This window comes from Cornus florida, unplaced genomic scaffold (assembly GCF_030987335.1).
Source record: "Cornus florida cultivar Cherokee Brave unplaced genomic scaffold, ASM3098733v1 CherokeeBrave_3.0.0_Hap2_Chr09, whole genome shotgun sequence".
Classification (NCBI taxonomy): domain Eukaryota; kingdom Viridiplantae; phylum Streptophyta; class Magnoliopsida; order Cornales; family Cornaceae; genus Cornus; species Cornus florida.
This window is the reverse complement of record NW_026775579.1, coordinates 94267082-94330886: the sequence shown is the minus strand read 5'-3', so window position 1 is coordinate 94330886 and position 63805 is coordinate 94267082. Positions and strand designations below refer to the sequence as shown.

General features: G+C 35.9%; 4 protein-coding genes across 7 annotated transcripts; all 4 read right to left on the bottom strand.

Annotated features, from left to right (window-relative positions):
- Nucleotides 1–3133: 3133 nt before the first annotated feature.
- Nucleotides 3134–6038, bottom strand: LOC132275339 (outer envelope pore protein 16-2, chloroplastic-like). Its single transcript, XM_059776804.1, has 7 exons — nt 5736–6038; nt 5558–5609; nt 5399–5473; nt 4884–4915; nt 4653–4686; nt 4075–4142; nt 3134–3425 (listed from the first exon to the last, which is right to left on the bottom strand). Exons 1-7 carry the CDS (start codon nt 5859–5861, stop codon nt 3282–3284), a joined length of 531 nt encoding a protein of 176 aa, XP_059632787.1. The 5' UTR covers nt 5862–6038; the 3' UTR covers nt 3134–3281.
- Nucleotides 6039–7003: 965 nt separating this feature from the next.
- Nucleotides 7004–29747, bottom strand: LOC132275338 (uncharacterized). The gene is made up of 24 exons (XM_059776803.1): nt 29444–29747; nt 23715–23795; nt 23320–23419; nt 23151–23235; nt 22996–23045; nt 22168–22247; nt 20814–20873; nt 18737–18836; nt 18551–18628; nt 17568–17632; nt 17305–17373; nt 17144–17221; nt 16918–17013; nt 15105–15175; nt 14797–14874; nt 14597–14690; nt 13806–13895; nt 11244–11452; nt 11031–11145; nt 8767–8898; nt 8574–8681; nt 8380–8489; nt 8205–8303; nt 7004–8125 (listed from the first exon to the last, which is right to left on the bottom strand). The coding sequence occupies exons 1-24, from the start codon at nt 29486–29488 to the stop codon at nt 7597–7599; spliced, it is 2622 nt and encodes an 873-aa protein (XP_059632786.1). The 5' UTR covers nt 29489–29747; the 3' UTR covers nt 7004–7596.
- Nucleotides 29748–33149: 3402 nt separating this feature from the next.
- Nucleotides 33150–33897, bottom strand: LOC132275337 (large ribosomal subunit protein eL29z-like). Its single transcript, XM_059776802.1, has 3 exons — nt 33774–33897; nt 33554–33657; nt 33150–33427 (listed from the first exon to the last, which is right to left on the bottom strand). The coding sequence occupies exons 2-3, from the start codon at nt 33653–33655 to the stop codon at nt 33344–33346; spliced, it is 186 nt and encodes a 61-aa protein (XP_059632785.1). The 5' UTR covers nt 33656–33657; nt 33774–33897; the 3' UTR covers nt 33150–33343.
- Nucleotides 33898–37688: 3791 nt separating this feature from the next.
- LOC132275336 (calmodulin-binding transcription activator 5-like) lies at nt 37689–55132 on the bottom strand. Of its 4 annotated transcripts, none has more exons than XR_009470596.1 (16): nt 54995–55131; nt 54766–54848; nt 52830–52955; nt 50773–50888; nt 48973–49061; nt 48775–48820; nt 46904–47042; nt 46527–46649; nt 46195–46253; nt 44172–44606; nt 40771–41468; nt 39878–40424; nt 39389–39697; nt 39173–39308; nt 38838–38893; nt 37689–38704 (listed from the first exon to the last, which is right to left on the bottom strand). XR_009470596.1 is itself a non-coding variant. In XM_059776800.1 (14 exons), the coding sequence occupies exons 2-14, from the start codon at nt 54827–54829 to the stop codon at nt 39270–39272; spliced, it is 2790 nt and encodes a 929-aa protein (XP_059632783.1). In that variant the 5' UTR covers nt 54830–54848; nt 54995–55131; the 3' UTR covers nt 38901–39269. The 4 variants fall into 4 exon arrangements, 1 of the variants encoding a protein (XP_059632783.1); XR_009470595.1 differs by lacking the exon at nt 38838–38893 and having other exon boundaries at nt 37689–38452; nt 38599–38704; XR_009470597.1 differs by lacking the exon at nt 38838–38893 and having other exon boundaries at nt 44172–44582; nt 54995–55132.
- Nucleotides 55133–63805: the final 8673 nt, after the last annotated feature.

Genomic DNA, 63805 nt, shown 5'->3' with positions numbered 1-63805 from the left:
TTTTTACCGTTTAGAAATTGTGGTGCCTAAAATACCCTTCCGCGAAGGTACTACTTTTTTGAACTGAAGGTACTATTTTTTGGTGTCCAGGTACCATGTTTTTTAAACACCCGCGAAGGTACTACTTTTTCTCCGAAGGTACTACTTTTTTAAACTGAAGGTACTACTTTTTTGTTAGGGAAGGGCATTTTAGGCACCACAATTTTCTAAACAGTAAAAAACCATGTGCCACCTCAGCAATCCATTTTAGAGAAATATGAAACTTTGACTCAGTCTATAAGTAAATATGGAATTTTAACTCCATTTATATGTAATTTTCCCAATAAATTTTATGGATAGGGTTGGAAGTGAATAAGAAGTGAGGGAAATTTGTTTATAAATATGCATGAATTGTATTGAGTTCAACTTAAAATAGAACATAAAATAAAAAGTTCATTTCTCTCTTTGTTTCTTTTCATCTCGTGTTATATATTTCTTGCTATATATATATATATATATATATATATATATATATATATAAAAGCACAATCTAATTTCAATTACCTAAGTCTTTAAGATAAAATGTATATGTAATATGTATCAAAATAGAGAATATTTTTATCTTTTGATTATCGCCCCATTATTTAAATTCAAGACTAATTTAATTATAGACTGTTTTACCGCTGTTAATTTGTTTGAAATGAGGATAGCATAAAGAAAATTGAAAGGAATATGAAAATGTAGTCTGAAATAAATGTAAGATTAAGACTCTAAGAGGAATTAATAAGGGAAAATTACATATAAATGGAGTCAAAGTTTCATATTTACTTAGAGGCTAAGTCAAAGTTTCATATTTCTCTAAAATGGATTGCTGAGGTGGCACATGGTTTTTTACTGTTTAGAAATTATGGTGTCTAAAATACCCTTCCGTGAAGGTACTACTTTTTCTCCAAAGGTACCACTTTTTTGAACTGAAGGTACTACTTTTTGGTGTCCAGGTACCATGTTTTTTAAACACTCGCGAAGGTACTACTTTTTTGAACTGAAGGTACTACTTTTTTTGTTAGGGAAGGGCATTTTAGGCACCACAATTTTTTAAACAGTAATAAACCATGTGCCACCTCAGCAATCCATTTTAGAGAAATATGGAACTTTGACTCAGTCTCTAAGTAAATATGAAACTTTAACTCCATTTATATGTAATTTTCCCAATTAATAATGTATTGCACAATTTCATGAAAAACATAAGTTGTTCTCATTAATATTGAGCAGAATCTTTGTGCATGGTTGGATGGCCAATCTTGGTAGAACTGAGAGGGATGACTTGAAATAAATAACCAAAAAATAAAAGGGCGGATCGCAAAAAATCCTCCTTGACTATTACTCATTTGCAAGAAACCCTCTTGTGAATATTTTTGGCAAGAAATCCCCCTCAACTATGAGGAGGGGGTGATTTAACTTACCTCCATTTAATAATCTTGTGAATTAATTTTTTTTCTGACTAAATTACCCTTACATCTGGGTATAGTTGGGTCTTCACCATGCAAAGAAAAAAAAAAAAGAAAAAAAAAAAATTGGGTCTTTTTCCTCACTTTCTAAGAACTGTGTAAGAAAAGAGAGAGAGCAATATATATATATAATGCAGCGAGAGATGGCTTCAAAAATCAATCAAATGGAGTGCAGTTCAATGACCTAGCTTAAAAAATCTTTAAAAATACACAGAGAGAGCTCAAAAAATCAACCAAATAGAGTGCAGTTCAATGACCTAGCTTAAAAATATTGAATGAAGAAATCCAACAATTCACTTGCTTGTATTAGGAAAATTACACCCACACTAAAAACAAAACAAAAAAAATTGTGAATTACAGATTAACTAAAACTTATATTAGGATTGCAATTGAATACAAATTTTGCTGACTAGCCCCCGGCGTTATAAAAGAATCATCTATTGAGACCCTTTGTTTCCATCATTTAATAGTCACATCTAAAAAAAAAAAAAAATGAAGAAAAAATACCTCTAACAAAGAACTCTGTTACTTGTACTGACTCAAGATTCACAGACTCTACACAAATATATATATATATATATTATGACCAAAAATCATCAACAAAATTCCAGCGTTGAGTCGAGCACAATCAACAAAAACAATTAAAAAAGCCTACCCACTTCCAGTAATTTCTTTGACAATTGAAAGCTACATGTGAAGGGAGATTTGTGGTGCAGAGGGAAGCTTTCATCCTACTAATTTCTTCCCCAATTAAAAGCACCTTCTCCTATGATTTTCATTTATTTATCTCTCCCCCTATCATTCCTTGCTTCTCACCTCAATCCAGAACAACAATTAAAAGCCTACCCACAAAAATATCAAGAATTTCATCTTCTTTAACTTCAATAGTTCCTTCTTCTTTTTTCATTTTTTCATTTTTTTATATACTTAATATTGTTTTGGGTCAATAAAAAACAATCAGTTTCAGCAGTTCTCATTATATTGATAGAGAACAGGAGAAAGATGGAATTTTGAAGAATCAATGAAATAAGTTACCACTAACAGATCAACCAGTGTATAGCCTCCTTCTGATAAGAAGAACCTTAATCGATGCCATCTGACCTCCGTTTGAACACTAGCTTCAACGGCGAGCTCCGTGCAATGACAACCAACCTCAACGGCAGCCGAACTGATAGTGAGCTCCAGGGTGTGCATGCAACTCCGGCTAACACACGGGGAGAAGACCCAATTTTTTTTTTTTTTTTTTTTTTTTTCAGGTGGTGTAGACCCAACTGAAGCTACTGACCCAGACTGAATAAATTGTCTCACAAAATTGTTAAACGGAGGTAAGTCAAATCACCCCCTCCTCGTAGTTGAGGGGAGTTTCTTGCTAAAAATATTTACAAGGAGAGTTTCTTGCAAATGGGTAATAGTCGAGGGGAGTTTTTTACAATTCGCCCAACATAAAACCACCCAAATTATTAACGAATCTAACCAAACCTGGTTTAGAAACCTATACCAGTTCATCTCTTTTGCTTGCATTCACACAATCAAACCCCTAAAGCAAATGAATTAACCACTGAAAATTACTTCTATAAAAAACCTGATCCTGTCCATATGATCTTACCATCAAAGATTAATTAACCAACAGCTGAAACACACCAAAATAGTAGGGAGCTAGAACTTCCATAATTTTGAAACAAAATATCAATCCCAAGACAAAAACTCAAGGCATTATGTTCTTTGAACATTAAAATAGACAAAAAGGCAACTACAATCGTAGGTAGGCTCGTGTTGTGTTGCCCCATCACCAGCTCAGAATATCCCGGCAAGGAGATTCGCAGCAGTGGAGATAGCAGCACCAGTAATGGCACATTGCACAACTTGCTCATGGGAAGAATTATCCGATGTGATTGCCAGTGCCATCCCTGTAATTGCTCCTGCAACAGCACTGTTTTTCTGCACCACACAAAATTAGAAGAAAAAAAAAAAAAATCAATTAATCTTATTCCGAGACTATCAACAAAAAAACTTGGAACATGATGCATCCAATTCCCAGTATAAACATCAGTCTCGAGTTTAGGAGTCGGAACAGAACTGATGGCATTTTGTCCACATGATACGCTTATAAGGCTTTACATGCTGATGAAGTCAATGAGATAGGAGTAAATTGATATTTGTTAGCACTACATATACGTAGTATATATATTGATATTGCTATTGCTCAGACTGTCTATTTATTTATTTGGACCAAACAGAGAGATTTAAAATAATATTAACATTATGCTTGTAACCAAGCCTCTTTCCAAATTACGCCTAAAGTCTGTAAGCAAAGAAGAGACTGCCATATTCGTCTTAAAAAGGAGCTAATAAAATTTCGACAGAGAATCTCAAAGTGGATTTATTGTTTGGGGTGCTCCTTCAAAGGAACTACACTCTGACAAATGCCCATCCATTTCACATCTCATAATAATGAAATCAAAACAAGAGGAAGAGGAAATTAATTACCATCATTTGACCGATTCCTATATTTGATGAAAATGTAAGGACACATAAAGCCACTAACACACCAAATAAGAGATATCATGGAAATGATAAGTAGCATTACCCAATCATGAGTTCCACGAGCCTCTTTCAGCCCATAGGTGAGACCAGAGTACATTCCTGCAGCCACTCCTGCAGTAAAAAAACAGAATGGCAGTCTTCCCTTTCATCATAAATACAACACATATACAAAGAGCTCGGGCATAATTACAAGCTTAGAACAATATTAGGGTCACGTCTTGAAATATATGCCATAGTTCAAATAGCAGCCGGTACAGCCCAACTATAAATTAATCTTCCCTACAGAAAATGAGAAATTGCCCATGAAATAACAGGGCATGGTAACAATAAACTCTGATATCTCATTAACTTTAATTAGAAATCGCCCATCGAATAACAGGGCAAGGTAACAATAAACTCTGATATCTCATTAACTTTGTGTTGGTGTCTATTTTCCAAACAGTTGGTCCTAAGCACAGAAAATAGTGGTGTGCACGTAACAGCTAGCTAATTGAGCAATTATTCAATCTTCTTAAAGCACGAATGCTAAAGATTGAGACAACGAGATAGTCCAGTCAGCCATTTCATGCCTATTCTAGAGTTTTAAAAAGAACAAGAAAAGACAACGGTGCACACACTTACCCCACTGTAGAGATTCTTTTCCAGTACTCTTCACCTGAATAACATTTTCCAAGATCAGACATGATTAACAAGCGCTGATTAGTTAGTAAACTAATTAACTAACTAATTTATTTCTCTACCCTTGAGGTTGGGCGACCGCAGAGGCAGTAAATCAACCATAGTGATCCCAAACAAGAAGAAAGGGGAAAAAAAACAGAAAAAGGAAAGAAACTGGGTAGGTTTCAAACTTACCAAGGCTTCAATAGACTTTCTGTTGTTTTCTCCTGAAAAGCAGATACAGAACAAAGGTTAAAACACACACACACTGACACAGAGAATGGGACTTCCCAAGTTAAATTGAATTGAGCAGCAAATAAAACATATGTAACTCTATGTAATGTGCCACGATATTCAAACAAATATACACAGGCCAGACGACGAATATAGAAAAATACATTGCAGGCTGAGTCTCCCCCGAAAAAATGTCCCAATACAAGATTTCATTCATATCCTAACTCCATATACAACAATGGAGGATTTTTAATCTGTTGCGTGACTGTACAAACTTTAAAATGAGAATCACACAGCCACAAATGGCCACTATGAGAAATTACTTTTCTCTAAACAAACTAGAGACCTCCTAATAAATAAATTTTAGGTAGTAATTAATAAAGTAAAAAAACAAAGCATATCATGAGTTGCAAACCACAGCGAAGACGAAATGTGAAGCAAGCGAATGAAATTAGGGAGGTGAAGTAGGTATGTACCTTTGAGATCTGGAAAACGATGCTTCTTGCTACCTGTTATCTCCGGTGGTAAACCGCCAGTATCCCCACCCGTACCTGAGAGACAAAACATAATATAATTGAACAAACACACACATATATAAATATATATATATATATATATATATATATGGATCTGACCATCAACAGTGGTGAAAAAAGCCTCGCGAGACACGGCCTGAACCGCTCCAATCTGTAATTGGAAGTGATGATCATCGGTTAAGAGACAGAGATCAAGACACATGCATATATTGTATAGAGAGAGAAAGTGAGAAATGTATGAATGTGTGTGTGTGTATATATATATATATAAACGTACACCAGCGGCTTTAAGGAAACTTTCGGTGACGCGGTTGAGGAGAGGGTGACCGAGATCAAAGAAACCGCCCTTGTCAAAGCTGCGAAACTCATCCAGCAGTGTTCGTGTCTCCATATTGCTACTCATCTTTAATTAATTACTACTATTTTCTTCTTCTTCTTCTTCTTCTTCTTCAATATCCTGTACTGGTCTGGTCGGTTTAGAGAGAGAGAGGGGGGGAATGAGTGAGAGAGAGTAGAAGTAATAAGAAGAGGTTAGAGTAGGACACGCGTAGCATTCCCCTTACGTGTCGATTTTCTTCAACGACACCCGCGTCCTTCGTTTTGAATGCCTCGCGGTTTGCTTCCTTTAAGGAACAAAGACCGGACTTAAATTTCAAAATTCAGTTTTTCTATATTAAGAATTGAAGAGAGACTGTTCTTTGTTCTTCAAAAAAAATCCACTCATACAAGGTTTAATCATAATGGATTTATTTAGGCCCGTTTAATTGCTTTGTATTTTTACTTTGATTGAAGTAGAAACAATGTTTTACTTTATGTTCAACATTATTTGAAAGTTTGTTTGGTAACGTAAACTTGTTATATTGTAAGTTTAAAATTTGGAATGGTTAGTTAATGTAATACAGTTGCTTTGCTACAGTAACAAAGCAAACAAAAGCATCGTACTTTTGTTTCGCTACAGTACACTAGTAAGGATTAACAATCAATTATAATATACTTTATCATATATTTTTCTTACTTTACCCTGTTTTACTCTCTTAAATTCTACTTTGTTCCTAATGTGAAATTTGATTTCTACATTATTATAATTTGAGAATATTGTATCTTAATGCACCTTCACATATTATAAAATTTCCAAATATTGTATGTTTCACAATCGAGAGATCAACTCTGATTGTTTGATGTGTGTTTGAGCCCCCACTCCACTACTGACATTTGACTCGAAACGATTTTCTTATTTCGACGGGACCCTTGATACCAAAAAAAAAGCCCACAAATTTTAAATTTAATCTAATCGATTAATTATTTCTGTAGTATGCTCAGAGAAATGGCCGTTCAGATGAGATACCAAAACAAGTAAAAGCGTCCAGTCTCCTAATAATATACACACCATAAACTTCAACAACACAAACCAAAAATCTCAGAGAGAATTCAGGAAAAAAATAAAATCTCACAAAGAGGACTGTAAAAGACTTGGAAGTTATACATTAAAAATCTGTAAGATTTCTGAATTTTGGACACATTCTAATTGGAAATACCATTACTCAATTTCCAGCCGAAAAATTTAGACTTTAAGATTTTAATGTACAATTGTCTATGTATAAGATTACACTGAATGCTAAATCAGAAAATTTGACCTCAAACCAATCCACTAAATTTTCCTCACTGTTACACCAACAGCACTCACTCAACAAAAAGCAGAAACTGCACAATGAAGGGAAACCACATAGGGTGACTTTTGTACCCCACCTATCACATCATTCATATTGCTAATAAAGAGAAAAAAAAAAAAAAACAGTGACCGCGACACAAGATGAAAAGAAAATTGGAAAAAAAGGAAGAATTAATGCTGATGAATGTTTTACAGAAGCAAAAAGTACTCAGCTCAAAACATCAAAACGACTGAATGAAGTCTGGAACCACATTATAAGAGTATGACGTCTCGCAGCCTTCTAACTGTACAGTATCCGCTCCCCGTGCTGGAACACTATAATAAACCAACCAATCATTCCCGTATTCTTGGCTCAGTTCTCTTTTGGGTTTCCTTTAGTAGCACAGAGCTGATTGCCAACTAGCACATATACGAGTTGTATCCAACAGATGAAGAAGTCACAATGTCCAATATAATTCCTCATAATAACTTAAGATCCATTTACAGCCATTTCTGGTGAGGACTTTTGAGGTACCAACGGACAATCCTCCCCACCCATCTTCCTACCGTCTGAAGTATTGTGCAAGCTATCTGAACAGATTCTAGGAGCAGCAGGCTCCTTGCCTAAATGATATTCCTCATCTGAACTGCTACCATTATCAGGACAGTTTGCAGAATGTCCCTTCTCTTGGCGGTTCTCTTCATTTGAGCTGCTCTTGTCTGAATCAGCGGAGCGAGGAACAATATCCACGGCGCTTGCTGTTTTCTTACTTGGTAATACTGCCTGACTCAGAGTTGAGCACAAGGCAGCAAATACACTCTCCTTTTTTACATTTTTACCCAATCGCTGCTTCTTTTTCGGCTCAGGATCCTCTTTTGAAGTCAATTTCCGTTTTAACCTGAAGGATTCAATTGTTCCCTCGTCTTCATCAGAAGGGTCTGACTGCTTCCTAGGTGGTGGCTTGTAGTCTTCATCATCCTCGTCGTCATCATAATCAACAAGTCCCCCAGACCTTGAACTACAAAAATAAAAAAGAGTAATTCAAAATACAGCATATGCGATGTAAATCAACATTGTGGCAGAGGCAAATACAATACCTTAACGATGAATAGCTTGCAGCAGATCCATTGGGAACAGGCTGAGCTCGCACTCTATTGGTATGTGACATGGATGCAGATGCTGAATCTTCTTCATCACTGATTAAGAATCCAGATTCAGAGGCTGTTGGCTGAAACTTTTAGGTACAACTTCTATTTATAGATAGTAACATACCTATCCTCGTTGAAGTAATCTTCCTCTTCTTTCTCCAGACCACGCCCATCTGTTCGTTTTCTGGGATCTAGCACATCAACCGTGCCTCTTGTTCCAGAGTTTTCCAGGGACTGTAAATGCACAGTCAATAACCAAGGATTTGTAATCTAGATAGATAGATAGAGAGCGAGAGAGAGAGAGAGAGAGAGAGAGACCTGCTCGTATTTAACTTTTAGAGATTGTATCGAAGATAAATTGTCAAAATTGACCAACTGATTCCAGAACGAATCAACTAAATATTTAAGTAATATCTTCAAGTTCTCCTGCATGACACAAGCTCATCAGGATGCAACTTCCAGGTGTATCCATCTAAATGCAATATAAAAGTCAAGTAGAATACACAAGAACCTTCCGCATATACTCAAAAAGTTCTAGAACTGCAGAGTTCAAAAGATTATAACGATTGCCATTGCCAACAAAAGCCTCCACAATTGGTTTCAAAAGGTTGTTCTTCACAATATGATTCATCAGGTACTCATCCTGCAAAACACCAAATAGATTTACCTCATTAAACAATATACTAACCCATAAGAATTACTGGTTCAGGCAGAACTAGCCTGGCTTGTTGCATGTGTTTTTTTTGTGTGCGCGAGCACATGTTTTCTAGTTTTATTTTTATTTAACAATACAGGCTCAAAAGACATGCAAAATTACGAATTGTAGCAGTTGACGGAAACAAAATAATTAGTATGTTGAAATACAACATAAAAGAGATTTACCACAGTTTTCCTATTCATTGTTATTCTCCCATTGAAGTTCAGTGGTCATTCCTGAAGGGAATTTATACAAATCAATACTAGTAGTTATTTCCTTGCTTCAGGAAACATGTTAGTCAACTTTGAGCACAGAAGGAAAATTAAAAATAAAAAAAAAATCATTGATAGATGAAGAGACTCATTCACATTCAAGTGTCAGCAAACCAGTTGTACATGTCAACATAATGGCCTCTTCTTGAATCCAAGAGGCCATAGGAAAACTTCTCCCATCCTCTACACATATTCTTTTAGAACCCTAGCCTATAAGACCATCACACTTCTTTCAGACCCATTTGTCCCTCACTACCACGCTTCCTCCACACGACCATCCTCCATAAACTATTCTTTCCTCACCTAACTTCCAGAAAACACTCCCCAAAGAAGCTGATTAAACAGCCTCAGATTTCTTATGCCCAAGCCTTCCTCACTAACTGTTGAACAAAATGTTCCCCAGTCACCCATATTACTCCATCCAAAAACCAGAACTAAAGTAGTTCCTTTGAAGTTTCTTTAATCTTTTCTCGCAGAAGCAGGGATGCGAAATAAACACATGAAATACCTGAGGACTTGGAACTGTCTCTCCGAGACTACGAGAGAGTTACTCTTCCCCCTTACAAAATATACTGAGTAGATATAGCTAATGCAACACAAGACCAAAATACATTCAGCAGTTATGCCCACCATTTTTCATCGTATCTACCTCTTTACCTTCAAAGCCTAATAATGTTTTTGAAATTCAACCAAAATTAAACAGTTAATTGAGCTGATTAACAGGTTCAACAACTCTAATCAACCATTTCAACTGCCCTGCCCATGCTGTTGAAATAACAATGGGTTAAAAGGTTAAGTATGAAAACTTAAAAGCCAATGTCAGTATTTCTATTTTGACTTGCTCCTCCACCCTGATTAAATGAGAAAGCATAAAAGGTTTGTGGGAGTGAGTGAAAGGTATGCCAGATAGGAAATCTGACACGCGAACATTCAGAAAGTGAACTAGGGAAAAAAAAAAAAAAAAAAAAAAATCAGAAAGTGAAGCAAAAATCCTTCTTGGCTAATACTGTTTTGACACTAGATATTTGGCAGCCCACAAGCAACATTGAGAATCTGAAATAAAATGAAATATATTGTAACATAATCCCAGACCTAAAATAACCGACATGCTTTTTCCCTTGGCAAAAACAATAATTCTAACTTCAACAAGTACATAATACTTCTAACAGTTTACTACCAAAGAGCATTCCATACTTTTACACAATGGCTCAAAATCCCAGCCCCGAAACTTCATCACCATCAAAACCCTTCTCTGCAAAACAATATGTAAAACATATAGTTTTACAACAATGATTTCTAGCCCTTATCATGGCTCCCTACCATGCCACCACTGCTATGGCAAATACAATCATGGCTAACTTTAAAACATCATTATGTCAAGAGAAAGAGAGATGCTGTAAAATTATATCAAGGGAAGACCAAGAGCGGTGGACCTCCCCTAATGAAACTTTCACGTTTCAATATAGATCACTTCACTACTCTAATCTGTCAATAAATGAAGCTTCTGAATTATGCTACCCAATCAGCTTTTTTTATTATTCAATAAAAGGACAAAAGAGAGCAAGAAGAAAGGAAAAGAAAAGAAAGCCTCTGGCAATGAACTCTTTAAAGACGCGATCCAGTGTGTAACAGGCAACATTGTTGACCAATTGGGAAAAAGAAAAAATTAATTACTCCAGTTATATCAAGAAATGAAAAATTATATTCATCCTAGAAGGCAAATTTATACAGAACATTACCTACAACATAAATTTCAACTACGCCAGCAAAAGAATTCCTTTTCGAGGATCAAATAAAATTACTTACGTTACGGGAAATAAGAATTCGAACAAATCGCACAGCAGCAACTACAAGGTATTTTTCCCTTCTTCGAGTCAGAAACAAAACTTTATCTACAGTACTATTGAGAAGAAAATTACACCTGCAAACAGGAAGAGAAACAGACACGTCCACATATTGTATGGTCAGCAACAGCAGATCACAACTAAATGACCATACAATGAGTGCCCAGAAGATTACTTTATTCTAAATGGATGGTGCAAAACGCAAAAGCATAACAGTTCACATATGTTTAGAAGTATTTCAGGCTTCGCACGGGATTGAACCGTAGAGCTTCCAGCAGATCCTGCGGATGTACAGACTGATTCACCAATGCCCCCTGGAGGGCATGATGATGTTATGACATCAATTAGCTGACCCAAGTGCTTCTCATAGAAGATCTCGACAATCTGCAACAAAAAATGAAAACAATCGAACACTCAATATATACAATAGGCTCAAACAGAACAACTGTTAAGGAACAAAGAATGTGAAAGGAACTCAATCTTAACATGCAAACTTCACAACAAATTTTCAAATATATGGCGACAAATAATTAAAATGACACATGCATAAACAAACCGAAAACATGTGGTAGACTTAAAATGTGCAAATATTGGTAAATGTATAAGGTCGGATAGGAAAAAAAAAAAAAAAAAAACCCTAACATTTGGGAACTAATCTACACAAATTGACTAATTTCATAATCGAAAACACATTTTCATGCTCTCAGTCTGAACTTTTACAGTACACTAATTATTTAAATATGAAAGAGAGGCAAATGCTTTTTGAAAAAAAAAAAAAACAATAGATTAAAATAAAAATGGATTAAACAATAGGTTAAACTTTTCATTGGAGAACCAATTGTAGCAGTGTCAAACTGCGCTAGTTATTCATATTTGTTAGGACTTCCAACTTCTCTCTCGTTTGGGTGGGGTGTTGTTTAAAACAAAGCTCAATGAAGAAGAAGAAGAAGAAGAAGAAGAATGAATGGATAAAGGAACAAACTTGAAAGTCCTAACAAATATGAATAACTAGCGCAGTTTGACACTGCTACAATTGGTTCTCCAATGAAAAGTTTAACCTTTGGGTACAAGCCTAACCTTGGGTATTATTTCCAGTAATTTTCCTATATTGTGGGAAGTTTGTTATTGAAGATTTCAAAAAAATTGAAACCACCCCTTTCTATGATTTGACGATGATCTGTAATGAAAATTTGTCATAAATCTAAAATATTTGAATTGTTTATGGTGGTTAAAACTTAAAATATAAAATTTGGAACATGAAAATACGGAGTATATCACACATGCCCATTAAAAAGATGCATACACACATATATAAAAAATAAAAAATAATTAAAAAAAAAAAAGAACTAGGAAAAAAAAAAAAACAAACAAACAAAAGATAGAGCTGCAAAGCATGCAAAACAACCAAATACCGATTATGATGTTCTGGTAAAGAACAAGAATTGATCCTTCACACCGGCCATATAAAAATAAGAAAAAAAGGGATTAGGAAATCAACAACTTAGACAGGACTCATGAAAAACAAAAACAAAAAATCACTGTAATGAATTGGGTTGGCAAAAGATATCAAATTTTGTAGTAACAGGACATTTCAATACCTTAAAAAAACTACAACCGTCAAGTCAAATCAATTTACTCCTTTCACTGTACCAGTGATTTTTTCTTTTTTATACTATTCATGATTGTGAGTTTTCATTATTTCAGTCAATTTTCAGCATTACTTTCGTGTCTTGTAACATATGGTAATGGGCAAATTGACTTCATTACTGATACCAACACTTAAAACGATTAAGGGTATCATAGATACACGGTTTTAAGAAGAAGCAAAACAATAAATAATACACAAGACGACAACTATGATACATCGTGCCAAGAGATGAAGTTGATAAAATTCCATCGCAGTATCAAGTTAGGCTAATAAGTGCCCCCGTCTCAATTCCAAACAAGCCAATCTAAAAAATAAGCTGCCTCAATCCAAGCTGTGCGCTTCTTACCAAGCATAATTAAGATGAAAATCATACCTAATTAATTGCAGAATATGAATATAATGTTACTCATAAAAGTATGGAGTAATGCTTCTGCTTATTATGTGATACAACTCAAAAGTTGTTAATAAGGAGAAATCAGATATGATGTTGCTCAAACATTTAAAATAGAATGGGTTAAATGCAGTGTTTTTGACATATTGTGTGAGAAATATATACCCAAAAGTTATTACTTATTAGACTAGCCATACTTCATTAGAGAAAAAGAGCAGCAGTTAATAAAAAATATGTTCATAAAATGGAATGGGCGAAATGCAATTTTTTAAAAATGAATGTGTGGTAATACACGAAAAGATAAAATCAGAAAGGAATATATTCATGGGAAAATGAAGTGTCGTCTTGGGGAACATATATGAGAAAAATGATTAAACTGGTTTGGTAAAGCAAGAGACGAGAATCAACATTGAGGATAAAGCGGAAGATCAAATTATGGGTTAAGGAAGAACTATATTGTAATGCATTGTTTAACAAAAGACATGGTCTTGGAGCAGATTAACAACACCATATTCAGTTAGCTGATATCAAATCGTCGAAAAAGGAGTTTGTTGAGTTGATTTGCATAATATGATCATAGCAACAAGATGAGTACAACAACAGATGATAATTCAAATTTATTGCGCAACTCCATTTACCAATTGACATAGGCATCCCAAAGTAGAAATAATCCATGAGAAATTGAATAATCAAGGCACCTGTAATCCTGATGTATCTAAAAGACTGCGAAGGATTTCAAGAAATTGGCAATGCATGTCATCCCCGAAATCTGTTATCATACCTTTCACCTGCATATATACAATCACACAATTACTTCATCTTCCAATGATGTGGAACAGCAGACTAAAAGTGGGTTTGGGTTTGGGTTTGGCTTAATCGTGTTCGGGTTGTAATCATACTGACCCGAATTGACATGCTAATTAGACATGTCGTCTTCGCGCTTAACCCACCAACCGTTTATAACCCGAATAGACCCGTGTAACTAAATGTGTCAGATAAGCGTATCGTGTTTGAAATGACCCTACAAGTATGGAGTTTTAATTAAGTGTGTCATGTCCTGTCGTGTCATATAAGGTCTTGACCTATTTATTAATCAGGTCTGGTTGTGTCGTGTAACCTGTTTAATAATTGTGTTGTGTTTGTGTCAAGGAATAATCGTGTCGTGTTCGTGTCAACCCATACATGACACAATATGAATACTACATAGAAACACGAATTGCCACCCCTATTGGAAACCCATACTGAATAAAGTTACTAGGTGCAATGCATCCTATTATTGGTTTAATAAGCAAATTTTGATTGCATATCATATATATTCCTTAATCTCAAACATCACAGAACATGATATCTTGCTTTCGGCTTGAAGGGGCGCACAAACACAAACAAGGTACCTGTAATAGTTTAGGCCGCGGACGTTCTCACACTATTTTCAAGAATGATAGACATGTAAATTGTACACACTACACAATAAACGTACTAAGTTACATACCAGAAGTCCAAGAAGAGGGTGCCCTTCCAGCCGAGTGACATATGAACGCAGAAGGTTTGAATCCTGATTCAGGAAAAAAATGAGGATGTCTGTCCTGCATCGTTAAAACAACATATCAGTATGACTATATTATCATTCATCGGAGGGAAAACAAAAAGGAGACGCAATATACTAAAGAATGAAATGATTTGGGTCGTTACCCAGTTAATACAAGCTTTTTATCTTGACTCTGCAAAACATCAGAGATGATGTCAAATATCCCTTCATTCACAAGATCCCTACAAGCATTAATAGTTTTGAATTTTATTAATACACATAAATAAGATAATAAAATTCTACAAGCACTAAAATTTTTGAATTGTACTAATATACGAAAATGAAATTACAAAAATATACATAATTAAAGATCTTGAACAAATGAAATATTCTCGAGATTGCATTTAACCAATTTCACTCCAAAACTTTGATACAACATAAAATTGAAAAGTGCAACTTCTGTTGGGCATACTTAAATAGCCGGAGTTGGTGGACCATCTGCAAGCTCTTGCTTAGACTACAAAACTCATGCAAGAATAACACCTGCATGCACCACAAAATAAAAGGAAACAGTTCAATCCACTGGGGGCATGTCGTAGAAAATACACCACAAAAAGAGAAGTTAAAAATTAAACCAACATCTACTAATTAAAAAAAAAGAAGAAGAACAGAAAAAAAGTACTCTGAAAGGGACTGTTTCAAAATATAGTAATTTACAAAGAGCTACCTAATCCTCACCAGGCGTGAGGAGAATAATGCACTTAACTCGATACAAATTTCACTATAAATTGACCACAATGCAGGGGGAGATCATCAAAGACATTTATAGTAAAACTCAAACCTGGATTGAAAAACCGGTCACTGAAAGTAAGGGTCTCATTGTCAGGTTTTAAAATTGCAAATTCAAATAAAATATCTTGATGGTTTTATAAATGTCTTTACAATGGGATGTGAACAGAGAGATTGCTGACAAGATCATGTCAGAATTCAAGCAATTCATTTCCTTTTCTTCTTTCTTTCTTTCTTTCTACTTGGATCAAGTGATTAAATATTGTAATCAGAAGGCCGCATATTTCTCCTTCCACCACAGGAGATTCTCGAAGTGGAATACCTTATGTTAGTTGTGAGCTTCCCTCAAGGAAAGTTCCCCAAGAAGGTGTTGCTGATGAGTTTGGAAGCTGGAACATTTTAAGTTAAACATTGACAAGCTTAAGCCAAATTTTGGGACTTGAAGATTCAAACGATGAAACATGAGAACCTCTAAGTATTTTTAACTACATGTGCACCTCGAAGTATTTTTAAGTAGAGACGCTTTGGGAGCTAATAATTATTTTAAATTTTGGCGCTCTCACTCTCTCGTGAGAAGCTTGTAATTGAAATTAATTTTTGGCAAAAATCCCTAGCTTTACATGAATACAACAAGGTTGACATAAAATCACATTTGACAGCCAGCAATAACTCTGCAACACAGAATCCAAATACTAAGCTGGTTCTAAGTAGAGCCAGTTTTCTCAGGATCTACTCCCACAGTAATTGTGCAAATTCTGGAACAGCCTCAAAAACCCTAGATGTTATCAAATAAGGTGCTTTCACGTTGCTGGGCCAAAGTTCTAATTCGCATTTGAATGTCAAGAATCACTTTTATATATATTGATATATACAAATAAAAAGAGAAAATAACTTTTGACAGCCAGTTATGGAACACAATCCAAATGCTAAACTGGTTCTAAGTAGAAAAACCTTTTCCTTGAGTCTACTACCAGATCACTTCTATGAAAGCTAAACTACCCGATACAGGCACTCAGGATAAAATCAAAAGTTTCTTCTAGCATTATGACATAACCAAATGCAAGAGCCCCTAGGGAAGGATCTAATCATGGAATGACAGCCTACTAGTACCCATGGCTATTGAGGAAAGGCAGAGCAAGGAACACGAGATATTTAGAAAAAAGATAAACAGGACAATAAAATTCATCAAAATAGACTTGCCAATTTCCATCAATCACCCCACCAAAAAGTTGCTTTTCCAAAAATGGTAAACTTCTCCTATTTCCCACATACTAAAAACATTTTTTCTTTTATTTTGATAAGTTACATACTGAAAACACTATGAAAGAAGAAAACAAATTGGGAAGGAAGAAATGACACATAAGAGTTAGCTATAATATTAGAAAGAATACTTAAAACCAAAACTAGAGAGTGTTAGATTTTTTATGATAACACTTGAGTGGACAAGAGAGCGAAAGCAAGCCAAGCAAAATAAGGTATCCAAATTCGACACGTACCAAAGTTTTCTTTGACTCTGCAGAAGTTGTAGATGATTTCAACCTTGCAAACAATTCCTGAATGAAGGTGCTGTCATCTTTTAACAAAGAAACAACCTACAAGAAAATATGACAATCAGGGGAAAAAAAATTTATTTATTTATTTATTTTATTTTATTTTATTTTTGTTGGGGGGGTGGGGGGACAGGGGCAAAATGTGTGAACAGTTAAACATGGAAAATCTTACAATGCCATTGTTTGAATGAATTATGGAATTGAGACTTGCAGTGGTAGCCTCATCCAACACCCTAGGCAAGACGACATCCTGCAAATGGTGATAAGGAATAGGGATTACATCACAAATACAAACAGTAATCTAAAGGGTCAGCACGCAATGAAGACAGTTACCTTCAAATAACCAACTCTGTAAGTCTGGTGTATCTTCGACTGGACTACAGGATCTTTAATTGGTATAGCCTAGACATGCATACACACGGAACAAATATATTAAAGAAGACATATATATATATATATATATATATATATATATATATATATATTCAATACTCCTATTTGACTAGATAAAGCTCAACTCCCTTCCTTCCATCCCTAACTCCCAACCTCCCATCTAAAAAATAAGAAAATAAGAACCAAAAAAGAATTAGGCGTACCTCCTTAAACACCACATGCTCTTTCAGAAAAGTTCGATGATGGACACGAGGTGCCTCAGGATCATCTGCCAACCAAATTCAAAGCAGGTCATCATCATCAATATACTAGAAAATCACAAAGGGTAATGGACCGGAAGACTACAAGTAACACATTAAAACATCCGTATTCCTATGAATAACGCATCAAATATAACATATAAATACAGCAATTTTTTTCCTTTCCTTTTGTTTGCTAAGGTTGTTCAAAAGGCATGTCAAATTTTTCGATATGCACATTAAAAAATTCAATTCATGTGTAGGATTAATAAATAAATTAAAATCATAAACAAAAAAGAAGGAATAAAATAATCAATCACAAAACACGTTCTCACGTGAATATTCTAATATATCCTCCTCGACGAGATATGCACTTCACTGGCTATCAATAAATATTCAGTAAAAGAGTTGTAAACACAAAATGGTTACATAATACAACCCACACTTGCGACAGAAGGGAGGGAGGAGGGGGGGAAGCTTTAGCCAAGTCCTTGTATGCTTGACCTAGGGGTATGGTGATTCTAAACACACTAGAAAACAAGGGAAAATATCTAAGTTCTACAGTAAAACATGCTAGCAAACATTATGTATATTGTAATAGCTTCATTGGGATGGTATAATGTAGCTTGGCATAAGGCAACAAAGAACTTGAGTAACCATCTTAATCAAGGCAAGAATAAGACAGCACTAAAAACCATAACCTAAAATCAAATACTGCAAAAGGAGGATAAATAATAATTAGCCCACAAACGAAACTACATAAGCCGAGATGCAAAGTTCATCAATGGCAATAGGACTAAGAGACTCATTCGAAATCAATAGAGCCTGAAATGGAGGCAAAAGTATTCTATAATTAAACTTGATTGTAGAAGGTGACTAAAAAGAAATTTTTTTTTTTTTTTTGAAAGGTATGACTAAAAAGAAATTCTTAACAACAAAAGACTTACATTCAAGGGACCCAATAATATCCATGATCAATTCATCCCCAAAGATTTTCTCAAAGATCTGAGGACTATTAAGTAAAACTGCAGGTAACCAAATATACAAGTCAATTAGCAAAAGAATATATAAGCAGATAAATACCATACATTAAGGACCAAATAAGAAAATGGGGCACAAATTAGAATACTCACTGATCCCTCTGACTATTTTAAATATCATATGAAGTCCTTCAATATTCTCCAAATCTTCACAGATTCTAAACAGGTCCATCAGCTTTAGCAAAAAATCTTGCTGCAAAAAATCAAATTTCATTCAGAAAGTCTAAACATTAATTAATCATAAAATAAAAAGGAACAAACAAGAGTCAATACTCAGAAAAATAAGCAGCCATAGGAACAAATAAAACTATGTACTCAACAAAACTTTCATTTTTGGTTCTCAGAGTTTCTTTGCAACTTTTCACATATTTATATATTTCAAACTATTTCAAGACTACTGTCAAAACCAAAATATCCTAAACGAAAAAAACAATAATAAAACGAAAATGTTGTAGCCTAGTGCTACTTCCCCACCTTCCAAAAAAGAAGGTTGAAGGTTCGAGTCCCCGTAGGGTGGATGTGAGTTTCAAATATGGGGATTTGGGGGGGGGGGGGGGGGGCGGCGGGGTGGGGAGAGCGGGGTGAATTGTTACAGAGAACTAAAAAGGAGGTTTAGACCACAAGAAACACATAAAAGAGCAGCCTTAACAAGACTTACTGTCATAACCAAAACTTCCTAAACGAACCTAGTGCTACTTCCTCAACTCCCAAAATCCAAAGTGGAAGGTTGAAGGTTCGAGTTCCCATAGGGGCAAAGTGGATGTGAGTTTCAAATATGAGGAGAAAAATAAAGGATTGTTACAGAGAACTAAAAAGTAAGTTTAGACCACTAAAAACACATAAAGAGCCGTGTTAACAAATCAAAATTTCTTATCAACTTCATTTAGACATACCAGTAAACTATTTCAAGACTACTGTCAAAACCAAAATATCCTAAACGAAAAAAACAATAATAAAACGAAAATGTTGTAGCCTAGTGCTACTTCCCCACCTTCCAAAAAAGAAGGTTGAAGGTTCGAGTCCCCGTAGGGTGGATGTGAGTTTCAAATATGGGGATTTGGGGGGGGGGGGGGGGGAGAGCGGGGTGAATTGTTACAGAGAACTAAAAAGGAGGTTTAGACCACAAGAAACACATAAAAGAGCAGCCTTAACAAGACTTACTGTCATAACCAAAACTTCCTAAACGAACCTAGTGCTACTTCCTCAACTCCCAAAATCCAAAGTGGAAGGTTGAAGGTTCGAGTTCCCATAGGGGCAAAGTGGATGTGAGTTTCAAATATGAGGAGAAAAATAAAGGATTGTTACAGAGAACTAAAAAGTAAGTTTAGACCACTAAAAACACATAAAGAGCCGTGTTAACAAATCAAAATTTCTTATCAACTTCATTTAGACATACCAGTTAAAACATTAAGAACGATGGAGAACAACTTTAAGTTTGCCTCCCACTCACAAAAATAAGACGGAGAAGAGTGAAAAAAGGATCCGAACAATAAGATCTATACAGTCAACAAAAAGTTAAACGGAATGAAGAAATAGAAATAAAGAGGAAAAAGAAAAATTATAAACAAGGGAGGTTTCTTTCCATCAAAACAATCAACCTAAGTACCTTTTTTAGAAAGAAAGTTATTGCACATCAAAATGTACACAAATCACTTCCATATTATATATTAACGAAGCTATAGCACATTTGAACTCAAGATATATAGGGAAACAAAGACTACTCCAATTACAGTCACTAGCTAAACATCAGCTACTACTTTACTAGTTTCTTATTAGGGAGCCTCCTGTAAAATCTACATAATTATTGAAGAGAAAATGAAACTTAATTTGCTATTAGTTTAGAAGAAATAAAAAATGTCAACAGTCTCACAGAGTATGACACTTGCATAGGCTCTTCAAGCCTTTTGCCCACAATGCTCATTATGTGTCTGAATCAGGGAATATCAAATTCTTATCATGGAAATTTCTACTAATGGAACTCAGATTTATTAGTCTGCATAGTTAGGGGGAAAAAATAGTTAGCTGGACATAGGGACTACCTAATACCATCTCTAACAAAATAATATCTTAGAGATGCTGGACTACTAAAATATGTTGCGGGAATAACATTGTCTTTAAGATGCAAAAAATTCTAAACTTCATGAAGTAAAAAAGAAAGTAAGAAGCTTACGTAGTGTAATATGAGTTCTGTCACACGCATCTGATCAGCAATGCCACTCTCAACCACAGTCTGCAAGTCATATGGTAATCAAATGAATCAATTATAAAATATCATGTATATACAGGTGTATATGTGAGCTTAAAAGGCAGAAACACAAATGTTTCATGTGCGCCCTTGTAATCAAATATAAGAACTTCTTGCTAACTTCATTACTTTCTTTCGTTGCTATGGAAATTTGCACTTTCCTTTATATACATATCCAGATTCTCCCTGTGGTTTTCTTTTTGTTTTTAAGATGGGGGCTGACTTCTGTTTCCCCTTAAATACTTGCATGAACATCAGTTCTGCTCGCAATAATGAATCTTTTACCAATAAAAGAAAAAAGAAAGAAAACACAGAAGAAGGAAAACAAGCATATCATCGCCATGGAAGTACCAATATCATATTATTTAGAAAAACTACGACTTAGTCACATGTAATCGCAAAACATTCTTTTAAACTGCAGTATGATATAAAGACCACTACTGTTAGATTCATGGGAAGCAAAGGCAAAGAGTTTCTCAAGTTAACATCATTAAAGGCAGTAACATCAATGTAATCAAGTAAACTAGTAGGAAAATAATTATCAAGTCCTAGGAGATTATACACTATTTTGGAGTACAAACACTGGAATTTATTAACAGCGGTGTGCAAGAAAGATTCAACAACGAAAAGCTATCCAAGTGCAACAGTCAGCTGTAAGATACCCTCAACATAAGCAGAGACCGTGGACAAACAAGGACGAGGGAAAAAAATAATGCCATTAAAACAAGACTGGACCATGATAAGCACAACCAAACGAGAATAAGAAGAATAAAAGTTTATTTCAAGTCTTTAATAATAAATGAAATTAGATCATAAATATTTTCCTTATATAAATGTCAACCATCCTCTACAATGATACACCCAAAGAATTATAATCAGAAACAGGCAAGTGATAGAGGCAGGCTGAAAGGTGGCAATCAGCTTTGTGCAAAGTAAAATTCACATCTCAAAGAAAACATAAGACACCCGAAGAGGAGAAATTTGGAAGGAGAGAGAAAAAGAAAAGCAAGGTGGAAAGGCGGAGGAAGGATCTTTGTCAATAATTTTGTTGATAAATTACCAAATAGAGGTCAATAGTTAGATATACAACCACTAAAAGCAGTTAACGTCAGCAACCAGTGCAACAAGAAGAAGCTAAATCCATAAATATTTTAATCAGCACCATTATGCTCATGGGCAGAAAGGATTGAGAAATAAATAACAAAAAAAAAAAAACACTTAAAGAAGAAAATGAAACTAAGATTACGTTAAAAAATAAAACAGAAGAATCAGTTTGAACCTTCAGTATTAAAGGAAGTGTAGATAGCTCAACTGCAGGCAAATCTCTCAAACCACTATTGACACTATGGTAGACCTCATCTGCAAAAGTGACAGAAAGAAAGATCAACTATCCATTTCATAGCCATAATTCTGGCTTTCTGAAAAGAGTTAGTTAAAATATAATAAAGTTAAAGGCAAAATTTTTACAGGTGATGCAATCCATAAGTGATTGGTTAATTTTCAAGACACATCCCACTTCGAGTTTCACATGATCAAATTTTACGTTGCATTGAGTTATTAGCCTTTGCTTTTTTTATAGATCAGTTTGCTAGCATTTATTCATACCCTAAAAAAGCATATTTGACAAGTCCAACACCTTTCTTACTTTAAAATATAAAAGAATGCAACACTATGAAACCAGCCAAAAGTTAATATCCACGGGAACTAGTCATGGCAAAAAATTGACATGAAATCCTGACATTCCTTACCTAATTAAAGCCCCCAAGCACCTAGTCCTTAACTAAAAACAGATATCTTCATTAACCTTTGCGCACAGAAAAAAGGGAAATAAATCAACCACATAAGTGCTCTTTATTGCTGTTTGACATCAAATTTCATGTCAGGACTTTAGGAGAATGTTTCGGTACACTTGTCCTACATTAAGTTGGTACGGAAGCAAAAGTTCTAAACAGTAACAGTTATATCAATGTTCATAGGTAATCAGGGGAAAGGGAGATAGGCCGAAAAGTCAAATTGTGTTGACCTGAATTGCCACAGAAACAATCAATGTCTCATCACGTTGAAATAGCTTTCTAAAACAGAATAAGAAATAGTAGCAAACACTTACTGTTAAGTGTGTTAAAATGCAGATTTCTTTGCACATTACAAATGTGATCCCTAAATAAAACAAGCATAACATTAGGAACTATTGCAACAATCCCAAACAGAATGAAATTATAATTTAATAGAAGGAAATAAAATGAGAACATATTCAATAGGTACCATATGTAGGAGCACCCTGTAGTCTCTTGAAAGCTAAGAGCTAAGTCAGTTGAATACTCTGGATCTCTCCAAGAAATAATTGTATCTGAAAACACATGAGAAATACATGTTGGAGAATAAACTCGGGTAAAAAAGATTACAGAATGCAATTAGAGAAACAAAACGATACCTTCTTGCTTTCGATAAATATCGTCTGAGGTGATACGGTGCAAAAGTAAAGTTTCATTATCTTCTTCATCAGTGACAAACAAACCCAGTTCTTCTGATCTCTGTGTTATAAAATTTGCAAATTTAATCAGAATACCATTCAACTTTCAAGTATTAATATTTATGAAATGAAATTTAACCACCAAAGGCTGTAGCCTAGTGGTACTTCCTTGTCTTTCAAAGTAGAAGATCGAGGGTTCAAGTCCCCATAGGGGCAAGTGGGTGCGTGAGTGTGTTTCTTGCCAAGGTAAAAATATATATATATATATATATATATATATATATATATATATAATTTAAAAACATAAATATACTGGCATCAGAAAAATGTAAAGCCAGGTCAAAAAATTGCAGCACCTCCAAATAATCAATGATGACATGCCCAGTTCCTTGGTCATCCCATTTTCCATCATCATTCAGACGATAGACCTTAACCCGCTGAAATTTAATTTAAACAAGGGTGAAGTGAGCACTTTTACCAGGCATGAATCCATTATAGCATTGTTGTTCAGAATTGAAGAACAATGGAGTCAGAAATTTAGCAGGCAAGTATATGTGATTCTAGTAAGTTTTCAGTTAGCATTAAAAGACCAAACAAAGGAGAGAGAAACCAAATTCACCAAGCAAGGAGCACAAAGATCATATACTCATCATTTATACTTTAGACTGGAAGAAAGTCAAACGATCTTCTTAAACAGGCTGACTGAACAAGTACAAAGTTAATGTGATTCTTACAATCATTGAAACGCATATAACATGTAACTGCTACTGCCCTGGGTTGCAGGACACCAGCAAGTTGACAAGGAGCTGCAGCTCGGTTGGTATCAGCCTATCAGGGGCATCCTAAGTGACCTCAGGTATCACAAGGGTCAAGAATCCAAGCCAGAAAACCAGCTGATTTAAAATCAGGGTTTAAATATGTCGTCGTAATGTTAACAAAGTCTTGAAAATGTGTGCCTTTTTTTTGTGGGTGAACAACAAGAGAGAGAGGAGAACAGATTAATATAAGGAGAGGCAGAATTGATAAAGAGAGGAAAGGAGAAGACAAATGAAATTGTTGTACGACAAACATAAACCTTTTTCCAAAACCATGAGTAGAACATTTAACATTACATCAACAAGCCAGGAAAATGTATAATATTTCTTCAACAAACTCCAGTAAATCTTTAAAATACATTTATACCATAATCCTTTAACATTTTTTCCATTAACTTGAATCCCATAAGTTACCAACGGGCCAGTGGCCTAGCGGTACCAAGCCCCTACTTCCCAAAGGGAGGTCAGGGGTTCGAGCCTCCCTGGAGGCAGGGTGCATGATGAGTGAATTGCTTGAACTTCCCAAAAAAAATATAAAAAAAAATCCCATAAGTTGCCAAAATCAAAGTTTATAAAAGAACCACCACAATATGAGGAAAAGTAGTAGAATTTTGGCAAAATACTTTGTGTGCAACGGGTGCGTTTGGTTGGTCAAAGTTACATTGGCGTGTTTAGTTGGACAAAATTGTAATGTCTTGTTAAATAAACCAAGTTTGGTCTTCCTCGGGATTGAAGTTTAGTAAATAAGCTTCAAATTGCTTGATCTTTTTGCTTCAGTAACGATCATGCTTGAGAGTCAACCATGAATTGCTAGATTCATTTGCAGTCCTAATTGCAACCAGTGACAAGTTTCATCATTTGCTTTTCACTTCCTCTCTCTTCCTCGTAATCAAATTTCAAACATGCTTTAGCATCTCTCTCTCTCTCTCTCTCATGTCTTGCTCTCATTTGCAAAAATAGTATAATACCAAGGATCTTTGCCAGAAAGCACAACTCACAGTTGTCAAAATGAATTGAAGCACCATCACTAGCAACTACAACCAATCATAACCCTCATTGTTGTATGCACCACCTACAAATCTAAGCATAAAGCCATTCATTACCATTGTCATGGCAACATGATGCAGGATGGGTAGTGTGCTCCTATACCACTTGATGTAGGATGGGTAGTGAGTGCAAAACTGATGTAGAGCCAAAAGAGAGAAGGAGAGCGAGAAGAGGAGAGAGTGGAAGAATTGGGGGAGAAGTAGTCCGTAATTCAACAAACAATAGTCAATATTCATCAAAGGTGATCAATCCAATACATATACTCATGCATATATAGGCAATCCAAAAGAAACCTAAAGTCCAATATAACTGGTACAATTACATAGAAGTCAAAAAAGGCTGCCAAGTACTACTTAAACATGTAGTTGTATCTATGTTCGGTGCCGGAAAATAGCCATGTTCAGTACAACAAAGATGCAAGACATAATACCTTATTGATAGGCAAACCTAACCCTAATACTAATTAAAGAATATACTGCAAAACTAACTCATATTTATTATAATTCCTACAATATATAGGAACATTCTAAAATCTATCCGTCGTTGCCCCTCCTCCAAGCATGGGTTAGATTCATGTGCGGCTCATGCATATGAGAGATTTTGATCTTCATCAATCTCCCTAGTTAAGAAGCACTCTCCTTCGCAGAGTAAAGTTGGCAGTACGGCTCCAAAAAGTCTGTCATAAAGGCAATACTCCATGTGATATTAAAATCCGAATAACCTTTCCATTGAACAAGATAGTGCTGAATATTTTCACTATGAGAAACATCATTGTGAAAGCTAAGATAATCTTTGATCCATTCTATACTCTATGACTTATATGGTGGAGTTACATCTTCATCCACACCGGTGCCAATTCTTCCGTCGATTCAGTCGTGATCCCATGGAGCACAGATCAGAGTGCACATATACTTGACCATCAGATTATTGCTTCTTGTCAGTGGTCATCAGCGGTATCTTGTTCGTTGGAGAGGTCGTCTGGATACAAATGACGTGTTGATTGCTAAGGATGAATTCCCAACCTCTTGGAACAGTACCACGACCTTTACTCTCCAAAGGAGAGTTCTTTTTTAGCAAGGGAGAATTGATGGATATCATACTGACTCCCATGAGCCCCTATACGTACATAATATTGACGTCAACGCAAAGGATAAGTTGTCTTCCAGCCCCAAATGGCTACATGTTCCACTAGGATTCATGGCAGCCAATTCTGACTTCTATGTGCTTATATCAGATATTGTAGCTATTATATTGAACTTCAGCTTTCATTGGATTGCCTACATATACATGGACATATGTATTGGATTTAACATCTTGGATGATTACGGAATAATCTTGAGTTGTTGATTACAAACTTCTCCACCCCCAATTCGTCTCTTCCCACTCTCTCCTTCTCCCCTCCCGCTCTACATCACAACACCATCACGGCATCACCACCATAGAATGTGTTGCACAACCACCGACGCTGCTGACTAATTCACATGTAATGCTCATCCTCCTCTCTCATCACCGCTATGTAGATCTCTAATTTTTAGATTTTTTTTTTTTTTGGTGTGGGGGTAGATCTGTCGTATACCAAAAGGATGTGCAAACAAGACCAAGCTTAGCTAAACAATGCTTGGGCAAGCTCCAATTCCTGAGAGAGGGAAGGAGTACCAACTAGGGAAAAAAAAAATGCTTGGGCAAGCTCAATCGGCTAGACCGAGCTCATCCGACCACAACCCAAGCCTCAAAATGCCTTAGTTTGGCGAACCAGGCCTAAACAACTCCAACCTCAGTTGGGCTCTGCTCATTTGAATCCCTAGATGTTAATAATTACAAGTACACTTTATGTAAATCTCATGGTCTATGTACAAAATTACAAAATGAAAGAAACACTGTGCAAACAAGCTCAAGCACAAGCTGAGTCCAAGCTTGGCTGAACAAAACAATTCGAGCTTGGCTACCCTAAGCTTGTTCTAACCCAAGCCAAACTTGAACATGCCTTTAAATTTTTTTTTTTTTTTTTTTGATAAATAACATGCCTTTAAATTTGGCGAGCTGAGCCTGAGCATCTCAAAACTCTGCTTGGCTTGGTTCACTTGCATCCTTAGTTGTAACTAATTACATGTATTCTAGGATATTTATGTACTAACAACTATAGATATGTGCAATTATCCCTACATAGTACATTAAGCACAACTAACTTCTTTGTTTTGGTGCAGGATGTTTTCCTATTATCCTAACATAATCTTCTATGTCATTAAGCTAGTTCTTTCTGCCCTTTAATTCACATACCTCGGGAGAATATGTAAATTCAGCCAAAGCCACTTAAGAATTTTTACTGAGTGCTTATCTACCCCCATACACATATTTAATTAAATCATAGAGAAACTATGAGTGCTCATGTACCCCATACACATTTTTAATTAAATCATAGAGAAACTAAGATAAGTTAGCATGTCATGTGAGAGAAAAAACTGAGATGAAAAGCAGTGAAAAAAAAAAAAAAAACAACTCAGTTCTCGCATGAAAGCAGTACTCTAAGCACAAACACAAGTGTCGTGTTTTTTAAGGGTCTCAAATGAAATATAACCCTCAAATCAACTCACTGAACAATGTGTTTGTTCTTTTCAAATTTTCTAGTTGCACATTATTATATCTATTTATGTTTGAAAGTATGCATGCATGATAACTACAGAAGAAAAATGGCGATGCTAATCTCAGCTATATTTCTTCTTTTTAGGAATGTATGACATTATTGCAGTTTTTAGTACAATTTTGAGGAAAATAAGGCTGAACTCTAACAAGTATAAAAACAAGTTCCAAGAACAGGTGATCGAAAGATGTCAAATTAGCAACAGTCTTCGATATGTAAAATACAAGTAGTTTATAACCACTGCCTGAAAAGAACGGGAGAGCAATGATGCTGGGAAGATTGCCGCACAATTATTGTACATTATAAACCATGAATATATGATATTCCAATAGGCGTGAGTTTTTCCATAAGAAGTGGTAACAAATTAAAATACACATTTCACCCACAAAATCAACGGGTGGTGCTGTCTTTGAAAAAAAAAATTACTAATCATGTACCTTCACATCATTGTACTTTGAAAAAGATTAACCATTCAAAGAATATATGTATATGTCTGTATGTATATACTCTGTCAGAAAAACAGTGAGCAATAAGTTAACAACTTAAATGGTTGTGACTTGAAAGAATTCCCAAAAGAAAAGGGTAAGAGAATAGATAACATGGAATATAGATCCTAAAACAATCATGACGACAATCAAATAAAGTCTTTGTTGACATGAAGACCCTTTATAGAAGACATTTGTAGAAAAGAAGCTTGACCAACTTGCACACAAACAAAATATGAAGAGACATCTTCCAAACTCTTGTATCTATGTGCTACTAATTAAAATGGAAAACAAGAACCAAAACAAAACTGTAGTTATGGATCCAATCTAATCCTTCTCCACACACACACAAAAAAAAAAAAAAAAAAAAAAAAAACATAAATCCCAACTACATTGAAGCCATGCATGGGTGATTAAGCTTGCCTCAAGTCCGACAAGCTTTTCCTAAACTAAGTCAAACACAAATGAGCATTTACATGGCTTGAATCAACCAACTTACAACAATGATTTGAGCTATTTTATCATACAATTGACGTAAACACAACGAAAAAAAGAAGTTCTTAGCCATTGCCATATCTTATCCATTAGGGAGTTCAGTTGCAAGACTGAGTTGCCATGACAAGGAAATACAGATTTTTCAACCCTTGTGGGTCACACACACAATTATGACATTGAAGTAAAACTTTTTCCAACGAAGAACTATTTCTCAATGAAAGAAACAAATTTACAAATTCTTGTTACATTCAACTCCAATAAAAACACCAAATTCATGGTCCAACAAAGGCAATAAGCGGTGCAACTATAAGCAACTATATAAGATTTAAACAGTCAAGCCAATACATAAAACTTGTTGAAAAAAATAAAACTAATGATTTGTCAGCTCAAACCAGCGTTATGTCTAACCCTAGAATACAATCGAACCAAAAATTACAACTTTAACAGGAGGTGAATTAAACAGCAATTAAACCACATAATTTAATTCCGCCCAATTAAGGGAGACAATCTGAAAAACACTAAGCTCGGACTTCAAAAAAGGAAAGCAATAATTAATTCTAGGGCAAAAAAAAAAAAAAGCTGCGAGTTGCAGTAAAACAACTGACCTGCAGCGAATTGTTCGCAGTGGGTGGTTTTTCTTGCGCACCCATCACAGCTTCACTCTTTATTAATTGAGATTGAGAGTGAAAAGTATTAAGAGATTGAATTGTGGAGGTCGATTAGAGGATATAAAATATTAGGGTTTTGAGGAAAAATGATAAATAAAGGTGGGACAAGAAAGGAGAATCACGTTCGGGGATCAATTGAAAAAACCCTAACTGCCATTGACGAGCAGTGAACCTTCGTGGTCTCTTTCTCTCTCTCTCCCGACTTTTTTATTCGTCTCTCTGAAGTGTCTGTGCCCGACCTTTGAAAACGAATGTAATAGGAGTACATGCTCTGGATACTGGAATCTCTGTGATGCCCTTTACTTTTACGTAGAATTACGAAAGTGTCACTGACCTAGTTGTCTGCGCACGAGACATCCTTGGTTTCACCTCGCAACCAATCATATGCGAGTTAGTGAACCTTTCCTTTGGTAGGTCCCATGTACAAGTCAACCATTTTATGTTCCTAGTATTCGTTTCTTCTGCCATTTAAAAATCCTTTCAAAAATACTCTGTAGTAATCAATATTGCATTATTCTTACTTTATGTACCAAATGCATTCATATTTTTTTGTGTACTTTTCTCCAATTTGGCAAATGTTAAAAAAGAAGAAAGGTTAGATTAATCCGCATATTACCTTGTTTTATAAAAAAAATATATTAAAAATTAATTAAAAAATATATAAATAATTTTCTCTATTTTCTTGAATCAACTCGAAGTTGCCCGTTATTCCTTAATTCCTTGTAAAAACAAATTATTTTTTTCATTCAATAAAAAAGGTTTCAAAATTTTCAAATGAACGTAAAATCTATCGTTCTAACAATTGATTGCAAAGTTGATGATTTATCTTTCAATTAATATGAGCTATTCTATTTGCATTAGAGAGTGTATTCAATCATTATTTGTCTATTAATTCTCAAAACACATGGTAGAGCGGTTTAAGTAGTTCGCAAGTCCCATTCTTCAAATCCTGCTTCACTGCATTATATATATATATATATATATATATATATATATATATATATATATATATATATATTTTGTATAATAGTACCTTTTTAGTTCAATTAATTGATAATAATTTTTATTCGTCTTTTTAGTTCAATTAATTGATAATATTAATTAATTATTTGTAAACATACACTTGGGAAATAATTTATAAAAAAAATTGAAAACAATTTATTTATTTATTTATTGTCTTCGAGAAATTTAGGTTTAGTTCTAAGAAAACTGATAGTCAAATAAATTTTTATACAACATTTTTTATTTTTGTTTTTTGGATTTTCTCAAAGTAAACTTGTGGTGCATGGAATTGAAAATTTGAAATTGAAATCAAAAAAATTTTAAAAAGTTTGATTCAATTTTTCATAACTTTGAACCAAACTTTCTTTAATATCACCAATTCTAACTCCAAAACTTCAATTCCATTCCATACAGTAGCCTAAAAAATATTAAACTATGTATTTTTATGAGACTTGAATCCTAAGCCCTCACTTTAAAAGGCAGAAGATATGTATAATTTCTTCGCCTTTGTCAGTTATTCAAAACATAAAGGTGTAAACAAACTTTTGATTGTTTTGGTATGTATGTTTTTCGAAACAGAATCTTATATGAATGAATCTCATAGTTTGGATTTGAAATACATCAAGACTCTTCCTCATACAAAAAAGAAGAATATATCCCAATCTATTTTTTTATTTTTTTTAAAAAAAACAGTTCCTAAACTACGATTTGAAAAACCTCTAGTATTGACTTGGCTTATTGGGTATTAACCATATGCATGTTCATTAAATTGCTTTTCTCGTTATTGATGGAGATGATTTGTCAGTCCATGTCTTCTTATAACAAGTTGACAGCTGTTGTGTGCTGGTATCTTTTTCCTAGTGAACCATTCAATTGGAGAGCAATAAATAAACAAACACATCGGATACACCAATAACGCAGGAACAATAATGTTGTGTTTTGAAACACCAAATCAGTGAATTCAGATTTGAAATTGGAGAAGAATTACTCTAAAATTTTATTTAATTTCTTCCAATTCTAAATCAAAGAAAACCAAAAGACATTGTATCTTTCAAATCACAAGCATATAGTAAACACCAAGAATGTAGGAACAGCAAGTCTTTTAAGGTTGAGCACAATTATAGGCGCAAGACAATTTATACTAGCATGTTGGTGTTAGTGTTGGAGTTCTCAACCAGGCCAGTAAATGAATGGATGTTGCAACCAGGTAAATTAGGCCAGTGAATCACTGTGAATGGGCTCCAGATAAACTAAAACATAACAGACTGGCTTTAACTAGTAGTATAGGGAAAAAAAAGAGGACCAAATACAGCACAATAAGCTCCAGGGAGGGGTCACCGGGAGGACTTGTCAAAATGTGAACAACAATGCTGGAAGCCTGGAAGTTAACGTCCTGGCAGGCTGCTACATTCCATGCAATAGGCTAATTTTGAGTATGATCCTTCCTGCACTCGGGACGGTTTTTGGCGGTTCGGAATGGTCTGATCCTAAAAATCAGGCAAGTCAAATGGCTTCTTGCTCAACTTAAAAGCTGTATTCTAGTCAAAATTCTGGATAGGACATGCAAGGGTTGGTGATCTCACTCCCAAGTCTCAACAGCAGGAGAAATCCGTGAACATGAACTAATTAACACAAAACAATAACCATCCCCAACTCGAGTGCACGGCAAGATGAATGAAATTGTTTTAAAACCAAAGAAAATCATCCTCTGGACACTATCTTCTTTTTGAGAGGGAATGTGGGAATTTTTTTGTCCATTATTATTAAAACTATAGGACTATCACGACAAGGGAAGACCAATAGCAGCACCCACCCAATTATTAACTCAAGTACACGGCAAGATGAATGAAATTATTTTAAAACCAAAGAAAATCATCCTCTGAACAGAGGACACCACCTTTTGTTTGAGAGGGAATGTGGGAAATTGTTGTCCATTATTATTAGAACTACAGGATTATCACAACAAGGGAAGAAGACCAACAGCACCAACCCAGTTATTGGAAGTATATACTATATCTCTCAAATCTCGAATGAGGATGTATACAAGAAACAATAGAACAACATTTGATCAAGAAGTTTATAATGTGCCAGGTTTTCTCACCATGGTCACCAAATCATCCTCTGAACAGAGGACACTACCTTTTGTTTGAGAGGGAATGTGGGAATTTTTTTTTCCATTATTATTAGAACTGTAGGACTATAACGACAAGACAAGGGAAGACCAACAGCAGTTATAGCACCCACCCAATTATTAACTCATGTACACGGCAAGATGAATTAAATTATTTTAAAACCAAAGAAAATCATCCTCTGAACAGAGGACACTACATTTTGTTTGAGAGGGAATATGGGAAATTGTTGTCCATTATTATTAGAACTACAGGACAATCACGACAAGGGAAGACCAACAGCACCAACCCAGTTATTGGAAGTATAAACTATGTATACAAGAAACAATAGAACAGCATTGGATCAAGGAGTTTATAATGTGCCAGGCACCATGGTCACCAAATCAAATATAGGCTTCAAATTCAAAGAGTTCAAACAATATCTTAATAAACCTCATTTCAAAATCCAAATCCTCATTCTAAGCAAGCATAAGAAAGTAGAATCTAAGATCTTCTAGACATAGAAATAACAATTTAGAAAATGATTAATGGTTTTAGCACATATTATAGGAAGTAAATTGCAATTCACAACAATAAAATAAAAATAGTTTCATACTGAATCAAAAAACTAGCATAAAGTTGTCTCAATATAATCCAACGCTGAAGAAATAACAAAAATGGAAAACCCTAGCTAGAAAACCTAGCATAAGTGCCATTCCATAAGTGTCTACTCTTCCTCGGTAGCTGATTCGCCACTCTTGTTGTTGTGCTTCCTTGCGTACCTCTGGTTCCTCAGAAACTTCGGATCCATCTGCACAAGAATTTCATAACAAAACCAGTAAATATACACAAAAACACACACATTCAAAAAAAAAATATATATATATATATATATATATAGATGTGACTATAACTAATAAGGGCGAAAATGAAGTACCCCTTTGGTGGAAGTGTGGCGTTGCTTCTTTGGCTTCTTGATGCCGTTCTTGTGGGCCTTGTAGGACTGATTGTGAGCCGTGTGATTCTTCGACTTCGCCATTTCTTCACAACGAAACAATACATCAACAATTAACCAAAAACATAAAAATGCAATCAATAAATACAATTGAGGTTCCTGATACCATATATACATATATAGAGAGAGAAAGAGAGCATACAGAGAAATCGAGCGGACTGATCTGTTCAGTGTTAGGTTTCTCACGGCGAAACGAAACGAGGAGATTTTGGATACTTGATACTTATGTGACTGCGAAACCCTAATTCTAGCTGCTTTTTGAGTTTTGATCGTAGTGACGAATGTGCCCTTATGTGCCTCCGGACCGCCTTGACTGAAAAGGCTTGGGCTTCTGGTTGGGCTTGGTCTTGGGCTTGGTCTTGGACTTGGGCTTGGCCGGACCCGATCGGTCATGTTTGATCAATGAGAAATTTGGATGGCTCTGCACTGTGATCACATTGGGCTGATGATAGACAATGGCAGCCCAACCCTGAATCGGACGGAATAATCTCTTTAACCCAATCTATTTATGGCACAACCTGAATATCAATTTTCTTATTTAAATCAAAATGTAATTAAGGTGGTTAATGTTTTTTATTATTATTTAATAGCAAAAACGATAATCAGCTTGTAATTCTACTATTTTTTTTCCTTTTCTGACCATGGTGATGTCAGATCTTTTAATAGACACATTCAATCCACCAAATAAATTGCCGCTAATTTCATTTAAAAATTTTTATTATTTATTTACTTTTTTCTTTTTTGCATATGCTTTCTGTTAATAAATCGTACTGTTGAAACAATTCAAAAGAATACAATACAAAACTAGTTAAATTTCCTTAGCGATTAAATAAAAGTGCAAATTCATCAACTAAATCTAATATCACTCCAATTACACAATAAAGAAAACTAGTATCATATGAATTTTAAACATATATTATTATATCATAGATATAAAATCAAACACAGGACATGATTGATGCAATTTATCAATCATGAATTCCACTTACCTAAGGGGGAAAAAAAAAACTCTTAGAATTCTACCAAAATTTTTGATAAAATTTACTTCAATATCATTTTTATTACTTTTTTTATTATTTAACAATACTCGTGATACCGTACAAAACATGTCAATTAATAGCCATTATAAAATGGTGTCCCACACTCAACAACAAAATTTTTGATAAAATTTACTTCAGTATCATTTTTATTACTTTTTTTTATTATTTAACAATACTCATGATACCGTACAAAACATGTCAATTAATAGCCATTAAAAATGGTGTCTCACACTTAACAACTGAAAAATTATTTGCTAAAAAACAAGAAACCGTTAGAAAGATGTTGAAACGAGCATTTAGCGTGTTGCAGATCAGGTGGGCTACAGGATAATGAGAACGTGCATCATATTGCATAATATGATCATTGAAGATGAGCGCGGACATATTTTGTGATGTACACCTCCGTCGAACGAGCTAATATCCCTCCCACAATACATTCGAAACCCAACAATGTTGGCAGCACACATTTCCGCTTTAGAAGAATTCGCAATAGAGCAAATAATGCTGATATCAGGAGACATCTGATGGAACATTTGTGGAATTAATTTGGTGATAAAGATGTTTATATTTTGTATAATCGAATAAAATGTAATTTTTGTATTATTATGCAAATTAATTAAATTGTTATGTGATGAAGATGTTTAAATTTATTAATTGAATAAAATGTTATTTTTTATATTATTATGCAAATTAATTAAATTATTATGTAATAAATAAATAAATAAAATTGATAAGTCAAAAAGTACATTTTTTTAAATATATATATATATTAAATAATTAAATTCTTATACAAATTAAATGACTCTTTTTATTTATTTAGAAAAAATGAGTCTTTTTTAATTAATTAAATTATGACTCTATTACATTAATTATTTAATACAATACACATAGAAAAACATACACTAAACTTTAAAAAAATGACATATAATAATTATTTTACATACCATCACACAATATCATTTTTACATATCATATTATTATTTACGTACAAAACTTTAGAAGTCTCCAGAAGTGTAGTGTCAAAGTGTACAATATGTAATGGGCCCCGCAATTGTGTAATCTGCACACCAAGCACTTTGCTTCTCCACAGTTATAAATATCGTACAAAGTTTGCTTGTGTTGGGGTTGCTCTTAAGCTTAGAGCCTTCTAAAAAGTCTCTCTCCAAGTTTGAAAGTTTGTTTTGTTTTTTTTTTTTTTTTTTTCTTTAATGATATTCCTATTTAAGAATTAATTTGAAATGTATTTGAATCTTAAGCCTACCTTTTTTGGGTTGTTATTGTTACAGTGTCGATTTTGATAACAAAAACATATTTGGTGCGGCCTTATTCTATTTTACATAATGCTAAAACACTTCATGAACAGTAGCCCAAAACAAAAAGACAAAAAAAATATTTTTTCTTGTTTTAACAACTGTTAATGATACAAAACCATATTTTGCATGTTTATATTTCAAACATTTCCACAACAAAAATTGTTCCCAAACGTGCTTCCGATTTTTTTTCCCAAAGCACTCATACAACAAAAATTTGTTTATGTTTTAGTCAAAAATAAAACGCCTAAAACAAAACGCATGTCAAACAGACCCTTATCTTATTTGTCATGAAAGAAAAAAAAGTTCTAAAGAAGTAAAAAAGGTAAAAATTTCATTATACTACAGTGAAAAGGTAGTTAAGGTATAATAGTATTATACAATAAGGAATAATGCTATAAAAACATTTAAATGTGTTAGGATAAAAGGTCTGAATAGTGTTATATATATTTTTAAAATTTATTTTCTATTCTCACATGTTAGATGTGGTTTAGCATGCATTTTTTTAATAGGATAAATTACTCCGACCTTCCCGAGATTTAGCTATATTACACACCTATGAAAATTTTGGTAAAATTACCGACACCCCCTTTCAGAGTTAAAACGGTTAACTTTGGTAATGAAAGTATAAGAATGCCCTTGAGCAAAAAAATTATATGTAAAGTTTGTAAATTAATTTAGTTTTATTACTGTATAAAATATTAATTTAGTATATAAACTTATTTACACATAATTTATTTGTATATACTTATTTAAATATATTTTATTAGATATAAAATATTAATTTATTTTGCAAAGTTTTTTAATTAATATTTTCAAATTTTTTACTTAAAAATTAAATTATGTGATCATAAAATTTACTTTTAAAAGCTTGATTGATAAAAATAAAGTATTTAATAATTTCTGTTAGGAATACATATTATATTAATTAAATGTTAAAATATCAAGGGCATTTCGGTTTGAAACTTTATGGTTCAAAATTTCATTTCTAATTTTATCATTTTGTTTTGTATAAGGACATTTTTTGAATTTTAAAATTACTAATTAATAGCAGGGTGTTATAGTTAAGTCAACTATATTTTAGGAGAGATTTACCAAAAAAAAACATTCAAAACTTTAAACTGAAGATAATTAAAGTACACCTTAGAGGAGGTTAGAATAATTTACCCTTTTTAATAAGAACGACTTGAAATTTATAAATAAGTCACTCATTGTGTTAAAAAGTCTTAAAAATTTTAATAACAATTATTAAAATTCACTAAAAGTTGCGTATCAATGCATTTTTGGACTTAAAGTTCGAAAAAAAATTATAACTATAATAAGCAATTCCGTTACAGAATGCAAATAGAGACTCGATTCTATTACACCACAAACCTCGTAACGCTAATAGAGACTCGATTCTATTACACCACAAACCTCGTAACGCCAATAGATACTTGATTCTATTACACCGCAAACCTTACACCCGAGTGCAATTATTATTGAAATTTCATCGCCACAGATGGGGAAATTAAACCAGTAAAACAATGATCAAGGTGGTCAAATTTAAAGTATAAAACCATATTCTTTTATAAGTGGCTGATGGGGTGATTTGTGCACATTTGAATAATTGAATGTCACAGCCGGATAAATCGCAATGCACAGCATTTCAGTCCTTGAGCAGAGGTAAGCTTTCCTCTGCTAGGCGGAATATTCAACCACGCACCATTTTTCATGACAAAAGCATCCAGTTTGATTTCAAAATAGATGGCTGTACATTTCATTATCTTTGTCAATGCTAATGATTCGAGGTTTCCAAGTAGTTAAACGCGCTCCTCTCGGATGAACAGAATGAAAACATAAGATTCGTGTAGTTACATTCCAAGTAGTTAAGAAGAAAAGGCTTCCATTGATGTTATGCCCTCCCCCAGGATGACATTTTGTCAAAACCGTATATATGTCGAAAAAGTAACTGGACCAAGGAGATGCACTAATTCAAGTCTCCCTAGGTGGACTTTTGGTTCCTAATCTTGAAGAAGAGGTGGGTTGCAAATAAACCACGCATGTTGCCTTTTGAAGGAGAGTGTTATATGGACATTGGAACATGTTCATGGAGAGAAACGAAGAGCAATCTCAGGTTTAGCTGAATGCTCAACCCACACGAAGGAAGTTGACAAACAAAACAACCCCTTGGTGGAAAGGTTGGCCCTGTCACACTCGTATAAGGAATATACATTAGCCATCAAACACCTTCAGACAACTCATACATATGGTACAACTGTTCATGAGTTCAACAGACCAGGGAGCGTCACATAATCACGTTGGGTACCTAAAAGAACATGTAGGGAAAGAAAGCAGCACCTCTACCTAACAATGAAGCTCCGCCTAATTTTTTGGTGTTGAATCATTTTTTAAATCCAAGTCTTTTTTGTTATCAGTCAAAATCCTTTGCAAAGATCTATGCCCAGTCACTGGGGCCAGGAACAGCTTCCCTGGCAAACGAAAGAGAAATTAAAGGAAATAACATTGTAAAACAACTAGAGAAATATTTGCAGCCTGATATCTTTCAATGGAAGCCCCTAAAACATTGAAAGTACGAAAATCTCGGGCAAGCAGTAAAAGGCTATTGTAAGTTTACCACTGAGGAGGAGGGAGTTGGAAGAAATGGTCCCTCATCAGCTGCTTTAAAAGGTGAGAAATTCAGTAAACTGGTGGTATCATGGAGAGGATGCCAAGCTCATGCACTGCAACGAAGAAATGCTGTCATCTAAAAGCTTTTATATGTATATGCACAAAATGAGTAGTAGAATTATTACAGCTTAATGAAACATTAGGATTACGTATATTTTGCCGAAGAGAGTATAAGTAATTAGCTACCTGTAACATAGTAATCCTAAGATAAAATGGAAGCACAACAATGGGGAAAGAAGATCCTGCAAATTTATGAAACAGAGAAAGATTGCCTCGTACATCTTTGCTAAACAATATTTTATCCAAATCATACCTTCATAATGTACCCAAAACATCAAAGAGAATGTACCCAGAACATCAAAAGGGAGGATAAGAACTTTAACCTAAGAATTTTCACAAGAAGACTACAAGAACCTGAAATACTCAATATTGAAACTGACTACACAAGAGAGCCAAATCTACAGGACTGCACAAAATCTAGGAATGTACATGATGTTCTCATTGCAGTCAAGAACACAAACCTGTCATTGGGAAAAACATTCCCTCGCTGGTGTCATTGTAGCTGTTTAGATTCCTAAGTACGCACTGCCAGAGCTGTGGCAAAACTCAAGTATTCTCCTATCCCATGTCAGTATCAGGAAGCTCTTCATACTCCATCTGCACAAAACTAAGTTAGGTTGGTTAAGTGATCCACGTAGTCAAACTGTAACCTAACAAGTTTAAAGAAAATCGCCTACCCTGGCTTGATTATGGGCCAACTTCATCCTCCGATAGTCTTGTTGTGCTCTCTTGGAACGAAACATGGCTTGGACCCGAACAACAGACCTTTCAACACGCTCTTCAGCTTGTTTCCTGCTGGCACGGAAGAAGTCCTCCTCCACATCATTTTCTTGCTTCTGATCTTTGACAGCTTCAACAGGGCAAACATTAAGCCCACGGAAACCTTTTCTCTTCAAACGCCAGCGTAAGATTGCTTTTTCAAGCACACCAACTGACCAAATAATCTTCCCATACTGCCTCCGGACTTGGAAGCCCCGGAAAACAGCCTGCATCAGAGGAAAAATACAATTGAATAGTCTTTATAGAATCAATGAAGTCGACAGAAATGTAAGTATAGTTGGCATATTTTTAAAGTATCAATTGGATACTTAAAAAATATGACCGTGTGTGGCAATTCAGTTTAAAGTATCAATTGGATAAGCAAGAGAACAGCAAAGAGGGCAAACCTGAATTTTGATGGCATGACGACGCATATTGAGAAAATCTTTCCGGATCTTCCAAGTACGGAATGTATATTGAATTCGGGCAGCAGCTGTAATCTTTTTTCGTGTATCGTAGTTGCGGAAGGCATTCTGAATTTTCATTGCTGCAACTATATTGCGTGCCTCATTCTCAGGATTTGATAACTGAACCGCCTGTGTCTGTAGCTTAAGCGAGTGCTCCCTGAATGCAGCCTGTATACGTGCCGCTGCATCGGCTGCAGTCCGATAAGCTGCCAGAGTATCCTTCAGATACAGCTCCTCTTCGCTGTAGTTATTATGGTTGGCTGAATCGGTAGTGCTGGTTTGGAGTGAGCCACTGACATTTCCAGCTATTTTCATATCCTTGAAATGTTCCACTAGACCCCTTTCTGCAAGATAAGCTGCTAAACCATCATAACCCTTCTTAGAAGCAACATCAGCTGCAGTGAATCCGCCAGGGTTTGCTGAAGTGGGGTCCGTGACCAAGTTTGGTTTTGCTCCTGCAGAGAGAAGAGTCGCAACCATTTTCTCCCTGAAAATGGAGGTTTCCAAAACTAAGCAATGAATAGTAGATTAAAAGCAGTTATGCAAATAAAAAATGCACAGTTGAAAATATGCAGGAATTGCTCCAAACCATGTCTTCTCTCATCATAAATTGGCTGTTTATGCATATATTGTTAGAAACACAACTATGACATCAATAACTACAAAGAGTTGGAAATAAATATATATGGTAGAAAGACAAGGTACACTTGTTGGAAGAGAAAGGAAAGACTGGAAAAAACTCTCAATTAAGAATTCCATGAATTGGACTCAGCGACCTAACCATTGATGAACCAGATCCTCTGAGAATCTATACGATGGCAGTAGAACTATACCTTCCATAATATGCAGCCCAATGAAGAGCTGTCCATCCAAATTTGTCCCGATAATCCAATGATAAGCCTGACAACAGAAATGGATTCACAGCCCACGTATATCCTAGGATAGCACACAAATGGATTACTCCTTGACCTTGATCATCATGGTCAGAGATTTTAGACCCTTCAACTATTCTTTCCAACAGCCATTCCTGTAATTTGCTCTTCAGAGTGAGCTCAAACAAGCTATCTTTTGCTTGTGGAAATGAGTTTTTAGTACTTCCAATTGACTTTATCATATCAGCCCAACTATCAGCAATGTGGGCGGTTTTGCGGGCAAATATTTTGGCTTGCTTCAGGGCATTTTGTGATACTTCACTAGATAAGATATTAAGGCTCTTAGATCTAGAGAAGAGTAATTGAGCAAGCCTCATCTGAACTTCAAACTCTTCCCACTTAGACTTATCATCTGAACAAACAATCCGGTCATGCATTAGAGGAGCACGATACTCAAAGGTCAGAACTTGGCTTATGGGTTTCTGGCCATCAGAACTCAAATAAAAATTTACTAATCCTGGAGCATGTGGTGAAACCAAACAGCGGAACACCCCAGGTTGGACCATTTCTGCAGGAACACGTGCATTTCCGCAGACACAATACAGATTGGACATCACAAGAGGTGGATGCTCTTCACGAAAATATCCAATCACCAGAATCTGCAACAACAAAGTCAACAATAGCGCTGTTTAATTATTCCAGAAATATATGGAAAAACAGTCCAACCCATGATTAAGATCAACATTCCTGCCAACAAAAATGTGTAAACTAATTCCAGGACAACCGTTCCAGACAAATGCAACCCTTATTTCCGCTTCATCAACAACACAAACACAAATAAAAAGTAAAAATAATTACTGTTATTGAACAACACATAATAAATATCAACTTGGATGTATCCAATTTGTAAAATATGGTATTGGATGAGCCATAGACAAGTTGAAGATCCAGAGATAAAAGCAGCTAATGACAGACTCTGCATACTTGCTGTATCCCAGCCTTTGTTGGTAAGGAAATCATCTTAAGAAATAGGATTTTTAAATAAAGTTTATTGCAAATTGTTGGTCCCACCTAGGCAGGGTGTTGCGAGGAACGGAAAGGAAATAGACCTAATCACACTTGTTAATCAATTGTACCAAACAGTGGCCCCCCACATGGTGACCCCAAAAAGATTGTGATTAAAGTTGCTTAGCGGCTCTTCAAAGTGGCATTTTGTAACACCTGAAACTACTACGAATTCTGAGAGAGAGAGAGAGAGAGAGAGAGATGAAAGAGGTTTCCAAATTTCATTGCCAGAAAAAGATTTGTTAGAGTCTAGCTCCATGCTTCCTAAATACCAAAAAATAACAGGGAAATGGCTTACATACAATTTCCAGACCGTTATACCTTGAAAAGTTTCAACAGTATACATGGCAACGCAAACACATGTAACAATCATTTTAAAAGTTTAAACATTTGAGTTTGTTACTGTTTGGCCTAGGTTTAAACTCTAATGTACATTAAATAAACAAATAAATTTCCTCTGTCAGCAGAGAGCAATACATAACAAGACAGCCAATGTTATATTAAAAAATATTCATACAGTTGCATAGACATGTAAATGCTCACACTTTTTAATGGTTAGATCGGGTATATGAGAACTCAATCTGTTGCAACCATCCTAAGGATATCAAAACCATATTGGTTGTTCTAAAGGTCGAGCAATGTGATGATTCGGTTGCTTCAATAAATCCAATCCTGAACCAATCTTACTGCTAGAAAACAAGCCAACTTTTTTTTAACTTCTTTTTAAAAAATTCGGTACACTTAACAAACTCTTGAATGGAGTGGGCCACATGAATTCTCTTTTCCCATTCTTTTCTATTACAAGTCATCTCTCTTATAATACTTAATTTTTTTAAATCATTTCTAAAGATTCCATCCGGTGTTAGCTCCGGTCGCCATCTTTGCCTCCTACCATTTATGCAAATTAGTCTCCCTTTTCTAGCCGGAGCATATCTAGATCTTCTTTGAATATGTCCACAACACCTAAGTCTATTTTCTCTCATCTTATTACTAATATGCGCCACTTCTGATTTTATTGCTAACTTTTTTTAGAGTATCCAATAGCACTATGTACAGAAGAATCATTATCGTTTATATAGGAATTTGTTTTCTTTGTAGAATTCGCCAAATTATATCTCAGAACCCTTATATGCTTTTTCTACCAAATTATATCTCAGAACCCTTATATGCTTTTTCTAAGTCTATAAAGACCATGTGGAGGTCTTTATGCTTCTCCAACACGTTTCAACAAACTGTCCTATAAGTAAATAGCCACCATTATGGATCTCCCTAGCCTAACCAAATTGGTTATCGGGCGCCATGATTCACACCCTAGTATTCTCTCTCTCTCTCTCGTAGTTTTATTGTATGACTCATTAATTTAAGAGCAGTGCTACATGTCACTGAAAACATTTCATGACATTATCATGAAACTGCATATTTATAGCAAATATGCATTTTTAGTCCTTTTATTACTTTGTTTTCTCATATACCCCCTAATTTCTTTCTTTAGCTATATATATAGACACACACATAAGTATATTATATATATGAGTTCTATTTTTTGATACTTTATCTATATCTTTTCAACCCTATTTTAGATTGAATAACAAAGTACACACTCATCCTGTAAACATGTAAGAGACTCTGTAAAAAATTAACATCAAAACTAATTTAGAGTTTATTATGAATTTGTTTTGAATTTTTAATCCATCCAACCTTCTAATTAGATTTCATTCAAATTGCAACGTCACCAATATTCATCTTTTATATATATCTGTGTGTGTGTGTGTGTGTGTATTACCATAACTCATGTGCAAAGATAAAAACTAACCCTAAATTGAGAGATGAACAAGACACACAACTAACCCTAGATTGAGCGATGGATAAAACACAACAATTTGCAAGATTAGTTTTTTGGGGATACATTTTTTTTTTCTTTCTCCCATTAATTCTTCCCAAAAATAAATAATTACTTTCTTATTATTTGACTTAATTATTGGGCCAGTTCTTTCCCGAAAAAAAAAATAAAAAAATCCACGTCAATTGTGATAAAATCGCCAAATGCCTTTCGTGATCTTTAGCATTTTCCTTAATTTAATTCCTTGATAATTGTTGAAAATTTGTTATCCCATTTGTCTTATAAATAGAAAATATCCATGCTTTTCTTCCAAAAACTAATGAAATATAAAAGGATTCTGCAAAGAACAGTAGAACATGAAAGTCAATTAACAACTTACTTTTTCGTAGTCCATTATGAAAAAATGTGACAGCTATAACCAGATTAAATAGGAACACGAGGTTGTGGGAAAAAGAACCTTTGTTTCTTCAGTTGAAAAAGCCCATTCAGGATAGACAGCAGTAATACTGAATATCTGCTCTTCAACAGATGACTGATGATAATCCATTATTGGAGACGTAAATGATTTGTGACCAGTTGAAATTGAAGATTCTCGAATTGGATAGTCTACTGATTCTCCAGAATCAGTAATGATGTAGTTCATCCACCTGCCAAAACTGTCTTGAGTTTGCAAACCATCCTTGATCAGCATGTCTAAGGAATCACACTGGCCTACTGTCACAGGTGCAGAATCCTTTCTCTGCAGATTTGAATTCATCTGACCTGCCATCCTTTGAAAGCAATCACTGTCCGATATATTGAAATTTACACCATTACTTCTGGGAACTGGGTCAATGAGATACTCCAAAGAAGAATTTTCAATAGGTAACTGGTAAGTTGACGGGAAGTTTCCCTGGGAAGATAAATAATTGTCAAACTACAGTTGCAATTGAAAGAAGAAGCAATTCTGAAGTGGTTAAGTTCACTAAAAAATCCAGGGGTGCAACAATTACAGTGGCAAAGTTTAGCATCAATGCTATTATAATATTACAATAACAATACTACGATATGGCAGCCAAGCCACCTAAAAATCTATAAAATGTGGGTTGTACATGCAGACAAAAGTTTGTTCCAGTAGCATGTTAATTCCTGAACTTAAATAATAGGAAACAAATTTACAGAAAAAATGTATAGTTATATAAACGAAGGAACAAAATATATCTTAAACTTGAATCTTGAGCCTAAGCATGTGGGAGCAGTTTGTGTTCAAACTTCAAACAATACACTTGGAAGACCTGATTTGTTAAAATCACCCACAATGTTTCAAAGAAACAGGAAAAAGCACTATTGTCTTCAAACTTTTTTCTTGGGAGAGATGATCCATAGCATAAGAAATTCAATCAAAAGGGAATTCAAGGGAGGGAATTTTTGGAAATTGGTTGGTTTTCAAGACAAGGCCCACTTGGACCTCTTAGATTCAAGTTTCTGGTTGTTTTCAGTTTAATTTTATGAATTTTATTTAATTTATCTCACTTCTAGTTTACTTTTCTATGTTTTATTAAACTAATGAAGTCATGGGTATTTTGGTAATTTTAAGATGTGTTGAAAATAGATTGTAGAAGGGCCTAGTAATTAACATTTTAGGTCAAGTTATGGAATCGATCTCTATCAAGTTTGTAAATAGCAAGTTCAAATCCTATTAGTCAAGAATTTCTAGACGTCTATATACTACTAAAAAATGCTTTTAACTTATTATAAAACAAATTAAGGAATTTTTTTCCTTCTGAAATAGTGTGATGCAAGTATGCAACTCTAATCCTATGTGAGATGTCAACGCCTCAACGGGAATAGAGAATGATTTGTTTCAATCCCCTTTTATGATTTATCCTTGGAAATCATATTCCTCAAGCCCAAACAATTTGTTCCCTCAACTAATTCCAACACACTAATCCACAAAGTCACTGTCATGAGTACTGTTCACAGGCCCAAAACAGCCCCTAAACTTCCTCTTTCCCCGCCTAAATGAAACCTTATATTTACCCTTTCCACAAAGTCACTGTCATGAGTACTGTTCACAGGCCCAAAACAGCCCCTAAACTTCCTCTTTCCCCGCCTAAATGAAACCTTATATTTACCCTTTTCTTATACCTTCTGCAAACCTTAGCTTAATATTCCGAGCAACCTTTAACAATAAAAACTATAATAATCAGACAAAAGCCCCTCTTTGCCAATGCCTACACCAATTCAGAGTATCAAAACTAGTTAGTAGGATAGTGTTCTTCACATGTCCTGCACGAAAGTTATTTATTCATTCATTTATTTATCATTATTATTAAATGATAAGTAATATTCAAATAAGTTCATATAACAGGTTTCGGTAGAATAAATCGTCCCACCAAGAAAATAACACAGGAAAAAGGGAAAGGTATATAAAATTGAGACAAGAAACATAAGAAGAGAAAAAAGGGAAAATAAGGGAAGAAACACAAAAACCTACTTACATTAGTTTTGCATCCATTTATATGATATTGATTCTGTTGCCCAAAGCATGCAGTTCTTCCTGCCGTAATAAATGATATAGATATATAAATAAAGATACAATAATAATAATAATAATAATAATAATAATAATAATAGTTAAGGTTTTCCTGAGGAGCATCTCACTTAAGTTAAGGTTTTCCTGAGGAGCATCTTACTTTCTTTTTTTTTTCCCCTAGTTGGTACTCACACACACATTGTCTCTTTTGAGACTTGAACCCCTGACCTCCCTTTGGGAAGTAAGAGGCTGATACCGCTAGGCCACTGTCCCGTTGGTAAGGAGCATCTCACTTACCACCTCCTCCGGGTGTATTAGATTTGTTGGGATCATCTGGCCCCAAAAGCTCTTCCCATTCCAATGTATTTATCTCTTGAAGTCTCGTTTCATGATTTTTGATGGTCATACTGTCCCCAGGCTCTGTTAAATCACAGATAAGAGCAGGATTATAATAAAATATATACATTTCATAAATCCATGAGTTCATATGTTTGCTGTTTATCGCAATAAACAGCAGCAATTTCCATGAGAACTGAGAAGTTAAAACAGGAACCATTCCGCGGGAATAATGGATTTGTTATCATTCCTTTGAAATCAGTTGGCGGAATGATATGAGTTCTTTCAAAATGATGATGTAATATGACTGTATGTGTGGATAGTTCTATTGACATCACCTAACTCTGCTTTCTCGCTAGTATAAGACACCTGATCAGCCCCAGAATTAGTTTCTTCTGATAAAAGCCAAGATGCGGATGGGTCAGAGAGGGCTGAACTAGAATTTGAATTCACAGGTGTGGCTGGAGAACCCTGCATCTGTATTATGAGTCAACCAGTTGATAATATGGTTAGTGGTTAGCAAAATATCAATGTCTTGAAATCGTCAGTAAATAGCAAAATGGAAAAATTGATTGATTAAACTGTGAATATCAATCAATTTTTCTGTGGGGATAACATGAGACATTTCAACCTCTAAATGTAAGAGATGGCCCCTATTTTGAAACTGAAAATTTATGACAATAATCGTTGAAATTACATTAGAGTTATCACTGGCCTTCGACAATGTAATGGACTGATATTAGCGAAATCAAGAAACACAGCTGTATTGGTCGTTATGGACCATTGTAGTCCCATGTCGGCAATTCCAGTAAACATCCGTTATTGCCCAGTACAGCACGTGAATTGGACAAGTATAACAGGAGAACTTCTAGACCTCATTTATTTTATTTTTTTCACCAATATCCCAGTCAAAAACTAGAAAACCTCATTTCTAGAGTAAAGAGTTGTAGCTCGTACTTGATTATGCATCTTCAATTTATTCACCAATCGAGTTATGGAAAGTAATGATCAATAACAGAAATTATTTCATACAAAAAATTAATTAATCTCCAGTACAAAATTCAAGACCGGTTGCTTTGTAGGTGTTAAAAGAATAAATACTATTGAAGGATAGCAAACTGCCGCTGAGGCATGTGTATCAGTTAGTTACTAGGCATTTGCCAGTAAAAAGAATAAATCCACAACTCCAATAAGCGACTCCCATTACAAATTCACTGGTAATGCCACACAGTTATATTACCACGATCTAAAACAATGTTAGTGTGAAAATTTCTATATGGTATACATGAAAAAATGCACTCAAGCAGACAATGCCAAGAAAAAAAATTTTGAAAAAGGAAATATATAACGACAGAAAATATCATAAGAGTTGAGAAAAGATTATCAATGCACATAGCACATATAAACACTATGTTGAATCAGTTACTATATGTAAAATAGCTTTGAGAGAGGTGACAGGACTGCAGTTGAAGTATTCACACGCTCAAATACAAGTTGGAAAATAAAATTCAACCATAAACTAATGTGGGAGTTTAAAAAGGCAGAAACAATTGCAAAGAAGCCACAACAAAGTTAGATTGCTCGTTAGTCAGTTAGTGACTATGGAAACCTTCAAGCATCAGTAAGGGTAAGTAACACGGACAGCATGAACAAGGCCTCCAAACATCTGTTTTTGGAATTTCCTAGCTTTAAAGGTATTAAATATAGTAAATGAAGTGTCAGATTGTGAAAATAAAAATGAACTTTAAGCTCAATTATGTGATGGAAATACTATCTTCAACTAATGCGTGTGGCAAATTCCTCAAGGCACAGAACTAGCACGTTATGTGTGCCTTACAATTTAAGATGTGTCTTGGGAATATTTAACTTTTATTTCTCAACGCATTAGACACCAAAAACTAGTCTCTGCAAAAAAAGTGCCGACATGTCTATCATTTTTTGTTTTTCTTACAAGTGCTGACAATGTCTATGGTTTTGGTATATACTTGAGAGGGACTTGGCATAAATCCCAAATTCACAAGTCTCTTAGAAATAGCTAGTATACAGTAGGAACTAATACTTAAATCATTCTCTTCCTGGAGTTCTTTTATTAATTTCATTACCAAAACCGTTATCATGAAGAAAAAAAATTATATTCGTGGAATAAAGTGCATATATATGTATGTCGAAGGGGGGAAGAGAGAGTTCCAATGAAGTATAAGAAACCAACCTCTTGGGTTTCACGATAATGGACGAGGACTATGTGTTCCAGAGTCCTGAACAAAATAACAGCTAATCAAAGTTCAGAGATAACAAAATCAACCTTTCTTGACTGTCATGCCAGAGTAAGGAATTGCATTATCTTTGATATCACAGTGGATTTAGAGGAAACAAGTAAGAATGATTGAATCACGGAATCATTGCGTACTTATCAAGAAGCCAATAACATCTGCGAACGAAGGTCGGTTCATCTTGGCCATGAGCATAATATACATGGATCCTTTCTTCATTACCAACCTGCACCATGAAACAGAAAGGCAGATGAGCAACTCTATCAATTGAAAGTTCATTCCATGACAATAGATATTTGGGCCAAGTTAAAATTTCAGGATAACACTAACCATTTTAATAGAAAATATGTTTTTGTTTTTTAAGGGGACGTGAAGAGGAATTTATATCCAACCTCCTTGATTAACAAGTACCATACTGGGTAACAACTCTTTTAACATATCACCAAAAAGTTGTACTCAAGAACACATATAGGTATGGAGTGGCAGAGGGCTCCTCAGTACATACATTATAAAGGATGGGACAAATATATATATATATATATATATATATATATAAAAATAATAATAAATAAAAGAAGAAGAAGAAGAACAGAAAACTATACCAGCAGAAACAAAAACCAACTTTGTTTTTCATGCTGATAGAGAAATATTGCAAGTTTTGGACCAGGCCAGTTGAAGTAACATAGAAAACTAGCCAAACACCAACTCCCTTAATAAACCTTTTTTTCTCTGGTAAATAAGAAGTAAGAATACACAGAACCAACTCAACTCAAGCGCGCGCGCACACTATGCCCCAGTGGGATTTGAACCCTCAACCTCCAGTATGGAAGGATGAGACAAGGAGATACTTGAGTAGACTCCCCAAATTTTTTATTTTTCCCGATTATTGTCCACTAGGGACTCAAACCCTCAAGCTTCCATTGGAAGGAGGAGGAGATACCACTTGAACTAAGCCCTTAGTATTAACTTGACTAGACTCCCTTGATAAACTTACATATTTAAAATGTATATATATATATATATGAACAAGGATGCCTTCTTGCATTAAGAACTCCCCTTATTTAGAGGATTGCTGATCAACACTAAGTAATTTAATTAGAACTACTGTGCAGGAAGATATGAGTGCATCCATCGTAGTAAAGTTTTCTAAAGTTCTATATACAAGATCATCTACTTTTTCATCATACATTACATTAAATTGTGTGCTACTTCCATTTTGTAACAGTGTTTGTAGTATTTCCTTTTGTGGGCTGTAAACTCATAATACATAGAAACCATTTAACGCATATTATAGAGGTTGCCTGACTTTGGATCCTTCACTAACTTAGTTTTACACCATATCCACATCAAGCAATCAGTATGATATTTGATGGATTACTTGAATTATTAACAATACAATATAATATTTTTACAAGTTTGGACAAACATATTGACAAATTTCATGTAGCATGTGATCATATTTCTATAATAGCATACAACAAATTTTTTCTTTCTTTTTGAAAATTGCAATAGCATACAACAAATAAGTCATCAATTTGCAAAGAGAAAGAAAGGGCTATTAACAGAGCAGGTCGCAAAACTTGGCTGAACTCAACCCAGCTAAAAATTTCTTGCATTAACTACTTGGTTTATTAATATGTGCCCTTTTCTTCACTCAACTCTATACAAGACCATAATATTACTTTATATTGTTACTTATCAAAAAAAAAATATTACTTTATATTGTTAGTTTAATAATAGGACATGACATATGTATTTCAGACTTTTCAGAATAAAATAAGACACAAAAAGTATTTCATCTATTTGAAAACATGATAAACCCTGGGAAAAAGATACAGTGAGTGCATATTGAAGGAACATTGCCAGGTCATTAAGCAACCATTAGTCAAATAAACAGATGATTGTGCCGAATGAAATGAACAACTTGAAAACCTTACTTTTAAGTGTTCATGAGCTTCTTTAACGGTTTTACCATCCTTTTTCTTCTTCCAGTTATGTCCGTCTTTTCTAAAGTTCCTGAGCATCTTACGGTCAAACAAAACAATTCTGCCACCTATTACATTAAAAGAAAAGAATGACCAAGATTAGATAGAACCATTTTACTATCCATTACTATCTATTGATAAAGAAGTCTCATCTCATATACATTCCTCAAAGCTTCAATCATCGTTTAACTCAAGAACAAGAATGTAATACGTTTAGAAGGTAAGAAGTATAGAGAGAATATTTCTAACTTTGTAACATTTTTTTTTTCTTTTGGAAGGGAACCCTTGCAACCTGTTGAACTTTGGTACACAAGGCTGCAAAGTAAACCTTAGATATCTGCAATCGGCCACAAACTACACATCATTTAAACCTAGGTGTTTTTGCACCCTCTGGGGGTCGAACCCAAGATGTTCAAGTTTACAGGTTGCCCTAGGAGATACTTATCCACTGGGCCACCCGTGCGGGTTAACTTTGCAACAAATATCGCCTTGACCACACACACACATATATATAAGATAAGGGTTTAATATAATACAATTAGAGTTGGCAATGGCCACTTCAAATATTTAACACAAAGTTGGCAATGGCTATTTAATTTGATATTTTACACATCTAACCCCCAAAACCACATAAAATAATAAAATTCAAACTCAACTGAGATCATCATCATCATCATCCTTGCCTTAATCCCATATAAATGGGTCAGCCACATGAATTATCTCTCTCCAAGCTTTTCTATTACAAGCCAATTCACCTACTATATTAAACTTTATTCAGAAAAAAAAAAATACTATATTAAACTTTTTAAAATCATTTTTAATAACCTCGTCCCATGTTATTTTTAGCCTTCCTCTCCATCTCTTACCTTCTATTATAACTAGTCTTCCTCATTTCACCGGCGCATCACTAGGTCTTCGATGTAAAAGAACATGAACCACAGCACTTTGTTGTTGTCCCGATTATGCTGCCTCTAAAAATATATATGTCATCTTACACGAGATGCCTAGTGACACTTTTTAAGGATAGATCCTAATTATCAAGTGTAGTTAACAACCCACTACGCAAGAGAAAAAAGTCCTAATAAATTTGGGGTTCTTATACATTAGATGTGACACTACAATTAATTAGCTTATGACAAGGAAAGAATTATCCTCTTTAACATTTACAACTACAGGCCTAAGGTTGCAGCACACCAACAATCAAGAAATCATCCCGAACAATTAAATTTCCCACACTTCTCCATAATCTATAATACCCGATGGACAAAACTAACACTCGTTAAAATTATTGATTATCCATCCCCATAAATTTGGGAAAAGCATGCAAAGATACACAATGCATGCTCTTGTATTGCAAAGTGTATGGTACCAAAATGAACATGCTTACTGGTGCCAAACTATGGTGAAACTGATAAAAAAATAAATAAATAAGATCTCAATACTGATCACGGTTGTATGACATAGCTGAATGTGGCACCAGCCAGCTTAACCTGTCTCAACTATGAAGTTCAAAATGAGACCGGCATTTCAAAAACGAGAAAATCAGCTACATAGATGAGAGATATTTGTGGCTAAGAAATTTGCCAGCTCCCCATAGTGTGAGTCTAGAGCCATTATTTTTAAATGGGAAAATTATTGAGAGAGAACGTAGAAGACCAAAAGGAGTTCAATTCATGAGAAAATGACATATACGATTGCAAACTATATTAGCACTCAAACCATACTATTAAGGAAAACTAAAATTAGATCAGCATGAATGAAACAGTCCTACAATTAACAAATTTCAGCATAATGGTGGTAAAAAGAGAGTATGATCCATGTCTCATTCACCTTTTAACTAATGATGATCTTCCATTGACTACTTATATAATAATATCAATGTAATTGTTACTTTTATGAATGTTTTATCTCCAGGGTTAAAGGAAATTGCGGGCGGCCGCGGGGGCAGTGGTGCTGTTGTATTTGAACTTGCAATATATTACATTTATGCTACAATTAACAGAGGTTACTTTTTGGCAAGTTCACTGGCTTGACATTGATGCTGAAATATCTATAGTTACAGAGAATTGCATAAATCTCATTTGGCCGGAGCCATCTTGCTTTAGCTTCCTCCATTATGTTGCCAATATCCAAATCTGTCAATCAAGAAAATACGTAGTAATCAATAAGTATGAAAACTTATATGAACACGCATTATAACAATAACATCGATCAACTAAAATCTAGGCCAAAAAGTTATTGTAACCAAATAACAATTTATTGAATTCTATATATAATATAATAGTCAATCAATAAATAAAATAAGAAGTGATATGAACGGACATTAAAGAAAGAGAAATGAGTTAGAAAGACTGAAAGAGGGGAACTGAACTCAATGAAGCCACAACCTTACTATGTGTTACAGCTATATGAATCCCATTTAGCCACTGTGCTTCATTTCTTCCTTGTGCATGGCTAACACTATTGCTCTCTCATCTAGATTTCAATAAATGACTTTGCATTCATTCAATTCTAACTCTAATTTTCTTAGCCTACCACGGAACCATCTCAACATCCTCAATTTAACTACACGAAATTTAAAAAATAAACAAGAAAGTAAGGCTATCACCCAGCAGGTCCGATCAATTCACTATCTATGGAGTAGGAGTTAAGTTGGGTGTAGACCTGTTTTCCGGCTTTTAAAGTGGTTATCATTTATTGCTGATTTCAAACTAGTGTCTTGACACTTGCAAACCCAATTTTCCATAGTTGGACAAAGCAATGGCCACTTACAAACAAAGAAAAATATAAAATAAACAAAACAAATTTTGACGACCAATTGAGCACACCAAAAAATCAGCACCAGGCTATTTGTGTCAAACATGACAAGCACAAGTCATCATTTGATAAATGGAATTCACAATATAATACTAAACTTTAAACATGCACAGTGATTCATTTTTAACATCAATCAAATTACCACATAATGCCCTCCTCTCCTTTTGCAATCTCTTTTTGTTTATAACAAAAAGTTCAGATCTCGAAAACTGAAAAACATTTCAGACTCAGATTGTATATAATTTTCATTAGATCAAATGCAGATAACATCATTTACTTATAAAAAATAAAAAGATAAAAGAATGCAGATAATATCATCCAGGAAAAAATTTGCAGATAACATCAATATAACATAATGAAATCTGCTATTTGAAAATAACATCAATATGACATGATTAAATATACACCCTGAATCAATAACTCATTAAGTGCAGAATACGAAAAATGTGAAACACCCTCAAGGATCATGTGCAGCTGTGTAATCAAGAAAGTGAAGAAAATAAGAGAGAACAAAGCACAACCAAGACCACCATGATTACTGTCCAGCAGCAAACCAGCGAGAAATTAATTTACTGTTAAAAATAGGGTAAAAATAATATTCACAGTTTTAACCATCCATTAGGAAATTCATGAAACCCACTGATGTATATATCCCACAACTCACTCAATAAACCCCAGCAAGGGTTACTTTAATTATGATCCAGCTTCATTACCTGAACCAATACATGTTGACACCGGATTTCCAGCCTGAGGATTGGAAATTTACTACCAAGAGAAACGGAGTATCTTGGGGCTAGAAATCCAACATATGAGGGCATGCTACCTTGTGTCCCAAACAGAAAACATAACTCACAACCCCTCAAAATCAATGAAAGGATGGTGGTGATTTTGCTATCACCGATTAAACAATAAGTTAACTTAAAGTTCATCTAAACACATTGATTAAGAAAATAACAACACCATCACCATATCAATCAGAGAACAAAATGGAAGCTTCAATCAGAAACAACAAGAATTTCAGTACAAAATAACAACACCAACACCACCATCACCACAACAATCCCCGAACTAAATTGAAGCTTCAATTAGAAACAACAACAATTTCGACTACAAGAAGTGTATTCACACCTTCCATTGTACGGAAACCATGAATCTCCCACCCTTCAAATCGTCCTTGTGCCATACTTTCCATTGCAGAAACCTCGACACACCTGACCGATGATGATACAATCAACGGATAAATAGATTGATTACATAGGGCACTGTTGAAAATAAATTCCTAATATATGTAATCTATATATATATATATATATATATGTATGCATGTATAATTACACGTATATAGATGGATACATACAGAGAGAGAAGTGTTTGGAAATGGAGAACGAAGCAGACGATGTGATATATCAGTATTTTGAGATTGATATCACCATCATCAGCTATAGAAATGATCTGCAATATATATTACTATACTAGTATATATAATTAAAATACACAAAACCAATATATATACTCGTTGAACGGCTTTTATGTTAATAATTGATTTTAAGACATTTACAGATCACCCTCCTTGCCTTTGTCCGGGTGTTGTCCAAATATGTCACGGGGGTTTGGGGAAATAATTTGCTCCTATAATAACTAAATAAATAACTCACCGTGTTAAATATATATACGTAGTATATTCTCTAATTTTGTTTTTTAATTAAAAATTACTATATGAATCAAATAACAAAAATTATAATGCAATGAGTCAACTAAAAATAAGTGTTATTTAAGGATTATAATAACGGAAAATAAATTTTTAAAAAATAGTAATTTATGAACCCTATAGTTACTGAATCTATTCAGATAAATAAAATTTTATAATTATTTAAAGAATAATACTTAGGACTTCGTGAATGAGATTTATGCCATACTGACAGCCAATAATAAATGTACACTCTGTTTTAATTACCAAATCATAAATGGTAATCAAATCACCTTAAGTGGGTATCTATCCACCATATTAAATTTGGTAATTAATGATGATATGTCTATTTATTATTGGTCCACATCAACGATAGTATAATATGGTGTAGATCTCCATCAGTGAGGATCTAAGTATTGTTCTTATCTAATTATACTTGTAAATTATTATGGTAATATTTAGGTCTTCACGGGTAAAAATTTACAATATACTCATTGTTAAAATAAACGAATAATAAAGAAACATGTAACCTTTAATTACGAGATCAAAGATAATGAATAGATATTCACTCACTAAATCAGATATACTTGATTACCATATATAATTTTGGTAATTAAAATAAGACGTGTCCATTTATTATTAGTTCACATTAAATATATTATAGATATTCACTAGAACTAAGTATTGGTAAATAATTATTCTTACAAAATTAATAATTACCCTAACTTTTTTTATTTATTTATATATTTCTATCATGAAATCAGCTCTTCTTATCAAAATGAAATGATTAAAATAAGGGGAGAGAAAATATAATAATCAAATAGGTGCTCACCCCGTAACCAGACCATAATAATAGAATTTTGAATACATAAATCAAAAGTTGGTAACAAAATTGTATGGTATTCAGATAGTTTAATCGGTTTTAAATTTTGATTCCAAATAACAATTTGTCTCACCACCAACTATATATCATATAATAAGTACATGACAATAACCACCATTTTCAATGTATAGAGTCAAAACAATCATCATTCTTCGAGTGTGTGTTAGGAAAAGAAATTTTGATTGCGAGTTGGAAACTGAGCCTTTGCTTTATGACTTTGGAGGAGGGGGAATCAAAAGCAAACAAAACCATGGATCACCTAATTTTAAAATTTTCATATCAAACATTGGTAAAATAAAAAATTTCAATGATTGATTAAAAATCAATCACGTCCTAAATCCTATGGATAGCCATGCATAAATGTTTTAATTTTTTTTTGCTTGACGTCATAATTACCTCCTGTTAAGACTTAACTTATTCATTAGTCCGACTGACATAGAATTGTGCACGCTTTCTGTATTTTTGTCATCTAACCCGTTCTACACGACAGACAGCTATTCTATTCTTGTAGGGCGGCGGCTCAAGTTTACTTTTCATAGGATGTGGGTTGTCCATTCCAAATTCCACCTGATTTATAAATGAGGTTATCGAGGTGTGTGGTTTGTTGCGAAGCGGAAAACTGCGCCTCCTCATTGGAGGCCTTCCCTACCAAAAGACAATCTCACTTTCCACACGGCAATATATATATATATATATATATATATATATATATAGTGCTTGATTAGACATACAACACAACACCACACCATTAGACCAATTAAATACAGTATTTCATAAGCTTGAGGCTTCAGCCGCCACACATTAAAGCATTTAAAGTGATTTAATGCGCTTGAGCCCACTGGGCTGGGAATTTCTGAAAACTGGACTGACCCAACAATTGAAATCAAATGAATCTGCAGAGACTCATTATTGTCGAGCCTAATTTGTTAAGTTGAAATAGATGATAAGATTTTTTAGTCAGAGCTTACAATAACTTGGCTAATTGAAAATCAGATGAATGTAACTCTGAAGATGCAAGAAATTCTTTCTCCTCTTTCTCTCTCTAGAATTCTTACACCTCAACCCTCAAAAAGCTCCTCCTCCATTTCATTCCATCTCCTATTTATAGATATTTACAAGATATTTACAAGATATTTACTAATTGCTGGATCTGGGCCTATTCCTTCGTAAGCCTTGGTCACCTTTGATGGTCTTACTCTCGTTCGGCCCATATGGCAGTGTCCTTCTATGGGCTGGCCCAGCTGTACGGACTGAATGCTATATTTGCGAGTCGGATCTGGCCCATGTCATCCGGGGCCTCCTCAACTGCCCCCATAATTGCCCCTTATTTAATAAGGGGTAATTATTGATGGCGTCTCATCATGATGTTGACGGCTCGAGATAACCACGTGGGGGAGCGGACGGTCAGATCCAGCATCAATGTTCCGGGGCTCGAGGGATTTCTCGCCTTCCCGACGCTTCGGCCCTCGGGCCCCCTCGCCTTTATAATGCTCTAGAATTCCACTTCACTTCCCTTTACCGTCTCCATCATCAGCCAAGTCTCTCTCTTTTCTAGAACAGTGCTAAGCTTTCCTTGGTGAAATCCTTCAAGAGTCATTCTTCCAGCGATCTTGCAGTCCTCCGAGGTTAGTTTCGTTCTTTTTACTTTCGGCAGGCTTCCATTTACCCTCTTGTAGATTCTTCTATCACTTCCACCATGGTTGTAGATCTGGATGTTCTTCGTATGAGACTTAGACTTCCTGACAACATCGAAGTTAGGGTTTGCCCCCAAGACGTTAATATTACGACCGGCGCCGGCCTCCTGCCTGGCGAAGTCTTATTCACGAACCTTCAATTGAATGTTGTTAGGTTCCCTCTGCACCCTTTCTTTAGTTATGTCTTCAATAGATTGGGGATATCCCCTCTGCAGGTCAACCCCAACTTCTTTAGAATCATATCTGTTATGCTCTTGTTGATGCGTGACAGAAATCTGGACCTCGACCTCATAGACCTCCTTCTGTGCTATAAGGTGAGTAAGATCCGTACTAACGAGCCCTTCTACCACCTCTACCCGTTCGAGAAGATGTCCATATGTACTGACATAATAAAATCTGAAAAGGGTTGGAGGGATAGCATAGTGGGCATTAGTGGGGCTTGGTCTTCGCCGGCTGCAGAGGGTTACCCAATCCCGAGCGCCTTTGGTGTCTGCTCTGTCTCCTCCTATAAAAAATTCAAGTCCCATAAACATGACTGCCCCTGTGAAACATGCGTTCCTCGTTTTTGCACTTACTTATGCCGCTCCTTGGGAATACCTTGTGATGACTTGAGCTATAGTGTTTGCAGGGATAGGAGTAACTACTTGAAGAGATACGTTCTGAACGATATTCCTTCCTGCTCAGATCTCCTCACTTCAGACAACCTCTTAGCGCTCTCATCACTCGGCTACAACATGAGCAGACTTCAGATTCCCTCTTTTGGCAGGAGGAAAAATAATCCCCCAGCCACTCCTGCTGCTGGGGCGACCTCCTCTCCAGCGTCAGCTTCTTCTTCAACCACCATATCTGACACTGTCCCGAGCGCAGTGGCTACTAACCCTGTTGCCAGCGCCCCTGCTGCCAACCAGAACGCGCCCTCCCCAGCTACCATAGCTCCTGCTGCTGCGGGGGGCGGTCGGGACAAAGAACGAGGCAAAAGGCCTCATCCTGACAGTGAAATCGATCCTGAGGAGGAGCCTCTCATTAGAAGGACCCGGGTCTCTGGGCCGGGTACTCTCTTGCACCGAGTGATCAGAGCTCCTTCTCCCTCTGGGCCTCCTGCAGCTGGTGGCTCTGCTTCTGCTTCAGGCCCCCCTTCTATCCCCAGCTTACCGCCATGGGCCCCTCGGTACACCCGAACGGATGGGACGTTCGTGAAACCGAACGAGACCATGCTGAAGGATGGCCAGACCGCTATGGCCTACTACAGGAGCATGTGGACTCCGAAGGACCTTGAGGCGGCAAAGGGCCTTTCCCAGAAGGACGTGTTCAGTCGCTTTCCCCAATCTGCTATGGAGGTGACTTTTATTTTCTAACTCATGAATTCTCTCATATTACTTGGTCTTGCCTTCGCCCGTTCTGACTATTGGTTTAACCGTTTTTAATGTGCACCTATGCAGACATTGTTCGGGATGATGGCCATGCAGAAGCAGGTGGAGATGGGGAACGCCAGGGCCCGTAAGTATTCTGACAGCCTGGAGGTGGCTAATAAAGAAAACGACCTCCTTGCCATGAAGAATACCGAGGTGCTGGTTCGGCTTGACAAAACCGAGCAAGAGAGAGATGTCCTGAAGAAGGAGAATGATTCCCTTCAGGATGAGAAGGACGCCCTCCAGCTTGAGAAGAGCGTCTGGCAGACCGAGCGGGAATCAATTAGAGAAAAGAAGGCAGAACTCCAGCGCCTTCTAGCTGATGAACAATCTGCTCGGATGGCCTTTGAAAGAAGAGCTCTGGACGAGCGTACCGCTCTGATCGACGCGATCAGCAGAGTGGGTGGTGGGATGCTGGCCTTTCACGCCCGGTTCTCAAGGGTCGGTGCTCTTAGGTATGCTCAAGGATTCCGGGAAGGTTTCGCCGACCGGGTTCCGGATGAGGGACAGACCAGCTCCACTCCGGATGAGGTAGACAAAGATCTGGGGATCGAACCTCTGGGGGTCTATGTCGACCCAGAACCTACCGAAGCGGAGCGTATATTTGATGAGTGCCAGGACATCGCATCCTCAAGGATCATCACAGCTCCTCCTACCGCTCTGCCACTGACCGCTCCCCAATTGTCAACCGTGGTTCCTTCTATAGCCACTGCTGACGCTGAACCCCAGCCGAACGATTCAGTCATTCACCTTGATTCCCCACCTCATGAAGGTGAGGCGGCTGATGGGGCCGAGGAGGCGAGTCGGCACGACCAGGATGCTGTTGGTACTGAGGCATCTAGCTAGGGCTCCTTCGAATTCTTCTATTTCATATCTTCTTGTAATGATGGACATCTCTCTTTTGTAAACTCAATGTTCAATATTAATGAAATGACAGAACTCTTTTTCCCTATGTGTTGTGCTCTATTCAACTCGTCTTCAGTACATACATATCTTTTCTCTCTTTTTCTTTTATATTAGTTTTGCCGTGTGTTTGTTTACGGCAAGTGCCTGGCGCTCGGCTAGGATGCCACTTGCCACTTGGCTTTAAGCTTTTAGCAAGTGTCTGGCGTTCGGCTTATAGTGCCAGCTGCCACTTATCTTGCTCAAGTGCCTGGCGCTCGGCTAGAATGCCACTTGCCACTTGGCTTTAAATTTTTAGCAAGTGTCTGGCGTTCGGCTTATAGTGCCAACTGCCACTTATCTTGCTCAAGTGCCTGGCGCTCGGCTAGAATGCCACTTGCCACTTGGCTTTAAATTTTTAGCAAGTGTCTGGCGTTCGGCTTATAGTGCCAGCTGCCACTTATCTTGCTCAAGTGCCTGGCGCTCGGCTAGAATGCCACTTGCCACTTGGCTTTAAATTTTTAGCAAGTGTCTGGCGTTCGGCTTATAGTGCCAGCTGCCACTTATCTTGCTCAAGTGCCTGGCGCTCGGCTAGAATGCCACTTGCCACTTGGCTTTAAATTTTTAGCAAGTGTCTGGCGTTCGGCTTATAGTGCCAGCTGCCACTTATCTTGCTCAAGTGCCTGGCGCTCGGCTAGAATGCCACTTGCCACTTGGCTTTAAATTTTTAGCAAGTGTCTGGCGTTCGGCTTATAGTGCCAGCTGCCACTTATCTTGCTCAAGTGCCTGGCGCTCGGCTAGAATGCCACTTGCCACTTGGCTTTAAGTTTTTATAGTAGACCGTTGGAAAAGAAAATTCTTTTTTGTAAATTCCAGTAACTTGCTCATTCATACGTATTTGATTGACAACAAACAACATCCAATTGAAGTCAGAACTTAGCTTTTATTGGTAGTACCTCTTCAGAGACGTGGCGTTCCAGGGCTTGCTGACCAACCTTCCCGCCATGGTTTCCAACGTATATGCCCCCTTGCCAATGACTTCTGCAATTCTGTATGGGCCTTCCCAGGGTGGCATCATTTTTTTGACCATCCCTACCTTTCTTTTCAGAACCAGATCGCCAGGGGCAAAATCCCTGTGTTTTACTCTCTTGTTGTGACTATTCGCCAGCACTTGCTGATACGATGCTAGCCTTATAGCCGCTGCGTCTCTCCTTTCGTCTATCATGTCGAGGTTCAATCTTAACATCTTGTCGTTCTGATCCCGACTCCATGCTAAGCTTCTGATAGTGGGGACTAAATGCTCAACCGGTATAACTGCTTCGGTACCATACGCCATTGCGAACGGGCTCTCCCCAGTCGGCCGCCTTGGGGTGGTTCTGTAAGCCCATAGAACGTTCGGGAGTTCATCCAACCACTTCCCCTTATGATCTTCCAGCCTCTTCTTAATGCAGGCGAAAATGGTTCTGTTTGTGATTTCTGCTTGTCCGTTGGCCTGAGGATGACTTACTGCAGCCAACTTCTGGTTGATTCCATACTCCTCCAGCAGCTTTCTTACTTGCCTACTGTCGAGGTTTGCGCCATTGTCCATGACTATCGATCTGGGAACACCGAAACGGCAGATAATGTTGTTCCAAATAAATCGTCTCACCTGAGTCTGAGTCACGCTAGGATACGGTTCTGCCTCCACCCATTTAGTGAAGTAATCCGTGGCCAGTAACACATACTTGTTCTGAGCTCTTGCAGTTGGCAGAGGACCGACCACATCCATCCCCCATTGCGCGAAAGGCCACGGCGAGGCCATTACGTGCAATTCCTCAGGTGGTTGGTGGATCAATGGTCCATATCGTTGGCATTTATCGCACCTTCGAGAGAACTCCTCCGCATCTCTTGACATGTTTGGCCAGAAATACCCTTGTGTCATTGCTTTATGCGCTAACGATCTTCCCCCAGAATGATTGCCACACACACCCTCATGAATAGCTCGCAATACCTGCTGCGACTCCGCGGGGGTGACACATTTCAAGTACGGGCCAGAATAGGACCTTCTGTACAGCTGGTTCCGCACGATGGCGTACTTGGCAGCATTCTTTTTGAGTTTCCTAGCTTCATCCCTTTGCATAGGCAAAACGCCATCTCGAATATAGGTAATGATTGGGTCAATCCAACTCGGTTCATACGGTATGACGTTGACTTGCCAGGGGTCAGAGTCCATCGGTTCTTCGAAAATGGATGGCTGGGTCACTATTCCTACTGGAATCACCCTCGCCAATGTTTCACCGCAACTCGAAGCACTGCATGCTAAACGGTCTGCATCTGCATTCTGTTCCCTCGGCAACTGTATGAATTCAATCTTTGCAAAGTCCTTGGCTCTACGCAGAACGGCAGAACGATATGCCCCCATCGTGTCATCCTTGGTTGCGTACTCACCATTTACCTGCCGAACAATCAGCTGCGAGTCACTATACACTGTCAAACTTTTGATCTGTAGCTCTCTGGCCAACTTTAATCCATTTAGCAACGCCTCGTATTCCGCTTCATTATTGGTGGCTCGGAACTCAAGTCTGAGTGCTTGGCTCAAGGAAGTACCCTCTGGGGTTTGCAGTTTGATCCCAATCCCAGCCCCCATCTGGTTAGAGGAGCCATCCACAAAAAGTTTCCAAGAGCCGCTTCTAAGGTCCTCTTCCGTATCTTCGGCATCACATTCTAGTAGGAAATCGGCTACCGCTTGCCCTTTAACAGCTGTTCTCGGCTCATACGTTATGTCAAATGAACTCAACTCTATGGCCCACTTTGTCATTCTGCCCGAGAGCTCTGGCTTGTGCATGAGCGTTCTGATTGGGAAAGTTGTTAGAACAGCTATGGGGTGGGATTCGAAATAATGCCTCAACTTTCTTTTTGCATTTACAAGTGCAAGTACCACCCGTTCGGCCTTTGAGTATCTTTTTTCTGCCTCCATCAGTGTTTTGCTTACATAAAATACCGGGTATTGCACCCCTTCCTTGCAACGAATCAGAACGGCACTCGTCGCGACACCAGATACTCCAAGATATAGAAATAACTTTTCTTCCGGTTCTGGGGCTGACAGGACTGGTGGATTCTGCATATATTGCTTCAAATGAGTCAATGCTTGTCGTTGCTCATCCCCCCAGACCTGCCTTCCATGGCTCCGAATTGTGTCAAAGAATGGTTTGCAGTGATCTGACAATTTTGAAATAAATCGACTTAATGCAGCTATTCGTCCTGTTAGGGCTTGCACCTCTCTGATCGTCTTTGGCTCGACATTCTTAATCAAAGCCTCTGCTTGAGCGGGGCTAACTTCGATGCCCCTGCGGTTGACCAGGTGTCCCAGGAACTGTCCGGAACTCACACCGAACGAGCACTTAGTCGGATTGAGCCTCATCCCATATCGCCTTAGTACATCAAATACCTCTTGCAGATGCTTCAGATGATCATCCTTTTTCCTACTCTTTACCACCATATCATCAATATAGGCTTCGACAATCTTACCCATTTGATTCTTAAAAACTTTGCTAACAAGTCGTTGATAAGTTGCTCCCGCATTCTTTAGCCCGAAAGGCATAACTTTGTAGCAGTATGTTCCTCGCTCGGTGAC

Coding starts and splice junctions, on each gene's coding strand:
- LOC132275337 (XM_059776802.1), bottom strand. CDS start 33,655: ATGGCGAAGTCGAAGAATCACACGGCTCACAATCAGTCCTACAAGGCC. Junction 33,428..33,553: donor GCCACACTTCCACCAAAGGG/GTACTTCATTTT, acceptor ATTCTTGTGCAG/ATGGATCCGAAGTTTCTGAG.
- LOC132275339 (XM_059776804.1), bottom strand. CDS start 5,861: ATGAGTAGCAATATGGAGACACGAACACTGCTGGATGAGTTTCGCAGC. Junction 5,610..5,735: donor GTTTCCTTAAAGCCGCTGGT/GTACGTTTATAT, acceptor TTCCAATTACAG/ATTGGAGCGGTTCAGGCCGT. Junction 3,426..4,074: donor CTCGTGGAACTCATGATTGG/GTAATGCTACTT, acceptor TGTGTGGTGCAG/AAAAACAGTGCTGTTGCAGG.
- LOC132275338 (XM_059776803.1), bottom strand. CDS start 29,488: ATGGGTGCGCAAGAAAAACCACCCACTGCGAACAATTCGCTGCAG. Junction 13,896..14,596: donor ACCCTCTTCTTGGACTTCTG/GTATGTAACTTA, acceptor GTATATATGCAG/GTGAAAGGTATGATAACAGA. Junction 8,899..11,030: donor GAATTCTTATTTCCCGTAAC/GTAAGTAATTTT, acceptor GGTGTTTTGCAG/GATGAGTACCTGATGAATCA.
- LOC132275336 (XM_059776800.1), bottom strand. CDS start 54,829: ATGGAAAGTATGGCACAAGGACGATTTGAAGGGTGGGAGATTCATGGT. Junction 46,650..46,903: donor TAGCGAGAAAGCAGAGTTAG/GTGATGTCAATA, acceptor GTGATTTAACAG/AGCCTGGGGACAGTATGACC. Junction 46,254..46,526: donor TAATACACCCGGAGGAGGTG/GTAAGTGAGATG, acceptor TTATTACGGCAG/GAAGAACTGCATGCTTTGGG.